This window comes from Mesocricetus auratus, unplaced genomic scaffold, assembly GCF_017639785.1.
Source record: "Mesocricetus auratus isolate SY011 unplaced genomic scaffold, BCM_Maur_2.0 Super-Scaffold_100051, whole genome shotgun sequence".
Lineage (NCBI taxonomy): Eukaryota > Metazoa > Chordata > Mammalia > Rodentia > Cricetidae > Mesocricetus > Mesocricetus auratus.
Window position 1 is genome coordinate 3,307,395 of NW_024429228.1, and position 72,089 is coordinate 3,379,483.

Below are 72,089 nucleotides of genomic sequence, written 5' to 3' on the forward strand. Positions count from 1 at the left end.
TTAATTGATGAGCCAGCATTACAGACAATAAATGCAGTAACTATATTTAGGTCTTCAGTTCAAAACAAACGTAACTCGGTTGTAAAAATACAAGTACCCTGAATGGCAGACAAGGTACAAAAGAAAGCTTGCCAGATCTTTTCGAAACATTGAACATACATTCATCAAAATGCACATTAGTTTCTCCTCAACATTTATCCAAGAGAAAACAGAATATAGCATAAGGACCTGAAAGCAAATGTTGACAACCGCCTTCTTTTTCTCTTCTGAAGATTTATTTTGTTTTACTTCATGTGTGTGAGCGTGCACACACACACAAACAAACATGTGGGAGTACCAGCAGAGGCCAGAAGAAAGTGTCAAAGCCAGGCAGAAGGTATGAGCAACCCAAGGTGAGCCCTGGGGATCAAACTCGTGTCCTTGGCAAGAGTAGCAAGTGCTCTTAACTGCTGAACCATAACTCCAGTCCTGCTGCCCTGCCATAATGTCAACAGGCAAAACATTAAATGAATACATTCCAATCACTTAATAATGAATAGATAAGCAAATTATGATGAATAGTCAACGAAAATTCAAACAATGGGATATTACTGACTTCTCAGTAGATCTCTCAACATTCAATTTATAGTTTATATGATGCCTATTTTTTTTTCTAGGCATGCTCCCTCTCTCGGTTTCTACCACAATTAAGAATTTTGCAGGAATTTTATTACTTCCTAAGAATCTAAGTTATTTCCTCTCCTTTTCAAAGGATGGGTTCAGTATTTCATCTGTTCTCATTTATGGTTAATCCTCTTTTCCTGCTCAGCTATTAGAAGAACCATTTGTGTGTGTGTGTGTGTGTGTGTGTGTGTGAATGTGTGTGTTTGTGTGTGGTTTATGTTTTTCTCCCCTAAACTGTTTACAGAACCCTCTCCAGCTCTTTAAACACTTAAAAAGCCATCTTTCCTCTTTCTATTATTTGTGTCTATCTGGTTTGGCCTTTTAGCTAAAAAATAATCAAATTCCTTTATTCAAATCCTCCTTCCACACTAAACTTCTTTTCTAGTATTTTCTTATTTAAATTAAAAACAATATTATATTACATATCGATCCCAGTTCCCTCTCCCTCCTGTCCTCCCATCCCCCCCATCCACTTCCTAGGGAGGGCGAGGCCTCCCATGGGGGGTCATCTAAGGTTGTCACATCATTGGGGCAGCTTCTTTAAGATTATAATTTTTTCTTTCTTCATAGAATCTACAATGGCAGTTCCTACTTTTACATTGAGTGGATGGATGGTGCTGAAGGTCTAGTTAATTTAATAGAATAAACTTTTATTGTCCACCAATGCATGTGAAATTACTCCCACAGAGTCAAGTATAAAGGAAATATTCGATTTATGTCTGTGTGGCTTTTAGCGTTTCCATGCTCTGTGTTGTCTGATTGTAAAGTTACACAGATAGGCAAGAAGTTATCCATCTCTCTACTTAAAAGTCACCTTAAAAGTGACTTTTGTACTCAACCATGGAACTTTCTGGTTCCTAAAATGATCCTTAATGCTCTCTAGATCCCTGTTCTCATGTACATGGTGATGCCTATTTTCTGAGTGGGAAGGTATTTAAACATTTTAGCCTTGTTCTGAGGTGTGCATTTTAAGTGGCTATAGTGCTGCCACTTTGAATTATGATGTCCCTAACATAAGTGGACTTTATTTATTGGCTAAATAACAACAATGCCACGCAGTGCCCTCGCCAGTCATGTGATGCAAGCTTTTCCACATGTCACAAAAGAAAGTGGCTTTGTAAGTACATAGGTCTGTTACTGTGGTCATTTTTCAACGTTTTCAGTGTGTGTGTGTGTGTGTGTGTGTGTGTGTGTGTGTGTGTGTGTGTGTGCGCGTGTGTATGTGTGCGTGTGTGCGCGTGTGTGCGTGTGTATGTGTGTGCGCGCGCGTGTGTGCGTGCGTGTGTGTGTGTGTGTGTGTGTGTGTGTGTGTGTGTGTGTGTGTGTGTGTGTCCTGCACATGTGGAAGTCAGATGACAACTGGCTGGAGCTGGTTCTCTCCTTCCACTGTCTGTGTCCCAAGTAAGCACCCTTACCCTCTGAGTCACTTGCTGGCTTGTATTGTTTATTTTTCTACCTAAATCAAAGACAGCCAAACAAACTTCCCCACTGAATGTTTTTTGGTCATGCCTTTTCTGAATAGGGCAACAATAGTAAACTAAACAGCAATGGCTTAGAAATGCAATCCCATATGCTGAGTCCAGTTTTGCACCTAAGTCTGAAGGTCAGTATGTAAACGCAGCTGTGTTTGGATGCTGTGTTGCTTTGTTAACTACTACATCTGCAGAGCGGTGCGTTCCCGTTTTCTTTTTTTTTAATTCCTTCATCCTTGTCAGTGGTCTCCACTTCTGGCGCCAAACCTTTCTCCATTATATCTGTTAAGCAGGTGTCAATTTTTTTTCCACTTGTCGGTAATTCTATCAGCTAACCATCCCAAGCATTGCATCCTTGTGTAACTAACACTGGTTATTCCGTCATCTGAACTAGTTTAAACAACAGTGTGGTGAGATTCAAAATACAGCAACTGACAAAGCATCAAGCTACGACAGACTTCATAAACCTGCTGTATTTACTGCTTACAAATTCCACAGAGCAAAAAACAAAAACAAAAACAATTCCACAGAGATGGCTCCCACATTTTTGAACAGTGGTTTTAGGGAATCACACTACATTTAGACATATGTAATTTACATAATCCTGCCCATCAATTCAGCAATGTCTACAACAAACCAAAGCACAGTCACCACTGCCTGGCACAAGGGATATGGAGTGAAGGCAGAAGGCTTCCTGGTCCCAGCTTTGAGTCCTACCCAGGACAGCTTGACACACAGGCAGACTGCCAGCAGGAGGCATGGGAGAACCATCCATTATTCCCGCCAAAGCAGTTTCCTTTGCCCATCCGCATTATGAGTTTTGGCTTGTCGTGTGGCTTTGGGACATTATCAAGTTCTAAATGTATGTGGAGCTTAACTCCCCTCGTGAGCATTATATAAAGAACCAGGACATTAATGACTCTTTGGCTGCACCTCCTTGTCCCTTGCATTTCCAGTGAAGGACCCTCCTATCCTTTAGCAGAAAGAAAAGAAAGTCTCATTCACCTGGAAATTGCTTTTGCAATGTTTATGTGTTTTCCACTTGGACATGGTTAAGGTGAACTAAATCTTAGTGGACTCTCTGTGGCTCTGTCGACCAGATTCTCACAACACAATTGTCTGCCTTTTAGAAGACAAGACTGTTATCTTCATGACAAAGGTAAACAAGATAAAGAGGACATTTTCAAGATTAGAGAATAGTAATAGAGTTTCAAAATAGTAAATTGGTAGAACATTTTCAAAGCTTTACATAAATTCATTGTTCATACAAAAAACAAGGCAGTTTAAATTAAGTGTGGGTGAAAAGTAGTACTGGGCGGGGCTTCTGAACTTCACGTCTTGGGAATGTTTACTTATTACCTTAATTGTTCCTTGGATTGAACCAAAGCAAATACCAATACTGCACCACAATTTTGTTCTCTAATTCAAAACCGGGCCTTGGCGGAGGACCCAGGAATAGCCCAGCTTATCCAGACTGCAATCTGGAAGGTGCTTATCCACGGAGGCCACGAGCAAGCAGCTTTGCTGAGGCTTTCCGCATATGCCGCATTAGGAGAGGCTATTTATTCCGACAATCATGTCCTCGGAGATCAGGCATAAGTTCTTTTTTTGTTGTTGAAATCCCCTCTCTAATATATATATATATATATATATATATATATATAGAGAGAGAGAGAGAGAGAGAGAGAGAGAGAGAGAGAGAGAGAGAGAGAGAGAGAGAGAGAGAGAGAGAGAGAGCTCTTACTGCCACCTTGTGGTTAAAATGTTTTTCTATGAAATGTTTTTCTAGTCTCTACAATATGCCCATGTGTAGAGGACATTTCCTGTCCTGAAACGATAAATTCCCACTCCATGGTCACTTTTAAAACTACTAATCACATCTCCACAATCCTGTTTTGCGTTGATGTAAACTAAACACAGGAGAAAATGCGATACCTTGCTGATTCACTGATGGAGTGAGAGCAGGTGAGTGTTGGAGCTGCCAAATGATAACATCAATTACATCATTGTTTATCGGAAGCCACCAGAAGTGGTCTCGCCAGGGTTTCCAAAGACATTTTTTCTGACTTTGCGGCTTACTATTTGATACCTGAGATGTGTTCTTATGATCTAAAGCATAAACTCGTAAGTCATTTTCTTTAATAAACATGGCGGGTTATGAAATTCCCCCACCCTCGCTTTTCACCAGGGCCATTATACCTCACTTATAACGTGTGACAGCAAGCCTCCCAGACAGAAAACGCACTGTGAGAGGCGCTCCCGTCCACAGACCCTCTCGTTTCCGCTTACATAAAAGTCTGACCCAGGGAGCAAGGGAAAGGATAAGAGTTCGGTCTCCTCAGAGGGAAAACTGGAAACTTACTTCCTGTGGCCCCAGCAGATACATGCTAAACACTCCACCGAGTGTCCCTCCTCCCCGTACTTTTCCTAATTGCAACGTCTTCTTTCTAGGAAAGAAGGCAGGCGGTGCCTCCTGCAGGCTCACCCCTCTCCAAGGCAGTGACTGCAATGGCAGAGGGAGCGTTTAGGTACTGCAGCGTGAATATCATTTACGCTGAGCTTCGGCTTAGCTCTCACGTGCCTTTCCGCTTGCCCATCTGCTTCGGCCTTTCCTGTGGCAATGAAACCATCAGATGCACATAGCTCATAAACTTTTTCAATTCTGTCCTTTGTCGTGAAATACGTTTTGTCCAGTATGGTTTCTCTAGAATGTAGTTTAAGATCTTCAATCCTAAATGCCATAAATGCAACGGCGTATGCCAACTTAAACACATAAATTGAATTTTAGAAATCAAATAAACAGTTTAGCCTTATACCTAAAAAGGGATTGAAGTTTTCCTCTTGATTTTTCTTTCAGCAAACAACAAAATAGTAAAGTTAGTCAGCTAAAGTGGGTGTAGAGGCAGCTACAAGAATAATTTGGCTTCAAAATTTTTTTACTAAAGAACAAATTTATACTGGCCTTCCCCTGTAATGGGATTGAGGACTACCACAATTGTCCTCATGGAGACTTCATCCAGTAACTGATGGAAGCAGATGCAGAGATCCACAACTAACCACCAGGCGGAGCTCCCGGAATCCAATTGAAGGGGGGGGGGGGTGACAACATGAGCAGAGGGATCAAGACCATGATGGAGAAATCCACAGAAACAGCTGACCCGAGCTCGTATGAGCTCACTGACTCTGGACTGGGGAACCTTCACAGGACCGAACTAGACCCCTGAATACAGGTGACAGTGGATGGCTTGGGCAGTCTGTGGGGTCACTGGCAGTGGAACCAGGATTTATCCCTAATACATGAACTGGCTTTAGGAGCCCATTTCCTATGGAGAGATACCTTGCTTAGCCTAGACACAGCGGGGAGGGTCTTGGTTCTCCTCAGTGTGGTGATGGGACAAACTTTGTTGGCCTTACCCTCTCTAAGATGTGGGTGTGGGTTGAGGGGAAAGGGGGGGGGGAGTTGGAGGAGGGCAGGGAGGCGGAACTGGGATTGGTAGGTAAAAAATTTTTTAAAGAACAGAATTATATAGGTCCGTCTGAATTCATTTAATTGCCTATCTATAAGGATCAAATTCTTAAATGTGATGATTTCTGTTCTAATTGGCCTATGCAGACTCAATTAAGGAAGCTCTGCTGTAACCCATGCTCTTCCTGCTCAACCCTTGGATCTCCAACGGGAAAATGACAGGAGTTTATGTTTCTGCTGAACCTCTCTTCTGTAACTGAAGACATTTCTCAGCACCACATCATTACTCCTAACTTTATCATTTCAGTTGAAAATGGGGAACTAGCTCTAGGTTCATTCATGGACCTGTGCTAAAGCACAGGAAAGTTAATTAACTTGGGGAAGCCATATGACTGGTCAGCTGGAACCATATCTGTGAAATGGTCATAGTCTGCATTTTCTGCTTGGCGTCCCTGTTCTCCTCAGCTACCTTGAGAGAGTAGACCTTCCCACACTCCAGAAGCCTAGGGGATTTTGTTGTCCTCCTTCCGTTTTCATTTATCCTGTTCTTTTTTTTTTTTTTCATTTCTGTGTTGCTTGATGTTTGAACTGGATGCTAGTATTTTCAACTTTGAATTGGGTAGGGATTTTTAACACCCCCCCAAAAGTTTTGCAATAGTTCTTTCTCACTCCACCAAGGAATCAACAGGGTATAATATTTTCTTCTGTGTTTAGGTTATATTAATGCAAAGCAGCATGGAATCCAGTCATGAACTTGGAATACATCTGATAACTCTGCTATTGTCATTCATAGCTATTTCTTAAACAGCTACTACCTTCCTGGAAGCATCGTAGGTACTGAATTTCAGAATACGGTAATGGAATGAATTATTTTAGGCTCTTCTGTTAAGGGGAGGAATCAGAGAAGACTATCCAGGAAGTACTGGGGAAGAGACTTGAATAAAGAGGAAATGCGACATGAACATGTTTCAGATGAATCAAAGCAGTTTCCTCTTGATTAAAACCACAGAAAAAGAGTTAAGAAAATTATCACCGTGGTAACCAAAAAAGAATAGAAATTAGCTCTAGCAGAGCGTAATACTACTTAGAGACAAAATGACCCCTGGACTATGTATGAGGAATTGATAGTTAACAAAATCCTACCAGTGCATATCCATATTTTGGACTTCCTTAAGTGTGGTGATAAGTATTACTGGCAATCCTTGGAAGCTGTGACTGTGAGGATATTGTTACAAGAGGAATTGGCACCCAGGATACACATGACTTCTGGACCAGTTTCTTTACTGCTTAGCTACTATAAGTCCTTCAGAAAAGACCTGATGCCATCCTGTGGCCCACCTGGACCACCTTGCAATAACTGATGCAGATAAATCATATCTTTGTGTGGAAAGATGATACAAAATCTATTCAGGATGAACTGGCTATTAGAAAAGAAAGTAGTGATAGGATTCGTGATAGAGGGGAGTTAGGGAGCAGGTTGACTAAAAAGAAGAGTATTAGAGGCATAGAATAAACTTAAGTTGTTCTGAAGACAATATGAGCCAAATTAAAGTGATGGTAATGAAAAACACAAAAGGGTCAACTGAAAAGATGGCATAAAGAAAATAAAATACGTCAGAAAGTATTTTTGAATGAGTCTAATATTTATAACCTGAGAAATGAGCTTAAAGAAAGAGTTACTGAAAGAGAATACGGGAAAGTGATTATTCACAAAGACTCATTCAACTATAGGTTCTATCTTTACTTAAGAGAACCGCAGAGGATCCAACTACAGACGTTGAATAGACAGATGTCTAGATAGGACTACATGGTGGAAGATGGTGTGGCGTTCTAAATACTGGTAAAATGCAGAATGTAAGTGGGTAAGATTTGCAAGACATTGGATGTACAGAAAGAAGAATCAGGCTTAAGAATTTGAAACTGAGGATGGGGGCTACAGAGATGGCTCAGCAGTTAAAGATGCTGGCTGTTTTTTCTCTGGTCTGTTTACACCACTCACTTCAAATGACTCGACACCACCTGTAAGTCTATCTTCAGGAGATTCCTCGCCCTCTTCTGGCTTTGCAGAGCACCTGCAAACAGATGCTCATACATGGGTACAGACACACATACACATACACGAACAACAAATTAAACAAATCCTTTTTTAAAAGAAGGTGGAAAGATACCTGGAACTAAGGTATGCAAAGAAGCACGGCTAGAAAAACAAACAGAAAGAGGAAAGGAGCCACTATGCACAGGGAAAAGCAAAAACAAGTTTGAGGTAACAGTGGTCAAAATCATCCAAGAGGTCAAGGAGTATCTGTAGAAGGAGCTCCTTGGGGACCTCAGAGAAAGCAAAGCTATGATTGAAGAGGACCAATACATCAAGCAGTTAAGAAAAAAAGATGGTAGTCACATGTGTAAACGCCACCATTTCATATGGAAAAAAAAAAGAGAAGGTAGCCAGGAGAGATGAGCGCTGAACGCTAGAAACTAAATTCCATGAGAGAGGAAATTGGTGATCATCAATCAACTGGACAATCAAGAAACAAATATTTATTGAGGCCTATGGTGAACCAAGCAGCCTGCTAGGTAGTTAAGTATGACATTAGTTCCTCTCCCATAAATCTTTGTCAAACGAGAGAACAGGATGTGTGTGTGTGTGTGTGTGTGTGTGTGTGTGTGTGTGTGGTTACATATAATTTGTTATAGATTACATTTGACAAAAGCAATCCTAGATTGGGAAGCCTTTTTATTTCACCGAAAAGCCTTTTTATTTCACCAGCATTTATTTTTATAAATAAGTACTTAAATAAGTACTTACTGACTGAAAAAAAACAAGTATTTATAAATAAGGTTTTGCATAGCTGGGGACAGCAAAGATGTCTTTATAAGGGTAAGGAGGAACTAGAAAAACACATATTAGTAAAATCAGGCCACCAAGTCTCAGATTGCAGTGTTTACAAAAGAACAGGGCGTGGTGTGGCAAAGCTACCATGGTCAAATCAGATGAAGCTCTAAATTAGCAGCTAAAGTGGAAAGACAAAAGTCCTAATGAGTAAACTGCAGAGCTTGAGTTCATGCTGGGAGCACTGAGGATTCATTGAAGGATTTAAGTCATAGGAATAATGTGGCTTTTAAGAGACCTTTAATAAATACTGTGTCCGTTTCCTATCGCTGCCAGGGTAAGTTACTTTGACTTAGTTTAAAGCAATTCAAGTTTGTGATCTCACTGTCCTGGAGTCATGTCTGAAGGTGTCTCATTGGCTGAGCAGACAACTGGAGACATCTCGTTGGCTGAGCAGGGTGACTAAAGGCATCTCATTGGCTGAGCAACTCATTTCTCTCGGAATCCTCAGGAAAGTAGCTGCTTTTCTTACCTTTCCCCGTTTCTTGCACTCCTGCCCATCACTGACTCATCCGTCTTCAAAACTGTCACTGGCCTTTCTCACAGAGCTCACCTGCCCCCGTCCTCCTTCTAATGGTCCTATAGCTGCCTGTGGAATACCACAGACAGTCTGGACTGATCTCCCATTCCAACTCTCTACTCCATCTGAAAGTCTGGCTTCTGGAAGTAACAGATTCACACATTAAGCAATTAGAATATGGTCATCTGGGGCATGCCATTACTCAGCCTATTAGAAACACATATTCTATGATTTTCCTCTCTTGTATCTGCTTTAAGAGAAGGTAGGTAGATCCTCACATTGTTTCTGCAGTCATTGTGTCATAATATCATACAAGTAGCACCTAGAATCTCCACTGTACATTTGTGAGGTGATAAGAATTTAAAAGGCAAAAAAGGTTTAGCTGTTATAATAAAGATAAATTTGGTGCTTAAAAGGGACTCTAGAAATGCAGAGAACCCTAATCTACACTTTATACATTACAGTGTTCTGAATGTCACATAATTGACCCGTGTCACAAAATTGAAGTAAAATAGAAAATTTAGTTAATATTTTATGTTAGATTTATGCTTTTTTCAATGCTCTTAACCACTGAGCAATCTTTCCAGCCCCATAGATATAAATTTAGTATTATAGATTAATTGATCATTGTCTTGACTGTTTAGGTTGAACATGCTTATGAATTCTTTCATAGAAATACTTTATTTCTTGTTGGAGGAAATGTACCACTGGGGGTCGACTTTGAGTTTTCAAATGCTCAAGCCAGGCCCAGTGTCTGTCTGTCTGTCTGTCTGTCTGTCTCTCTCTCTCTCTCTCATTCTCCCTCCCTCCCTCCCTCACTCCCTCCCTCCCTCCCTTCCCCATGCTGATCTAGATGTAGAACTCTTAGCTAACTCTCCAGCACCATGACTACCTGCTAGCAGCCACACCTCCCTCCCACCATGATGCTTATGGACTAAACCTCTGAACTTTAAGCTAGCCCCAATTAAATGATTTCCTTTATAAGAGTGTCTCTTCACAGCAATAGAAACCCTAACTAAGACATCAGCCTTCTTTAGTCTAATCTAAAGAACTGGCAAAAGAGAGAGAGAGGGAGAAAATGAAGAAAGAAAGAAAGAAAGAAAGAAAGAAAGAAAGAAAGAAAGAAAGAAAGAAAGAAAGAAAGAAAGAAAGAAAGAGGGAAGGGAAGGGAGGAAGGAAGGAATTTAGAATCCATCACACTGCAATGAACTTTCTACCCCAATGTTCACACAATGTGATATAAGCCTGAGATTTCTGATTACAACTGAATATTAATAAAAGCATATTTTTAAAATATAGCTATTGAATCCTCCACTTAAGAGAACACCTGGTTTTTATTCTTTGATGACATCTATTTGCCATGTATGTTAAAAATATCAACCAAGGGGATAGGGAGATAGCTGAGCAGTTAAGAGCACTGACTATTCTTCCAGAGGACCTGGATTTGATCCCAAGCATCCACATAGCAGCCCACTACCATCTCTAAGTAGAATTCCAAGGGATCCACCTTCTTCTGATTTAGTTGGATACTGTATATACATGGTGCACAGAAACACGTGCTGGAAAAATACCCATAAGATAAAATAAATTTCAAAAATTAATATGTAAACAAAAGGCTGAAAACAAAAATTAAGACTGAGTGTCAACCTATTGCCAGGAAGCAGGGAAGATTTTTCATAACTATACATTATCTAGGTCACTGATCAAACTTACTGAGAAACATAATTTGATTCAGGAATATTTTGCCAACTAGAAAAAAAAACAACTTGCCCATCTAAGACAGTATAGAGAAGGTACACTGTCAATCACTCACTCAAAAATGCTTGGGTTGCACAGCTAAACACTGAACTTAACTCCTGGAATCCAGTGACAGAAAGGGAGAACTGATGAGCAAAGGAGTTAAGACTGAGCTGGTTAAACCCACAGAAATAGTTGATCTGAACAAGGGGGAGCTCTTGGACCCCAGATTGATGGCTGTGTGGAAAGCATGGGACTGACCCAGACCCCCTGAATGTGGGTGTCAGTGAGGAGGCCTAGGCAATCTATGGGGCCTTGGGTAGTATTTATCTCTGGCCTACAAATAGACTTTAGTGCCCATCCCACAATGAGGGATGTTTTCTCAGCCTGGACTCTTGTGGGAGGGCCTAGGCCCTGCCCTGGATGAAATGACAGACTCTGGAGATCCTGCATGGAGGGCCTCACCCTCCCTGATGATCAGAGTGTAGATTGTGTGGGGTCTGGGGGGCCTGGGTGGGGAGGGCAAGGAAGGAGAGGAGGGAGAGGGAGCTGGGATTGGCATGTGAAACAAGCTTGTTTCTAACTTAAATTAAGAAGAAGAAGAAGAAGAAGAAGAAGAAGAAGAAGAAGAAGAAGAAGAAGAAGAAGAAGAAGAAGAAGAAGAAGAAGAAGAAGAAGAAGAAGAAGAAGAAGAAGAAGAAGAAGAAGAAGAAGAAGAAGAAGAAGAAGAAGAAGAAGAAGAGCTTGGGTTGTACCGCGTGTTTTAAAAAGAGTGGACACAGTGCTTTGAAGCAGAGAGCATTGTGTTTCTTATCTTTACTCTTACCATGTGTTTCTGCAAACAAAGACTAGATCTCAATTACTGCCACAAAAAACAACTAAAACACATAAAAATGAGATTCTGGTGTTTCTGTCTATCTCTGAAGTAACATGACCCTAATGTAAAGGAACCTCAGATAGAAACAACCCACCTAGCTACATTAGTTCCAAATGTTCTTTTTGTTTTTTTAAGCACAAGTTACAGAAGAATAAGCCACACATCATTTAATCCAACAAAGAAATACAATGACTGGATACTAGGGGATAGACTTTTAACTGCACAGTGGCCCAGTTTCTAGGAATGTACACAGAATTTCACCTGTCTCCAGTTGGAGAAGAATGCATAAGAGGCTTAGTTACACACCTGTGTGCTACTGGGAGTTAGTGGAACATTTGAGAGGTAGGTCCTAGTGGGAAGAAGTTGGGTCATTATAGGTCATGCGCTCAACGGTGATACTGAAACCCCAGCTCCATCAGCTCTCTTTGCTGTTCCACTCCGCTCTCAAAGGGAGCAACTTTGCTCCCAACAGCTGTTTTCCTTCACCACCAACTCAGAAGCCATGAAGCCAGCCAACCATGATACCTCTGAAAGCACAGCACAAAATCAGCCTTTTGTCAACGAAGCTTGTTTACACGTCAGACAAGCCCTCGCCATCCCAGAGACTATGGAGAAAACCGAATCTTTCAAGCTACACAGATTTTAAGCCTAGGTTCTCTACTCTAAGCCTCAACTTCACCCCCAGTCGAATACAAACAACAGCAGCTAACTTGTGGGAATAGCCAGCCTAGTGCCCAAGCACAGGCAAGTGACAGCTATCATTACAAGAAAGAATAAGGGGGAAAGCTAGAGGGGTACTAAGCAAAAAAGAAAAGCATAAGATGTATCCAGTTGAAAAGGATGACACATCTTCTAAAAACGATTGTCTATGAGAAATGGGGGAAATTAAATAAAAGCTTGTTTTCTAAAGGAAGTAAAAGTTGCAAACTATGAAAAACAAAATCCAAGGGTGAAATAAAATGAAGTTAAAGTTGCTGGGTGACATTTAGATTTCAGGGTTCTTTTCAAGAAATACTTTAAAAATAAAATATTATTTTAAATATAATAAAAGTTGAACATTTTCCTTGTTCAATAAGGAATAAAGGATCTTCTGAAAGAGTAAACTATAAAATGTATATCTAACACAAACATAAACACGGAAAGTGACGCCTGAGAGTAGAGTCTTAAGATTTATGTTTAACACAAAACTCCATTATGCAAGCACTGGAGGAGGAGCAGATCAGATGAGTCTAGTGAGAGCCTGTGATGACGATGGGAAAGCAGGAGGTCTAAGAAGGAAATCCTCACCTCGAAGGCTGTGAGACTTGGGCTAAGTGTGGGTGGTATGCATATCGGAATCTGCAAGAAAGCATAACAGACTACAGATGCATAGCTTTTCCTACAGCTTTGGAATGAATTATGACCAGAATTCATTGGCTACAAATTTACCCAGACCCTTGGCATATTAATAACTCACACTTCAACAATGGCAACATGGTTTTAGTTTCCCTCAAAGAAATGCAATTGCAATAAATGAAGCAGATTGGAGATTGCTACAGGAAATTACCTAGTCAGCATTTTATAATTTCAATTATTATTTTAACTAGGAAAGAGCATAGTTATCATTTAATTTACTTTATGAGAAAAATTATTCAGTGACATTTTGTGCTTAGAGACTTTAAATTGTGCCTGAAAAAAAAAAACAACTGGAAATTATTGAATTAACTGTCTGTCCCAAGAGAGGTTTGCTCCAAGATTATATTTATTACATTATTCTAGTGTTGTACAGACATTTTAAGATACATTTTCTTACTGCTCAAATAAAGGGAAGTAGCTAGTATATAAGAAGTAATTAGATTTCCTAAAATGGACTATCAGAAGTAAGTCTGTAAGAAGCTAATTCCCTTTTTTAAAGTATCATAGTAAACTTAAAATGAACATATTGCATCAGCAACATTTAAAGAAATAAACCATTTTATAGCACATGCAATGAAATTCCTTAACTTCATATAAACCATTTCTTTCCTACTTATAATGCATCATATCTTTTCATCATCAAACGTAAACATTTATCACCAGAAACAAGTTTCATTGTGTGAACGATTTATTCAAAGCAGAAAGTGGCCCAATTATCTTTAGGTGCATTTTACAATAAAGTGAACCCTTTTCATGGTCTTATGGAGACAAATAGAAAGCATTCACATTAGAACACTTTACCTGTTATATTCTAATGGAAGATAATGCAACCAAAAGCCTCTTTGAACGAAAATCACACTAATTATAAAATACCGCTGCCAAGTAAATCACTCATGTGTTTTAAAGAACTACATTTTATTGCTTTGTTTAAAAAATATTTCAAGTGGTTAAATAATCTCCCAAACAGCTTACATCTGTCTATTCCTACCTACACACTGGTTTCTGTCTTCAACAGCTGAAACTACCGTGGCAGATGGGATGGCTGTGATAAGAAGTAATCATGAAACTCCACCTGGTTTGGAATCCATGGTCCAGACTTTCCAGCACACTTCCATGCATGGGTTCTCCATCAAATGGAAACAATCATTGTGCCCCAGGAATCACCATCACAACGTCTTCAGTAAAGCAACAGAGAAGAACACTCTAAAGCTAATTACAGGATGGGACAGAGAAGAACACTCTAAAGCTAATTACAGGATGGGGTCTGAGATTTAGCTCAGTAGTAGAGGACTTGCCTAGCATGCACAAGGTCCTGGATTCAGTACTTAGTGCTGGGAAATAATAAAAATGATAATTACAGGGAAGCACACCTCATATCTGTTAATTGCACACAACATTTTCAAAATCCTGAGGAGACAATAGAATTATCAAAATATTGTTTCGACAAAGAACCTACCCTAAGCCCATCCAAGATCTATAAAATCAGTGAATGCAAAATGAACATCATATACATGTATTTAAATAAAACAGTATTGTGTTTGTTCTGATATGCAGTCAGGTCTGGGAACCCCTGTACAAAATCACACCACAAACCCAATGTTCAAAAAAACCCATTATGATATTAATTAACATTTATTACAGATTTTAGTTTTATTACTTCACAGCTTCTGTACATTTTAATTTGTGTGAAAACATTCCTATTCCCTTGACATTGGTACAAATGCTAAATTCAATATGCTCTGCACTACTTTAACTCAATGTATTATCATTAGGTTTGCATGAGTCAAAATTCCAACATTTAAATATTAATTTTGAAGATTTTGACTTTGAAATGGCTTTTAAGTAATGTGTGTGATCATCCAGTTTGAACCTAGTGGCATATTGTTGGAATTTTCCTCTTCTGTTGGAAACTCAGGAATAGTAACAAAGAAAACAAGATAGAGTTGGAAAATCTCTCTTTAGCTATATTTAAACACTGCTATAAAGAACTCACATAAACACACCGAAATATAATAGTGAAATAGTATCATTATTAAGATCTATAAGTATAAAAATTACAAGAATGTGATGTCAAACAGCAGGCTATTCGCCTGGAAAACATGAATCCATAATCGACAATCGACCTCAATGCATTATTTTGTAAACCTATAAGATTCAAATACAGTTAAGAAATATACTGAGAATATAGAGAGAGGTGGGGAAGAGATCAAGTAATTTATATGGCAGGGGACATCGGTATAGACACTAACATCTCTGTAGTAACATTCAGTGTTTAAGGAGGTGGGAAAACAACCATAAAAACTATGGCCTAAGAATATAAATGCAACCAGTATCCAAATGTAAAAGGGACATTCAACCAACTTTTAACTTGGGCAGAATTCCATTCCACATTCTTTATTGGGGGAGGGGGTGGGGAAGGGCATGCCTATGAGATAGACCCCCGACAGGAAGACAAAAATGGAAGTGGGCCTTCTCTAGACAGATAGATTAACGAGGTTAATATACTCCTGGCTTCTTCATCACCCTCTTAATCTGAGGCAAAGGCTTGGCAAGTTTCTCCCACCAGTAGGTGCCCCCTCTCCCTGTCCCTTTTCGAGATGACCAGTCCAGACTGGTCATGTAATCTTAAAACCAGACCTGGATAGGCTTACCCAAAGTTATAGAACTACCACCTTCTTTTTCTTTGTCTAAACTGACCAGTCCTAAATTAGGGAAAGGGGCCCCATCCCTGCACATCAAAAGACACTTAGGCACTCACATCCCTCCTGAGGAAAAGGGACTTGAGCCTCTCTGCTCTGCAGGAAGCTGTTCTCTCTGCAAGACTTCCTGTGTGCTCCTGCTCCTTGGATTTTAATAAAAGCTGACCCCTGTTGCAGCTGCCTGCTGTGTTGGAGGTGTTCCCCGCTCTGCCTGCTGTGCTTCAGGTTTCTCCTTTTTTAAATTCCTAACTTTCAGGGGAGGCAAACTCAATCAGGACCCCTAGACAATAACACAGGGAACTAAGCTAATTAGTACTCTCCAGGCTTGCTGACTCTTCCACCACTCCTAGAAAGGGCCTTAGTTTAGGAACCCCTAGTACTGTGGGAGAACATTCTTATTGTCTGAAGTTCATGATTTTATAATTCTGTGCATTATCTGTATAGTTCTTCCTATCAAGGGCAGCCTTTCTGAGCCCTGCTGAGCCTTGCTGTCTCTCTGTCTCTGTCTCTGTCTCTGTCTCTGTCTCTGTCTCTGTCTCTCTCTCTCTCTCTCTCTCTCTCTCTCTCTCTCTCTCTCACACACACACACACACACACACATCTAAATACTTGGAAGCTGGACAACCCCACACATCCGTGGACAATTGCACTCTCTCCTGTCTGAGAATTTACCAGTTTGTTGTGGCTTCTAAAGTCCAAAGGGGTGAGGAAAGAAACTGTGTGTCTTGGTTCAATGTCATCGCCAGGAAGCTTTTTCTAAGGAAAGAACCTGTGCTGTTTTTATGACCTAGCACAACACCAAACTGGGTTTGCCTGTGCCGTGCCTGCTGCGCAGCTTGTGTCCGAGAATGTGTGGAGGGTGTCGGGATTGATGACACAGAGACCAGTTCAACGATGTAAAGAAAACTTTAAGCAGGCCCCAAAAAGGCTCAAGAAAACTTTCCAAGAAAGGCCTCCCTCCATAAAAGCTTCTCCCTGCCTTACCCCTGGCTGGTTCTGCTCTGACACCAGAAAATTGACTTCGGTATATCAGAAGAGGCTGTTAGTCTTTGGAAAAGGTCGAGGTCAGGGTGGTTCCCGTGGGCATGCCCTTTTCAGGAACTTATTGCCCCGGGGATTGTAATGTTTTTAGTAAACATTGTCTCACAGCTGCCTACTCCCAGGCTGATGGGGAAGTGGGTCTCTGCCCAAGGTCTGGTGTCGCCACATGCCTTTGTTTTTCCCTAACCAGGGTGGAGGATAACTCCATTCTTCCTTGTATTCAGACAACTTTGTAGCCACCTTTGTCTACTTTCTTTATCTAGCAAACAAAATTTAAACTATCACCAAAGCCTGTTGCATTCACACTTCTGCCGGTTTCTCCCTGCCTTCACCGCTAACATCCTAAGCCACCACTGTCCCCATGTAAATGGCTACCATAGCTTTCCAGCAGGCCTCCCTGCCTCTACTTTTACCCTTTTCCCTCTCTTATTCTCAGTATACTACCAGGGTCACATTACTTCACACCCCCATTTTACCTTTTTTTTTTTTTTTTTTGGTTTTTTGAGACAGGGTTTCTCTGTGTAACGGTCCTGGCTGTTCTGGAAGACCTGCTCTGTAGATGAGGCTGGCCTTGAACTTAGAGATCTGCCTCTGCCTCCCGAGTGTAGAATGAAAGGCGTGTATCACCACACCTGGCTTTACTCCATTTTAAATGTGAAAACATTAAGTATGGCTAAACAAAGTTGGCTGATGTGTGCAGATAATCATGATCCTCTAAAATGTCTACATACAACGACTTTCAGTTGCATACTTTCTGTAATAAAAATTAATTAACTTAATTACAATTTGTCAAGAGGGGCTGGAGATTGGTCCTGCCATCAACTAGATGATGGAACAGACTTGGTTAACTTCCCGTGGGAGGCCTTACCCTCTCCTATGGGAGGAGGGGAGAGTGGAGTGAGTGTGAGGAAAAGAGGAAAGGGAACTGGGATTGGAATATAAAAAATAAATTAATGGCATAAAGAAGAGGGGCTGGAGAGGTGGCTCAGTGGTTGAGGGCACTTGTTCTTGAAGAGAACCCATGTTTAATTCCCAACACTAATGTGGTAACTCATAACCGTCTATAACTCCAGCCCCAAGGGATCCAACCCCTCTTCTGGACTCCATGGGCACCAGGCATGAACATGGCACACAGACATAATATAGACAATGCACATAAAATATAAAATGAACAATTATTAAAACAAATATGATGGGGGGGAAGTCCTGTGTATATGTCAATAAAGCACTGTTGGCCAATATGGAAGCAAGATAGGTGGGACTAGGAGTCCAGGAGGACTCTGGGTAGGAGAAACACAGGAAGTCAAGATGTAACCGCCATAGGGATAAGAAGCCCGGAAACTTCTCCGGTAAGAGAAATACTTAGATTAATTATGGGATACTTAAGTCAGAGCTAGCCAGTAAGAAATAAGCAAGGCCAACAGCTTCATAATTAATATAGCCTCCTGTGTGTTATTTGGGGACTACAACGTGGCAGAGCCCAGGCGACTGGTGGGGAAAAACCAAGCGGCAGACAAGGAAAAGGCTTCTCTCTACACAAATATTTTTTAAATTACCAAGATTGTAGGTGTTTGAGACTCTAATGCACAGTACTGACAAAACTGTATTAGTCAGAGTTCTCTAAAGAATCAGCCCACAGACTGTATGGGAGTTTACTATGTTGGCTTACATGGCCAGAGGTTAGATAGCCCCTCAGTAGCAATCCAGAGCCTGGAAAGTTGGGGAAACCTGTGGCTCCCCATACAAGACACAATAACCCTGAGAATGGGAAAGAGAACTCTGCAGACCCAATTGAAGTCTAGGAGCTTGGGAATGTTGCCAGTGTGAGCCCACAATCAAAACCTAGGAATATAAAGCCTTGTCTCCTTGGGCGGCGGCTGAAGCCAAAGCCTGCCCACTCTGGAAGAACAGAGGGGTGGCCATGGTGACTTCACTCCTCTTTACATTCTGTGGATTGGGACCTTCACATATAGGAGGATGTTACCACCTCAGTAAACTGGACCTCAGGGTACTGATGCCCAGAGACACACCCACAAGTGTATTTCACGATTTCCTAGGTATCTCTCCAATCCACTCAAGTTGATAACCAAATTAACTATATTACCTTTTCATTCCTTAATTGGAAAAAAGGGGGCAGGGAAGATTGTCCTACAGCAGACTGTCATTTTGTTCATATGAGACAACACAGCAACAAAAATTTGAAACAATTGAACTGTGTTTGCCTTGGTGCTTGAAGGAGTCTTCTTTTTTTGAATCTGGCTAGCAAGCAGAAAGTCCACTTCTTACCAAAGTAAATTCCTTCACTCTGTGTTGACCTGAACAACTGAATAATTGCTAATAATACCAAGTCCAGTATTCTAAATCATGAAAGAGTTGTTTCCCTGCGCTTTCTTTCATATTTATTTTTAAATATATTCCATTTTGCTTTGATTAAATAGAAAATTGAGTTTGTTTCTTATTCAGCTATCTTACCTGACAATTCTCCATTTTGTACCAAGATAACAGTTCACAATCAAAGAAAAAAATAAATAAAACTTTCAGGATCTTTCTTACAACTAAAACTATTTTCTATTTTGCTCAGGAAAAGAACTACATGTGTTTGTTTTTTCATGTAATAAAAAGTGGAACTGTGTTGACCATCCTGGTATTTCTATAGACCTCCACACCACAGACCTCCACAGAGGCTTCCTCTTATCCTGGGGCACTAACTGACCTTATTTCTACTTAGGAAATTTGAGCTTGTGAATCTCTTCTCTGCCTCCTTGAGATGCAGACATAAATATTTTAAAAGTCTCTTGGAGCTTGAGGATAATTGAACACACACACACACACATAGTTGGGGGGTACTTAGAGGAAAATGAACAGCATGCTGCAATTCCAAAAGACAGAAATATCCTTTATAACAAATATCCTTTATAGTAAATGAAAACAAAGTTTTCTTGGCATTGGCATCTTACTGAGGCAGTATTGCGTTGTTTAACCCAGGTTTCTCTTGATATCATTCCCCTCCTCCCTTAGCCTCCTGGATACATATCACCATACCCTGCTAGAGTGGTCAATATTTTTAAAAGATTTCCTCTCCTTTTGCAACCTAAGACTGTCTTTCAAAATTACCTAGGAGTCATCCACCTAAAATGGGGTCATCAGAAAAGACAGATCCCCTACTCCCCTTCTCTGTGGGAGGATAGAAGCTCAACTTCATCAGGATCACTTTCACCAAAAAAAAAACCACCCCCCTTTTCTTGTATATGCAAGCAAGTTTAAGATATAAGAACATTTACTTTCCATTTGGATAAGGACATTTAGCAAACACAGGTGTCCTGTTCTCATCCACTCACATACTCCTGCAGCTCCCTCCTATCTAAAAATTCTTCCTTTTACCTCAAACCAGTTAGATTTGAATTTCAGTTCTGGCCTCTGTGTACTATTGCAATAACCTGTAATAAAGACATACTTCCTATTTAACTTCATCCAGCACATTTGCTTTGTCACTAAATAATTAGGTTTCTTTGCTGTGTTTCCGCATTTCCTTGTTAGATCCAATATAAAAAGAGCTATATAAACAGCATGATCAAATCAAGAGATAGGCAGCCTTCCCTTATAGGTGAACTATGATACTGTTACTGGAAATTTGGTAGCATTCCATCAGAGTTGCTGGATGATACCAGGAAATCAGGGTGCCTTCTGGGGGTTCTTCTTCTCATTAATAACATTATTTTAAAATGCACTAAACCATAAGCTTGAATAAATTTTTATTAGAGTTTTAATGAAAAACCCCAGAGCAAACAAGTTGTACATCACAGTAGCATCAGAAGAGAAGAAAACCATGTGCTTGTGTTAAGTTGGCAAGGATGTCAGCCACATGGTAGACAAAGAAAAGCAACAAGAAATGGGGGGCAGGTAATGTCCTTCTGGGTGCTGACTCAGCTCAGAAAGCGAGGTAGACTACACAGAACCTCATGGCAATGTTCTGGGAGCAAACATTCTGGGAAAGAAATTTCCATTATCTCACTAAGGGGATAATTGTTCCTCCTATCTCTTTAGTGTAACTTAAGGTGAACCCCTTCCTGTTGTAGGTCCCTTGTCCAGGTGATTGACCCAGCCCAACTGGATTAACCCTTAAACATAAGACAATGTCTTGTCTCCACCTAGAGACAGATTTCTTTTGCATGGAAGGCACCTTGGGTGCTATTCTAGCACTAATGTAAATTTTTCTGTACATTTATGGAAAAACTTGTGGTTTGTCAGTATTCTCTCTGAACGCAGTATATTTTGTCTTGTGAGTATGGCTGGCTTCGGAAAAGATCAAAATTGAAACATTTAAAGAATAGTTTCTTCTGAGTCTCCAGTCTTTTTCATATGATCCTAAAGTCAGAAGTCCTAAGTGAAAGTACATTAAATTTGCAACTGTCTATATTAACAAGTCTACCTTTTATGAAAAGAAATGTGCTAATTGCTCAAAATCAAATAAATGTTGAATTCAAGACTCAAGCCCAGGACTGGCTGCTTTTCTAAATGGTTTCCATTAGTAGTACTGCTAGCCAATCTCTTAATTGCTGTGAATGTTAGTCTTCTACTCTGTTGAATAGCAATCTTTAAAGGCACTGCATGTCTTTAGTTGTAGCACATTCCCTGGGTACAAGCTATAATTCACTCAAATAATTTCCTTTTCTATATATGTATTCAATTCATTAATAGGCACACTTCTAACTTGAAGGGTCAAGGCAAAAATAATTCAACAGAACACCAATTAAAGTAATTGAATAAACTTTGCTAAAATAATTAATAAATAATCTATTTAAAATATTTATCTGCATACTCCTTGAGGATCCTCTCAAACAAGAACCAAATGTGAATGGAGCCACAATAAAAGAAAATTAGCCCCTTTAACATGACAAGTGATGGATTTAAACCCAAGCAAGATATAAATGCAAATTGAGAGAGTGATTTTGAGTTTGACATTGAGGTGATAAAAGATGAGGTAAGCAAAATGAAATAGAAGAATGTAAAACTCTGAGAAGACAGACCAGGATAGGCAATAGCAGAGGAGTTTGGGTAAGGATATCTAAACTGAGATCCCCACAAAGCAATTTGGAAATCATGGGAGAAATTCTAATGGTAACTGTTTTTCCTTGTAGTTGTAACCAAACCTATGATGAGAAAAACCTTAAGGGAGAACAGTTTATTTTAGGTCGCAGCTTAAGAAGAAGTGCACTCCATCCTTGCGGGGAAGGCATGAGAGCAGGAGCAGGAGGCAGCATGTCTTCTGCATCTGCAGGCAAGCAGAGTCAGATGGATGCTGGCAATCATCTGGCTGTCTTCTTTTCTCTTTTTATTCAACCACAGACTCCAGTCCATGGAATTCCACTTCCCATGTTCAGGGTGGGTCTTCTGTCCACATTTAAACCTCCCTGGAAACATCTCTATAGAAAAACAAACTGTGGCTCATAAATATGTGTGACACTGAAAACTAACCATCACAAACCTTCCCTTTGTCAATCTGGTACCCAAACACATTTCTTTAAGTCATAATATTTCATCCCTTGCCCCCCAAAAATTATTTTACTTCAATAATACAAAATTCATTATGTCTGTATCTAAAGATTCTCAAGGGCTTAACAGCTAAATCGTTTTTAAAGTCCAAGTGAGGCTGGAGAGATGGTTCAAACAGTTAAGAGCACTCGCTGCTCCTCCATCAGACCCATACTTGATTCCCACTACCCCTAATTCCAGTCCCAGGGATCTGACCTCTGAGAGTATCTGGCACACATGTGGCATGCAGACATTCATGCAGGCAAAACACTCATACATAAAATAAGCTTCGGAAAATACTCAAGTGTAGAGCCTCTGCTGAAAGTCATCCAAGCCCTGAAGTATGAGCCTGTTGTGATACTTAGTTTTAGAATTGTCTGGGATGAGTCTCAGTGAAGCATTATCTAGGTCTGGTTGGTCTGTGGGCACATCTGTGGGGTATTGTCTTGACATCTTAAAGGATGTGGAAAAGCCCAGCCTAGTGTAGTGGTAGGTGGTACCACTTTCTGTTTTGAGGGCTTGAGCAGTACAACAGTAGAGGAGATCCAGCTGATCACCACACATGCATTCATCAATTTTCTCTGCTCCTGACTGTGGCTATGATGTGACCGGTTACATCAGGCTTCTGGGGCTGTAACTTCTCCATGGACTGCAACCTGAAATTGTAGGCTAAAATAAACCCTCTTACCCCTAAGTTTCTTTTTGTCAAGATAATATCCCTATAAAACAAAAATTGTAAGTTATGTTTTTTCCAGTATACAATGGCACAGAATAAACAGACCTGTTCCAAAGAGGAAGAATGGGAGGATAGCAGGGGGAAAAAAATGATCAGACCAAAGAAAGGTCAAAATTCAGCAAGACAAACACCAATCCACGAAACACTATGTCCAGCATCTAAGGCTCACAGTGGCATCACCTGTGCTCCCTCAGGCTTAGGTGCTCAACCCATCAGCTCCTTTGTTCACAGCACAGGCTTCCTCTCTCTTGGACTGGCTTCAATTGGTACTGTCATCTTCCCCCTCTTAATATCCCACTTTTCTGTCATTTCTAACATTATACGATCTCCATTGCAACTGAATTCACCTTTACAGCTTCATGAACAGTCCATTTAGGAACTCCATCCAGGGAATCCAAACCTGGTGCATGTTACCCAGCCACAGTTACTTTCTTGAACCCGAGTGCCTAAGTGTGAGCTTCCGTGTCCTCCACAGTCACACGTGTTACATGACTACACAACTAGTACCTCATTCTGTTCTACCCTGTCAATCTGACACTCATCAAAATCTCTCAAGTGCTTCTCAAATGACTTTTTTGGAAAATGCAAGTTGTGACCTCATCCATTCCAAGAGAATCAGAAATAATTCTGGGGCTGGAGTGCTCAGTGTGTTCTAAAAAGGTTCTTTGCACGAAATCCTGATATGTACTTAAGTTTGAGCACTACTGTCCTACACGAATCTCTGAGGTTTTTACATCACAAAACTTTTTCCGTTCTATTGAATCCTTTTTTTTAAATTTTACCATTGTACTGATGAGAAATGTGTGAATCTGAAATAGACCCCTCCCTGAGTAATGGCAAGTTTTATTGCTCCTGTTGCCCTACAGCACAGTGTCCCCTCATGGGCAGGGAAGAAGTTAGGAAATCAAGCACAGACAAGGGGTGGAAAATGTTTAATTCTTGGAAAGTCTTTGCAAAGAGCCTTAGGCCCTTTGCTACCTCCTAAACCCATTTTCTTAAGTATCTATGAAACTTGATCTATTGTTAAGGCCATTCTTGCCCAGAAGACAAATGACGTTTTCTGCTTGAGTTTTAAGAATGGAACCCTTGCCCTTTCCTACTGGGTTATACTATGAAAATTGAAGTTAAGCATCCTAATGGAGAACAGGGGGGTTCATTTCATATTTAATAAAGTTATGAAGCTTATCAAGTGAAACTCTCCAGCATATTAGACAGTAAATGTGCAAAAGGATTGTTCTTCAGAGTAAAGCACCACCTTTATCTGAAAGTAAGCATTTTTTATGAAGGGCTTTTACAATTCAAATACCATCTCCCTTATCCCCTCCTGGCTGCAAAAATGAAACTTGTCCTTTGTTGCGAATAATTTCCAAGTGAAAGGGCCACAGTAGGGGTGAGGGAAGCAGTGCTCCTAAAGATCCTAGAGAGAGGGCTGATCCATCTTTTGACATTTTGGTTTCTTGTGTATTTATTGAAAATTATGCCGATTTAGTGGAATGGGTTTTAACAAATGTCAACCTCAAGCATTTTCACATCTTTAAAAAACCAATTCCACACATGAGCCTGTTCCTTATTCATGCGTCCAATCTGTAGAGAGCCTGAGGAGTGAGCCCTGAGCAGTCACGAGTGCCCATTGAGCTTGCCTTAAGGAAGACTGCGTACTTCCTCGCGCTCCCATTAAAGATGGCTCTCCATTATTACACTTTCTTATATTTCCTGGGTTCTTTTCCCTTCACACATGAGAGCTATTGATTCTTAGTTTTAATGTTGTTGTTTTACATTTCATTAAATTCCTAGAATCATTTCTGGAAAATCTATATTTCATAAAGCTCAAGGTCACTAGTCTTCATCCACAATTACCATACACTTTCCTTTCCTATGCCTTTTTTTTACAGTAAGTGTCAGTCTGAAGATTTACTATCTGAAAAGAGCTTTCAAGGTGTTTCTGTTTCTGTCACTCATATACTAAGCCCACCCCCATAACACACTTCCTCCAACAAGGCCACATCTCCTAATCCCTGTGAAGTAGCGCTACTCCCTATTGATGGAGCATTCAAATATATGAGCCTATGGGGGCTATTCTCATTCAAACCACCACAGCCTTACTAATGAACTGTCTCTTTGCTATGTCCAGCCCAGGTACAATTCTTTGCACTGGAACACAAGAATTTAGGTACCCCAACAGCTGTCTTTTGGGGTATAAAAGCCAGCTTCCAGTACTTGGATCTGTCCATATTACTAGATCTTCAAAGATACTATTTGTTTATAAATTTAAATGCTATAGTTCTGTTTTCAATATGCCTTCTTCTCTTTTATCTTTTTTTATTAAAAATAGATTCTTCTCTTATACAATACATCCTGACCACAGTTTCTCTTTCCTCCGCTCCTCCATGCTCCCCCTAACTTCTCTTCTCACCAAGATGTGCTCCCCCTCCATTTCTCTTCAGAAAAAAAGCAGACCTCCAAAAGATGACAGCCAAACAGGACAAAAGAGACACGCCAGCTCCCACTGTTCAAGTACCATAAAATCACCAAGCTAACAACCATAACATATATGAAGAGGACCTGGTACAGACCTATGTAGGCCCATAATTGCTACTTAAGTTTCTGTGAGCCCATATGGACCGCTTAGTTGATTTAGTGGGCCATGTTCTCCCAGGGTCCTACATCCCCTCTGTCTACTATAGTCTTTCCTCTCACTCTTCAATGGGGTTTCCAGAGCTCCTAGGGGAGACAAGTCTCTTGTCTGTTAAGATTATGGCCATCCTTACAAAGAAATTTATTTCAAAGCACTGAATCAGAACCTGATATATATTTCTTGAGCTGTGTAAATTATACAAAAAAATTCTAATGTATTGGTCAGGATCCTCTAAAATAATGACACTTATAGAAAGAATATTTATATATATATAGGAGATTTATCAGAATGACTAATCCAGCAATGGCTGGCTGTGAATGGAAAGTCCAAGAATCCAGGAGCTGCTCAGTCCACAAGGCTGGATGTCTGAGCTGGCCTTCAATACACATTGGAATCCTAAGAAGTAGGCTTCCAGTGATGGAACGGCCTTGATAGCAAGATGAGGGCAAGCAGGCAAAAAGCAAAATCTTCCTTCTTCCCTGTCCTTCTATGGGCTTCCAACAGAAGGTGTGACTCAGATTAAAGGCATGTGTCTACCTGCCTCAAAGATCCCGATTAGAAGTGGCTCTTCCTGGGAGAGCTGGTCCTGTCCTGCACTGGCTTTAACAGACCACCGCTCAGCAGAGTTGACCTTGTTGTCGGGTGAGCTTGAAAGTGGGAGAGCTGGCCCAGCCCCCTCATCTGCCAGTGGTGGTGAGGGTGAAGGAAAGAGACCTCTCCTCTCACTCCTCAGTACCTGTGGCGGGCATGAGATTGAGAGAACTAGTTTTGCCCCTCAGCACGTTGTAGGAGCTGGGAGAGTGGCCCCTGCACCCCACCTGGGCAACACAGTAGAGCTGACCCTGCTGGTGTAGGTACAAGTGAGGCAGCCTGAGGGTGTGAGAGCAGGAAAGCCACCCTGCCCTTGCCCATTGCTGAATGGGGTGAGCTCGCCCAGGAGGTGCTGAAGACCCGGCCCTGGTGATGAGGATGAAGGAGAACTGGCAAGCTGACCAACCCAGCTACCACCCAGGCACAGAACCACGGCTGTGGGCTGGTCCAACCCAACATCCTCCCCATAGTGATCTGCAGGAGAACACGAGGGGGTTAGTCCTGCAGACCCAAAGCTGCAGGATCTCCATGACACAGGGCAGTGGCATGACATCCAAGAGGAGTCCCAGTGAGGACACAGGGGAAGCCAGAGGCCTTGAACCAGACCAATGACTCACTGCAAGTAAAGATATATGGAATAAAGGGTGTACTGTGTGACTCACTGTGCGACTTACTGATGAGATTTTTTTCTTCTCTTGTAAATTTTATTTTATTTTGTTGTGGTGGGGGTGAGTTGCAGGGCAGGGGCAGATGTAAATGGACAGGGAGACATATGGGACCGGGATGCATGATGTGCAATCCACAATCAATAAAGAAAAAAAATTAAAAACAAGTATCTCTTCCTACTTCAGGTTCAGCAAACTCTCATAGGTGTGATCGCCACTTTGGGATTTTAGCGAATTCCAGCTGTGGTCAGGTTGTCAACCAGGCATAGCCATCACAGGCAGCCACTCCTTGATTGTTGGTTTTTTTTTTTAATTTCAAGTTTCATAAAAGCAAATTATAAAATGTAATTACTTTGGAATCAGATAGCCCTAGATTCCAATGCCAGCTCTATCTAATAGGTTTGATGGCACTGAGAAACATTCTTTTTTATTAACTATTTTATTTTGTGGGTCTGAGTGTTTTGCCTACATGTATGTACATGTACTACTTACTTGACTGGTATCCAAGGAGGACAGAAAAAGGCACCAAATATCTAGAACTGGAATTGCAGACATTTGTGAGCTGCCGTGTGGGTGCTGGGCACTGAACAAGGGTCCTCCAGAAAAGTAGCAGACGCTCTTAACCACTGAGTCACCTCTCCAGCCCCAAGAAAGATTCCTAATCTCTGATGAATGGATATAGCAACCAAAAATGTAGGGGAACAGGCTCAGGTGAGTCGTCCGCTGATTTGCAATGACTCAGCTGATCTACTGGTGGGCAATTGCCCCACTTTAACTCAGAAGCTGAATTCTAAGTTAAAACAGAAATTAAAAAGAGTATCCTGCAATTAAAAAGAGTGCTTTTGTATAAAAAATGTTAGACTCAGGGACTGTAGAGATTGCTCAGTGGTTAAGACTGCATATTGCTCTTGCAAGGAACCAAATTTGATCCCGCGTCAGATACCTTACAACTGCCTGTAACTTCAATTCGTGGGTCTCTATGAGCACCTACACACACACACACACACACACACACACACACACACACAGTTTACACTTGGAAATGAAACTAGGAACTGAAGAGATAGCTGAGTGGTTAGGAGCACTGGCTGCTCATCTTCCAAAGGAGCTGCATTTGGTTAGCAGCCTCCGCTCACTCAATAACCACCACATGGCACAACCATCTGTAACTTCAGTTCCTGAAGATCTGGTGCCCTCTTCTGGCCTCTGAGTGCTGCATACACATGATACACAGACATATGTGCAGGAAAAACACTTGTACATATAATATTAAATTAAAGGGATGATAAAATATTTCAAAAGGGACTATTTGATGTAGCCGTCTACTATTAGAAAGTACGCAAGATCGGGGTAATAAAATTTCAGTGATAGCAAATACTACCTCCACAAACAGTTTCCTTTTAGGTATTTTCCCTTTATTTTTACTTTATGTGTGTGGGTGTTTTGCCCGCATGTATGTCTGTGCATGGTGTGCGTTCAGAGTCCAAAAGATGGAGTCAGACCCTCGGGAACTGAACTTAACGATGGTTGTGAGCCACCACATGGGTGCTGGGAATTAAACCTGGGTCCTCTGAAAAGTAATCAGTGTTCTTAACCACTTAGCCCATAATCAGTTTCTTACAGAGGACATGATTCACTTTTAAACATATACACTTCTGAGTCACATGTGAATTTTAAAATTTTAATTTGACTTCAAATTTCTTAGAATGAAACGATTAGCAAGCATAAAACTAAAGGAAAGAGGATAAAGAGAGAGAGAGAGAAGAAAAGAATCAAGAAAGGAACAGGAGCTAAATTTTATCATGAAATGGGACTAGTATTAAAATCAGTTATTAAAGGGAAACTACACAGTGTTTTCAAAACACTTTGCATTCTGTGGCTGAAAGTTCACATTGGAAGATTACTTTGAAATGTAAGCATTGTAAAGGCCCTGAAAAGCCATCAGCTAAAGGAATGTGTTGACTGGAAATGTAACATAGCTGGAGAACTCTTGCCTCGATGTGGGAGGAACCGGTCTTCAGCACCAGGAAAAATAAAGTTAAAAAAAAAAGGAAGGAAATGCCCATATTATTTTAGTCTTCCTTTTCCAGAATTTCTTCATCTGAGCAATCATTTATTTTTTAGCATTACCTCTAAACACTGCTGAGTTAGCCTCCTAGCTAGGATGACTGGGAGGGTCCAACCTCAGCTTATCTGTTGTCCCTGAAAATGAAGTGCATTTTGCCTCCTAAAGACTCTCACACAGCACCGGCATCCAGTTACCACCCTTGGGTCTCCAAGAGACTTTGTACCATTGGTGGACAGACATTTACAAACTTTCTTGGATGTCCACAAATCCTAGTCATCCTTAGGACCTAGCTAAAACTCCTTCCCTGGTCTCCTTGGGTAGAACTAATCAATTTATTATCCAGGACACCAAAATACTGTGTGCTTTTGTCTCTCAGAGACTTTGAATCCTCTATTGCCCCTTAGAATTATGTTAGGATATATGTACTAAATCATACAGCTCTTACATCTACTGTTGAGTATCATAATTACATATAATTGGCCTCCAAAACTACGTTTCAGCTCTTCTGAAATCTTATAATCTTCCACTGAATTCTACAAAATGTCTTACACAGAGTAAAGCAATTGTATTTCCCATTTGAAGTAAATGATGACCCAGAATCCAGAAATTATTTGAAGCAACTCTAGGAAAGAGGAAAGTGAGTTCCCTCCCTGAACTCCCTCCTCCACCTAGACCCATCCTTTTACTATACTTCTTGAGATAAGAGGTAAAACAGTGTGTTTTGCACCCTCTGAAATTAAAACATCTTAAAGGATGATATATTTGTGTTTTAATGAATTCTGAGAACTGGGTCGTATGTATCTTATTAACATATAATCCTGATACCTCAGTATAACCACATAGCCTGTGGTGCAGCGAACAAATGCATTTGAGTAAGTATAAGAAGTCAGTATGCATAATTCAAATGCAAAATGCATTGGCAGTGGTTTTATTGGCCTATATCACCAGGAGGATTTCCTCGGCACTTACTTCACTTGCACTGGCACAGCTTTGGGGGAATTAATCTACAGATAATGCTTTATTTTAAATTGAGCCATGGAGAGAATCCTATATTTCTTATTTATTAGCTTATTGTCTTCCATCTGATTTCATAGGAAAAATATTTCCCAATAAACTGCAGTTCAAACTTCAGCAAGAGAGGGTCTACACAGAGTGCTTATTAAATGTTATAGCCCTCTGCACACATAAATACCAAGACTGAGAAAGCGCGCCTTACTTCCTAAGGAGCAAGGCTTTCCGCTCGCTGTTGGACATGCTCCTAGTCCTCAGAGAGTTCCCAATCCCTTCAGATTCCCCAGTTCCCCTCTTGCCACTCGTGAAACTGGGCCTTCTTCCTGTTTTGATCTAAATATTTTCCAGCTCTAGAAAACTAAATATATATTTGACTATTGCTGCCGATTTTGTATTTTACACTTAGGGAATAACATGAAAATCAAAACTCCCAATGTGTAAGATCTTTATTCCTTCTTCTTTATGCTTTGATATTGGATTCATTAACAAAGAATTTATGAAGAGTCAAGAATGCCAGTGCACACATGTGTTGTTCTTTGTATCTTTTCTTCACAGGCACAGGGAAATTCATTTGAACAGCACACATATTGGTAATTTCATTTAACATTTACCAAGCACAGCTGGGAGGTGGTAGCACACACCTTTAATTACAGCCCTTGGGAGGCAGAGGCTGGTGGATCTCTGTGAGTTTGGGTCCAGCCTGGTCTATAAGAGGTAGTTCTAGGACAGCTGGAGCTATACAGAGAAACCCTGTCTCAAAAAAAAATCAAAACCATTTACTAAGCACTGTGGTAGTCTCTTTATATATGAGAGCTCACCTAATCCTGACAGCAATTTGTGCTAGCAGATACCATTAGATCCATTATAGATATATAGGAGAGAGATATAGGCAAATAGATAAAAGACAGAGATAGAAAGAAAGAAAGAAAGAAAGAAAGAAAGAAAGAAAGAAAGAAAGAAAGAAAGAAAGAAAGAAAATTAGGATGTATATGGTTAATTTGCTGGCCCCAGATGAAACAGCTAATAAGTAACAGTGTCTGAACCCTGGCCATCTGGCTCCATATCCTACACTTTTAAAGTAGAACATTATATACGCCTAAGGATTGACAAATGAACTTGAATTAAGAACTCCCCCACAGCAAAGGAAACAAAGAAAGTAGAACATTATACTCCCACTTTTGAAAACAAGAAAATAAATGATCAAAATCCAACTTTAAATGACAATATAATTATTATTTTTATATTTCTGAAAGCCTTTTATTTAAATAAGGATTTAGCCACATAACACTAAACCTGGAAGGGAAAAAATCATAAAGCAATGGCTTTGGATAGCTGCTTCTAGAAAATTGTAGACCCCATAGTAGCCACCTGAGAGTCAGCATCAGTTCAGTATTTGTTCTCTTGTCACGAGTTTAGCTGATAAAGGCTGACCTCACATTACGTGTTTGGACGGCCCTTAAGTAGGACATGCCTGGTCAAAAGATGGCAGTGGTAGTCAACCAGAAGCCCTGTCACCTCACAGGAGGGAAGGTGGCCTTTTCTGAGTTCTGCTAGCCTGCTCAGGTCGAACAGCAAGGGTTCCTTTTCTTCTTTTCCTGGCCAGAGGCTCCCTCTACTGGCACAGCCACAGCTGTCACTGCAGCTCTCCTGATCCACACGGCTTGTTTAAATGGTGACATTCTGCTGGCAGGGGGCTGTGTAGAAGCAGACCTGAGCCTCTGCTAGCATACACTGAAAGGCAGCTCAGACATCCAGCCTCATGGACTGAGCAAACACGTGAGCTTTCACAGCCAGCCATTGCTGCATTAGCTGGACCACAGCCTGTAAATCATTCTAATAAATCCCCTTCCTATATAGACAGAGTCATTCTTTAATTCTTCTACTCTTGAGAACCCTGACCAATGCACTAGTGTTCGTCATAATTATCAGTGACCTCTGGAACAGTAGTAAGGATCCTATTGCTAATTTGTTAAAATCTGATATGGATCTAATCCTCAGTGCAGGAAACACATACCTTCTTACCTCATCATTTAACAATGGACAAAGACCCTTTCCTTAACCAGACTTGACTCTTTCCTCAACTAGGGTTTGGCCTTGGACTTCAGTACCCATCTCTGTTGGGTCATCACAACTTGGCTCCGGCAAGAATCAGCTAACTAGATTTTGAAAGAATCCTCACCTTTACTTTCTAGTCATCTTTCTTCATCTGTATCTGATCACCCTGACCTGTGTGCAGCAAGTATGCTACAAAGTCATGTGACCAGACTGTCCCTTACAACCCTTTTGCTTCCTCCTAGGAATTTCCAAGCACTGTTCTCCAGTTTGCTTCTTGACTAAAACTCTACACTTGTCTATAGCATATGTGGAGTCCAGGCCAGATCTATCCTCTACCTTCACCAATTATGATCATTCCAAAATGAACTTTGTTTTTTTTAATCAGGCTAAGTGTTGTCTCTACTTGGTTTCTGTTTAGTACTCTCTATTGGAAATTGTCTTGAAATGCAAGGCAAACAGCTAACTTTTCTATTAGACCACATTTATCTTATAAATATATTTAAAATGTATTTGACCATTATCTCCAAAGATAGAAATATATCAAAGTAAGGATTTCACCCTTCAAAATAGCCACTGAAGTTTGGGGTTATGAAAGTGAAAAGATAAATAAGGAAACCTGAAGAATTCTGCCTAAGGGGTACAACTATGTGGATGATAAGCAGAACATAATTTATGAAAAGCAAATCAACGGAAAATATCAAGGTAAATATTGACAAAAAATAGAATTGTATTTTATCACTTGTAAAATTAACAAAAAAACCATAAGGCTCTTGCTTTAAAGTTTAGTTTAGACAAGTATTAATACAACCCCTAGGAAGAAAGAGGTGATAAAACCATATACTTTGCCAAAAAAAAGTCCATCCACAAAAGTCTACTTCTGATGTAAACACGAAGGGTAATGAAGAAGAAAGACCTTGGAGAAGGGAACCCAAGAGTCACAAGGAACAATTCTTAGCAGTTCCTCTCCATAATAGGAAATCTGGCCCAACAGAAGACTGTCTTACACTCCTGGGGTAAGAAAGCCCTATAATGCTTACTTAACAGAAGATCTGAATCCATGGGGTCTGAGACTGCTACCTATCTCTGACCTATGTCTCTCTCAAACAGAAATTTTCTCTGTGCTTTCCTATTCCTGCCCCACTGTCACTGAAGAGCAGACTATTTTTTCTCCTGCTTCAGTGGTCCACAACTACACACTTCCATCCCCACTAAAGAAGACTACATCTCAAACAGAAATATCAAAAATGAAACTAGACACAGCAACGTTGTGGGCTGCCCTTCTTAGAGTTGAGTAAGAATGATGTGTTCTATTTACAGGAAGAATGTGAGATGGATGCTATGTGGCCATCAAGGCTAGCCGTGGCAAAGACTACTCTACACTCATCAGAGCCCTCTTTTACTAAGTACTTTCTGGGTACAAGCTGGACTACATTTTCCTAACCTTTCTTACATTTTGATGGAACAGAGTATGGCTGCATTTGGCCATTAAGATGTAAAGGACATGTAAGTTGGACTTTTGAAAGCTTACCAATGTGATTTATTCTTCCTTTCTTTTCTAATTCCTGACCAGATTCAGTGATCAGAAAGTCCCAAAGTTTTAGAGATGGTGGAATCACAAAATAAAACAAACAGCACAACACCTGAGTCCTTGCACAACCATGAAAAGAGGAAACAAAATATGATGATGGGAAGATGATTGACAAGAAGATGAGAACATTTACAATACAGGAACTTCAAGAGGCATCACCATCCCCGACTTCAAGATCTATTATCAAGCTATAGTCCTGAAAACAGCTTGGTATTGGCACAAAACCAGACAGGTAGACAAATGGAATCAAATAGAAGACCCTGATATCAACTCACACACCTTTGAACACCTGATCTTTGACAAAGAAGCTAAAAGTATACAATGGAAAAAAGAAAGCATCTTCAACAAATGGTACTGCAGTAACTGGATGGTGGCATGTAAAAGACAACAGATAAATCCATATCTATCACCACAAAACTTAAGGCCAAATGGATCAAAGACCTCAATATCAATCCAGCCACACTGAATCTCTTAGAAGAGAAAGTGGGAAGTACCCTTGAATGAATTGGTACAAGAGACTGCTTCCTGAACAGGAATGGAGTGGGGATGGGGGTTGGGAGGATTGGGGGTGGAGGAGGAGGGAAGGGAGAGGGAACTGAGAGTGACATGTGTAAAAAGTTAAATAAAAAATATGAATAAAAAAAAGATGAGACATTTTCTAAAACCAAAGGGGATATATACAAGCAAACTTGTACCAGACAAATGGGGATGGGAAAGAAGGCTATCAAGACTATCATAATAGAGAAACCCAAACTGACTCTGAACTAAACTCCACTGAAAGAAAGAAAGTTTGAGGCTTTGTGGTAGTTTTTTCTTGTAACTGTTGTTTTCAAGATGAGATGGGGTCTCACTATAGCTCTGGAACTCACTATGTAGACCAGGTTGGTTGTGAACAAACAGTGATCCATCTGCATCTGTCTCCCAAGTGTTGGAATTTAAAATGTGCATCAAAGCAACCAACCTCAAAGAAGTTTTAAAGAGCTTATATACCACCTAGGTTTGCTAAATGGTCTTCACCCAAGGGAAAAAAGAAGATGGTTTTACAAACTATGGCGCCAGTCCCACCATACCCTCTCACAAAGAATGGAAGAGAAAGGTGTTGTCTTCTTTGATTATTCCACTTCGGAGTCCCAGCTGATTATCAAGTCCCTTGAAAAACAGTCATGTGCTGTAAAACTGCCATACCTGTAACGCCAACATTCCAGGCTCTAGAGAACATGGTGGATCCTCTTTCAAAAGACAAACATTAAACATGACACTGTATTTTGAAAAGACAGTGAAATAATTTCCATTTTAGGTTTTATAGACTAGATGCTTTAAGAAATGGGAGGAAGTTTAGAAGTCTGCAACCTGGAAGAAACCTGTCTCAAGCTTCAGAATTCCGAGCTCATGTGTGGTGTGTGTGTCTGTGTGCTTGTGTGTGTGTGTGTGTGTGTGTGTGTGTGTGTGAGAGAGAGAGAGAGAGAGAGAGAGAAAGAGAAAGAGAGAGAGAGAGCTTATGTATATATGTATGTATGTATGCATGTATACATATTTTTTTGTAAATACCCAACAACTACTAAGTAAACTGAAAAAAAGGCCCACCAGTAAGCACACAGTGTACAGCTTCAGAATTCTATGAGTTCTCAAATAGCAACTATTTTCTACAGAGGTAGAACAACTCATACACTAAACAGAGGAATGTAGATGACTTTGAACCTCTCAGAGCAGCATTTAAACTAGAAACAATTGACCAATGACATCAAACTCCTCATGGAAAGGGATTTGAAGTAGAGTTCTACATACAGTCAAGCTGTCAACCAAGGGTAAAGATCAAAGATATCACTTATGTAAATTAGTCACCTGTTCCTCAAGCTCTCTACTTCAGGAACCTAACTTTAATGATTTAAATGAGAAAGAAGAAACCTTGAGATTCAATAAAGAAGATGCTTAATGATGAGAATTTATTTAATAAAAACAATATAATAAAAACTGGCTCAACAGTTAAGAGCCCTTATTGTTCTTTCAGAGAGGGCCCAGGTTCAATTCCTGGCACCCACACGGTAGCTCACAACCATCTATAACTCCAGTTCCAGGGAATCTAATTCCCTCTTCTCTCCCCTCTGAGGATACCAGACATGCATGTGGTACACAAACAAACATGCATGCATACATATACACAAACACACTAAGGCAAAACACTCTTACACATAAAAACAAATAAATATAAATTTTTAAAAATTAAGAAGAATCTCCAAGCAATGTTGAAGGGAGATCATAGGGAAGGAGCTGTGCATCTTACCTAGGGAACAACCAGTCCAAGGGTGGACCATGTCAGAAAACATTTCTAGTCTTCAAGATGGTCAATATCTTTGGTAGTTGGGTAGAAGTCTTAGAAATTAGTAGGTAAGTTGAGAGTGAAAGGATAACTACATTAAAATCTGAACAGGTAAACAAACAGAAACTGCACAAATATTAGTCACTGGGAAAATAAAAGTGTGTAAGAAGGGAAATGGTCTCACTGTGTGCACTGCTTTGAAAGAAAATGCCCTCCCCAAAGGATGTGGCACTATTGGGATTTGTGGCTTGAGCTTTGAGATCTCATATATGCTCATGCCACATCCGGTATCTTAGACCACTTCCTGTTGCCTGAAAATCAAGATGTAGGACTCTCAGCTCCATCTCAAGCACCATTCCTGCCTGCATGTGACTGAATTTCCCTTCATGATGATAATGGACTAAACCTCTGGCCTGTAAGCAAGCCATGACAATTGGATATTTTCTTTTATAAGCATTGCCATGGATATAGTGTCTCTTCACAGTGACAGAAACCCTAACTAAGACACTGTGCTAAATATCTCATCTCTGTAGAGGGTTTTGGATTTACAATAATAAAATAAAGTATAATAATACAATAAAGTTTTAGGCTTTGACAACCTAAAACCATACTGATGGAATAGAAACTAGGTAGAACACTTACTGGTGGTGATATAAACAAAATAAGTAAATAAAGCTCTGGTCATATCTAATGCAATAAGAGATCAGTGTAAAATTAAATTTAATGTAGGTACATACAATTTATAATTATTACTTATTGAAGAGAGACATGAGGTTACCGGGTGGTGGTGGAGCACTCCTTTAATCCCAGCAGAGGCAGTCGGATCTCAGTGAGTTTGAGACCAGCCTGGCCTACAAGAGCTAGTTTCAGGACAGCCTTCAAAGACACAGAGTAACCCTGTCTCAAAAAACAAAAACAAAAAAACCAAAAAGCAAAAAAGAGGGATATGAGGCAACAGTGATAACAAGAATTTTGGGGTTTTACCTTAACAAGGGGGGAGCTCTTGAATCCTAGACTGATGGCTGAGAGGCCAATATGGCACTGATCCAGACCCCCTGAGTGTGGGTGTCAGTGGGGAGGCCTAGGCAGTCTATGGGGCCTTGGGTACTAGATCAGTATTTATCCCTGGCATACAAATGGACTTTGGGTGCCCATCCCACAATGAAGGATGCTCTCTCAGCCTGGACACAAGAGGGAGGGCCTAAGCCCTGCCCTGGATGAAATGGCAGACTATGGACAACCCCCATGAGGGCCTCACCCTCCCTGGGGAAAGGAGTGGAGATTGGGGGAGGAAGGTTGGTGGGAGGATGTGGGAGGGAGGAGGGGAGGGAAAGGGAGAGGGACCTGGGATTGACATATAAAGCAACCTTGTTTCTAATTTAAATTAAAAAAAAAAAAAGAATTTTTGGGTTTTGACTGGAGAAAAAAGTATTAAAACTATCTGACCACTAAAAAGTGTGCATGAATAGTTTGATTAAAAACACACTTTTAGTTAATTAAAAGGAGAGAATAAGAAGGGATTTTTTATATTATATATTAAAGTATCCCATTAGTTCATTGTATTCAAGTCAATGTGTCATTACATGTGAACAGTGAAACACAAAATACCTTAAATCCAGAAGGAGCTTAGAGTAGTTATAGAAAAAGTAACATTTAAATGCCATAGGGAAAGGAGAGACAGGCATAATTTATCACTTATCCCAAGGAAAACAAATCCCAACCTTGTCTAATTTTATATGTAAAATAAATTGCTCAACAAATAACAAATGTAAGAGTAAGCAATTCTAAACTTAGAAGAAACTTAGAGGGCTACAAAGAGATTTATAACTGTGTATTAACATTTTTAATGTTAGCCTATTTAACTTTATAAAAAAGACTAATTATTAAATGGGAAGACATCCTAAAATGAGTAAAAGAAATAGCAAGTTTAAGAAAAGTCCTTGAAGCACATGCAAGTACGACAAGAGAAATTACTAGTCTGTGACATTAAGAGTTTTCGAAATTGACAGCAAAGCCACAAACAGCAAACACAAGCAATCGATGGGAGCTGGTAATTTACAGAACAGAGGTCATAAATGGTAAGTGATCTACAAAGGTTTGCTGGAACTTTCAGGTAGACAGAGAAAAACAAGTTGCATTATGCAGTTATCTGTCCGTTGGAGGAGCAAATTTCCAGATTGGTGGGACACTGGTTGGTGAGGCTTCAGAAGGCGTCCTGGCAGACATGAAGGTGCTCAGAGTATTTTATAAAAGCAGTTTGTTCAAAGTTAGAGGCGATACTGCCTCGGACCAGCAATCTCTTGAGAGAGTGTGATATCAGTGCAGAGAGGTTTTTTCTGAAGAAGTATTTGAAGTGACTTTAAAAATGGCAACCAGGGAGGATTTTAACAGCACCACTGATGGAAACAGCTACTTCGCTGGGATTGGCTGTAAAATCAGTGGGACAACACACTCACATGCAACCCCATTTAAACACTGCCCTTGACTTGTCAAGAAAGTGTGTGTGTGTGTGTGTGTGTGTGTGTGTGTGTGTGTGTGCAAGAGAGAGAGAGGAAGAGAGTGTGAGAGAGAGAGGAAGAGAGGGTGTGTGTGTGAGTGTGTATTTGAGAGAGGGTGTGTGGGTGTTAAGTGCGTGTGTACATGTAGACATGTGAAGGTAAGAGGACAGCCTCAAATACCGTTATTCATGAATTGCCCACTATTTTTCTGAGACAGCCTCTTCACTGGCCTAGGACTCACAAAGTAGACCACACTAGCTGGCAGTGAGCCCCAGATCCATCTTATGGGACATCAAGCCTGGGCCGCCACACTTGGTGAGGGTTTTTCCACTGGCTCTGGGGCCTGAACGCAAGTCCTTAAGCTAGCAAGACAAGCGCCTTACCCATCAATCTACCTCCTAGGACTCAAGAGAAGCAATGACTTCTTTCTACTTTCTTCTTTGCAACCTCTGTCTTGAATTCGCCCATCCCAAACACTCCCAAGTCTCTAAATCTCATATCAGAAAAGTCCCTGACACAGCAGGACAGCCTCCTGCCCAAAGCTTTTCACCAGAGAAAAATGATTGTTTGTGCTCTCTACATTCAGCACTGTCCTCACAGATGCCTTGTTTCCCATTAAACCACACCTCCTTTACTAAGACACTGACCTGAGATTCCAGGATATTGGGTGGTAATTACATAGCAAAAGGCAGAGATATCTTGGGTAATCCCAGTCACATATAACAAAACCTACCTACCTTTCCCTGGAAAGGCATACAGAATTCTCACCAGACTGTGTCTCAGTTGGTGGAAGAAAATGTTTCTTCCTGCTTCGCAATCTCCATGTTTCACTGATTAAAACTTACTTTGTAAAACAAAAGTACTTTTTTTTCGAGACAGGGTTTCTCTGTATTGTTTTAGGCTGTCCTGGAACTCTCTCTGTAGGCCAGGCTGGCCTGGAATTCAGAGATCCGCCTGCCTCAGCCTCCCGAGTGCTGGGATTAAAGGCATACACCACCAATGCCCAGCCAAAAGTACTTTTAAACCCAGCATTATTACAGTTCCAATTTTCCCCTTTTCTCATATCAATCTATGTATAAATGAAGTAGAAAGCAGATTATAATTTTAGGATATTTGTTTGAATGATGAAATACAGTATAGGAAGAGAAAAATGTAAAACAAATAACAATAAACTAAGAAAATGATGGATCCACTCCATAACTGGAAAAGAGTATTCTAGTTTCCTTTTCTGTTGCTGTGGTAAAACACCCTAACCGAAAAGAAAAAAAAACCTTGAGGGAGAAGAGGGGTATTTGACTTACGCTTCCCAGGTTACAATCCATCAGTCCATCATTGAAGGAAGGAAGTCAGAACAGGAACCCACTCCCAGCTGAGGAAGCATAGAAGGAAGCATGGAGAATGCTGCTTTCTAATTGATCCTGACTCATGCCCTGGTTAGTTCATAGAGTCCGAACTCTCCTGCGTGAGGATGGTGCCACCCATTGTGATCTGGGCCCTCCCACATCGGTCAGGACCATCCCTCACAGACATGGCCATGGGCCTTTCTCATCTAGACAAATCCGCAATTGGGACTCCCTTGGGTGACTCTAGGATTGTGTCAAACTGACCGCTGAAGCTAGCTGGCCAGGACAGACAGTACCTTTTTGGTAGCTTCTAAAACTTGAGAAATTGTCCAATGGACTGCTGTTTCCTTGCATGTGTCCAATAGCCGTGTATATAAAAGACAGATGCTGATATACTTCCTTGAGCCAGCCTTCCTCTAAGACAGATGTTTGAAAGAAATGGAAACATATTAGCTCATAAAATCAAGTTGCTGCTACTCTTACTTGGGAGCTTACTGAGAAATAAGTCTCTATAAGGTTATAGCGTAAGTAAAGATAATCGAAAGCATCTTGAGAAGATCGCACAGAAAAAGAAGCCATATTTCTCTGCTAATGGGAAAATCACATTACATGGAGCCTTTCAAGGGAGAGATATATTGAGTGTACCGTGAACTTGAGGCTACTACGCCGAGGAAAAGTAAGTGTCCATGTAAGTTGATTTAAAGTTATAGTACCTTGCCCTCCCTCTATTCCATATGGCATTTATTTCAGCAACTCAGAACTCTAAAGTGAGCTCATATCATACAGACAAAAGCTGTCTTGATCTCAGAGCTGCAAATTCCTGATTGAAAATGAATCAGTGTGACGAGTAGTTAACAACAACCAGACTCCTGGTTACAATTCTGCACCTGGAGCTGTCACTTGCTGACCTCCAGCAAATGCTGGAGACTATTTCTCTCCTGTAACGTCGCTAAACTGGACGACCTCTAAGACTCCTAGAAATGCTCTGGCCTTGAAGCTGCTCGCAGTAAGGACTAAGAAGCAAAAGGCCTTTTCTAGATGGATGCAACTGAGAGACTCCCCTCTGCCTCACATTCTCTTGGTGCTTAAGGGATTTTCTCGTCGACCTTCCCTTTGTCTTTCTCCCTAGTCTTTTTTTTTTTTTTTTTTTTTTTTGGTTTTTCGAGACAGGGTTTCTCTGTATTGTTTTGGAGGCTGTCGGTCCAGCCTGGCCTCGAACTCACAGAGATCCACCTGCCTCTGCCTCCCGAGTGCTGGGATTAAAGGCGTGCGCCACCACCGCCCGGCCTCCCTAGTCTTTCAATGCACTCTCCTCTCCACCGTGCTCCAACAATCATAATGAAGATACCCAGTGAACTCTTTCTATAGCCAGCACCATGCAGAGCATTTTCGATAGAGTTTACCTAACCTGACAGCCATTGTATGATATACACAAAGGTACCTTCTCATGTACACGAGCATAGAAGATGGAAAGAAGGTTTTTCCTTCAACCCAGTTGTGGTTGTTTGAAAGAAAAGGGCTCCCAAAGAGAGTGGCACTGTTAGGAGGTGTGGCCTTGTAGGAGGAAGTGTGTCACTGTAGGGGCGGGCTTGGATCAGCAATAGGAACTCTAAGACGCCATCTATGACTTCACTACTCAAGTGTATACAGCAGGATAATCAATATGCTCCTTGAATGAAGTAAGTCTGTAGCGACGATGACAACAGAAAGATCACATGAGTGAACTTCTAGTATCTCAGCGGACTCTTGCTGTTCATGATTCTTGAACCTGTGTAGTCCCTCGGGCAATGATTGAGCCTTGCATCCTATGATATGTTTACCTGGATGGAAGACAAGATTTCTGCACTCACAAACACTAATAATTAACAGACCACATACCACCATGTTTTGATCACAGGGGCTTTCTTCCCTGATAGCTATAAATTCGTTTGCTTGTATTTAAAAATGAGTTTCTTTTGTTGTTATGTATGTGTGTATGCACCTGTGTGAGTTTATGCAAACCAAGAGTGTGCAAGCGCTTTCGGAGGCTAGAAGTGAGTGTCGGGTCCTCTGTGTCTGTGAGTCACCTGTGCTGGTGCTGGAAACTGAATCCAGGTGCTCTGCAAGAGAAATAAATGTTCTTAGTCACCGAGTCATCTCTCCAGACCCTGTGCTTAAAAGCAGCACGGGGACTAGAGAGATGGCTCAGCGGTTCCGAGCACTGGATGCTCTTCCAGAGGACTGGGATCCTCTGAGGTGCTCTGAGGGTACGAGGCACACACATGGCACACAGACACACATTCAGACAAAACACCCAGCACCTAAGATAAAATGATTTTTCATTTAAATAAGTAAATAAAAGCAATATAGCTGCTGTGGAAGTAGCAAGAACTGTAGCAGGCATGTTGTTGTGGTTAGGATGAGTGGAAAATGTTCTTTTTCTCAAGCAGCTACTTATTCTCTGCAATTCTCAATTTTCTCATTGACAAAATAAGTATTTTCAAAGTTTGTGTGCTTTTTTTTCAATGAGGACTAAATAAAACAATCCATTTGAAATGGTGAGCCACTAAATAAATATAATCTACAGTTATGATTGCAGGAAAACTGAAGATAATTACTATATAAATATACACTTACACGTAAGTAAATACACAGACTCTAGAAAATGAAAAGACAGATGGGTAGATAGATTAGAAGTGAGATCCTAAGCACGCAGAGCTTAATGCATATTCTAAACATGGAATATCATTAAGTACCATAAACCTCACAATACCAGCCCAACCACAAATGTCAAACTTCTATTCGTGCAATAAATTTGAGAAAGTTGATTAAAACAGTCACACCAGAGACTTTTGCTAGTTTTTCATTACAAAGGCCTCTGGGGCCTCCTGGTGGTCACATCGTGCAACAGCCAACCTCGGGATCTAGCTCCAATAAGCAGGTTCAAAGAGCAGGCAGAGGGCCAAGGAAGGGCCTCCTTACTTAACGATTGGGAAAAGACACGGCCCTCTCTGTGATGGAAACAGGACACGAAGTTTGCTGTCTCCCACAAGCATGGTTCTGTGCCTTCTTACGGAGTTATGCCAACTCCCCACCTCCCTGCGCAGCGATTCCGCAGCTGCCGACCGAACCACAAGATAAAAGCATGTCCATGACTAGCACAGGGTCTGAGAGCTGCAAGAGGGGTGGGCGTGGGACAAGAAGGCAGAAATGATGGATTTGGAGAGACTAGCAGGGATTTTTAAAAAAAAAAAAAGCAAATTGAGGATAGACCTATAGCAAAGGCTGAATAGAAGAACTCAATCCAATGGAAAGTTTTGGTCTCCAGCTACTGTAAATCACTATATTTCTGAAAGTCTTGACATGTGAAGGGGGCTAGCCCTGAAGACGTTTACCCATGTGAAATCTTCCAGAAGCACTGAAAGATCAAACCAGGCCTTGGCCCGCAAACACACTAGATCTGGGGGAAGACGCTAGAGTGGTTAGAATAGTAACCCCTCAACACAAACACTTCTTCTCCCAGTTTGGGAAGGGAGGAAATGGTCACTTTCGAGGAAGTCCAAAGCATCCCCTCTCCATTACGTTATTTCTAAACTGATAAGTTCCAAGTTTACCAAGCCACATCTGTGAACATGGGCCCCTCAATCCTTTGCCTATTATCTCATTCTAAACAGTTTATTATTTCCAGTGGATCCAGTCAATCACAAGCCTTGTCTCTCTGTTTTATCCACGTAAATGGTGCACTCACTAGAGGTAAGAAGGGACTCTTTCATTTTGGTAATTCCCAAGTATCCTCTTCATCCCAAACGGTCTTGATCTATCGAGTTCTGAATTCACCCATTGTTGTTGTGGATGCCCACAGTTTGCGTACATCTCAATTTGCGTTCCTCTTCTGTCTCGTGGTCCCTGAGAGACTTGCTGCAGTGCTCTGTGTCTCTCCTTTATTTACCTCTCTCCACTGCCCATTTCATTAGCTGTCCCCTTGAATCCCTGCCTTGTCACATTTGTCCTTAAGTCCCTTACTCCACTACTGCCCCAACTACCTCCTCCCTCCCCCGCCCTTTCTTATTTACTGGAAAACTGGGTGAATATTCATTCTGCCCTTCCCCAGTTCTTCCTAGGCAAATCAGGCTGGCTCCCCACTAAAGTCGGGTGAGGAAAGAGTGGAGAAGCAAATGTGCCTCCATTTTGTGTTCTTTTTAGCAGAAGTCTATCCAGTGTCTGACCATAGTCCTAGCCATGTGTCTATTACCATATATTTATAAATGCACGCATATATACAATCGTTGGCTAGTATCTCCAAATGCGTGTGGGAGTTGTCCTTAGTGTACTAACATAAACCCACATGTCCAATGGCTTTCAAAACAGTTTGAAGCTGATAGAAAGTTCATACATAAAATAGAACATGGCTGCCCTCCTGCCTTCCCTCTGTCTGCCTGTGCTTTCATTATAGAGATTTGTCTTCCCAGTACAAAGTCTTTGCAGGAATCAAAGTAACTTAGTTGAGTTTACAGGTTTTAGCACAACACTTCCTGTAACGCGGAACTCTTAATAAGTACTTACTAATCAGCTGAAGGAATGTGCATTAGCACTTAGGTATTTTTGTGTTTAAAAAAAAAAAGATGAAGCTGGGATCCAAGGAGCTGTGAGAACTCAGAAAAGCTGCTGAGGTGAGAGGTGTGTGTTGCTGTGAATAAATGATCCTCTCTTGGGAATGAGGTAGCCCTGAGACATGCATGGAGACGAATAGATGCCGCCTAACACAGAATGAAATTGTGAGCAAGTCGTCAGAAAATGAGAGAAGGCAAACACAGATTGGTCTTCTTAATGCCTTCATACTCTAGATCAGTGGTGCAGCATGAGGCCCTGAACTCAAGTCCCTAGGAGAAAGAACTAACAGGAAGGAAGAAAGGGAAGGAGGGAGGAAGGAAGGAAGGAAGGAAGGAAGGAAGGAAGGAAGGAAGGAAGGAAGGAAGGAAGAGAAAGAGGAAGGGAGGGAGGGAGGGAGGAAGGAAGATGGTAGGGAAAGGGAGGAAAGGGAGGAATGACAGAAGGGAAGATGGAAGGGAGGAAAAGAATTAATATACCCTTGCTCATTGTCAGTTATGACAAAGCACTTAACATTGATTACAATAAAACCAGCTTCTTTTGGAGCCAGGAGACCTGTGGTGCAGCTAAGCAGTACCTCCCCCCCCCCACACTAGCTATTATTTTATTTTATTTTTATCCACATTAATGTACATCTCAAGGGGTTCAGTGTGTAATTCATCACATGATGCAGCACACACTGATCACATCCAACCTCTCTTTAGCTCCCCTCCCCCATTATAATCATTCCTAGTAGACGGGTCTTCTCTAATCTTTCCTTCTCAGCATATTACTCCACTTGCTGCTAACCTGGCAGTCCAATGCTCTACAGTGGTCCAGAAACTACCCTTCAAAGGCAGTGGGCTCATCAAATCAGTATGTGGGGAAGTTCATGACCCAGGGCCGCATTAAAAGCAATACACGGGGCGGAGACACAGCCCAGTGGGTAAAGTGCGGTTATGAGTTCCGTTTCTCTAAAGGTGATTTTAGTGATTTTCTGCCTTCATTAGAAATAAAGGCTGCAAGAGGCTATTTGCACCACAAGGTGTCAGCCCAGGATAATTTAATCTTCAAAGGCTTTTTTTTTTCCTGTTTTACACTACCTGATAAAATCAGAGACTCCAAAAACGTATATAGAGCGCATTAAAGCGTGCAGTGTATTGTAATAAGGCGTGGTGACACACACCTTTAAATCCCAGCACTCTGGAGGCAGAGGCAGGCGGATCTCTGTGAAAGCGGAAATTTGTGACCCAGGGCCACATTAAAAATAATACACAGGGCGGAAACACAGCTCTGACGGTAAAGTGCAATTGCTAACTTCAACCTTGTGAGTCCCTGTTTCTGAAGTCTGAGTTCAACCGGCAGAACTCACGAGCTACAGGTTTATTCTGAACTCCTCTTTACTTCTGCTTCTTCTCCCCAAACACACCTAGTTATCCTCTGACCTCCACATGTGTGTATTGTAACGTTCTTTCACACGTCTACATAGATAGATAGATAGATAGATAGATAGATAGATAGATAGACAGACAGACAGACAGACAGACAGACAGACAGACAGACAGACAGACAGATAGGAGTACATAGCGAGTTCCAGGTCAGTCATAATTGACAGCGAGGCCCTGCCTCAAAATAAATAAATCAATAAAACAAAACGTGCAGTGGTTGTGCCCTGTGAATAAAGGATAATCTCGGGAAGTGCGGCTAGGGGTTTGTTTTTCTTTACAGTTCCTCACCAGACTAGTTCTGGGAATGCTGTGCACGAAAATTCCCGAGATGTTGCAACCGAGGACTCGGTCAGCAGTTACGGAGTCTCCTAGCGTTTCAGAGGCGAGGACCCCCGCTGACGTCGTCTCTCTGTGTGAAGCTTTTCAGATATTGACGACAGCTTTGTTTTTGTTCGTAATTCTTGACCGATCCGGGGAAGCTGCCGTTGATAGACGGGATGAGGCGCGCAGGAGTAAACCCGAGGTGAACGTCGCCCACAAACTCAGATGCATTCTCCGCGCTAACAGTTATTTCTCGGAGAGGCTGCTGCGCGGGGAGCGGGCCACCCTGCGGATGGAGACCCGGGATCACCGCTGTCCCCCCTCCCCCGGGGAGCAGCCGACCTCCACAGCCCCGGTTCCCTCCAGACCTGACCCCGGAGTGAGACAGGTCCCAGCAGTCTGTTTCCAGTGGCTTTCTCGCCCCGTGCGGTCCCGGGAGCGAAGGACTCGCCCACCGACGTGAGCCCGGGTCGGATCGGACAAAGGCCAAGTCCGCGCCGCTGGGGGCGCGCCACCCTCCGCCGCCCGTGCGACCCCAGGTGAGCCGGAGCCTGCGGCCGGCAGGCGGCGCCGTGCGAGCCGCGGCCCCGGGGGCGGGGTCTGCGGAGCCGGCTGCGAGCTGCGGGGATCGCGCTCCGCGTGGGCCGGGAGTCCCCGAGCCGCGGTTCGTCGTCGGGTCCCACGGAGGAGCGGGTGAGTCCCTCGTGCGCCTCGCGGGCCGCTCGCTCCCCGCCCCCGCGAGCCCTGCGAAACTGTGCGCGCCCCGGGAGGGAGGGGGGCCGCGAGCCGGCCGCGGTGGGTGCACGGGGCGGCGGCGGGGCGCTGGTGGACCCCGCGGGGAGCGGGACTTCTGAGGCCGTGGAGATAGGGCGTGGGGCTTTTTAGGATGGCGCTCAGGTCTGAGGTCAGATTGTAGGTTTGCCAATTTGGCAATCTCCTCGAGTTGGCATGGCTTGATGAATGGCTGCTACCTTGTGCTGTTTGTTTGGACTTCTGGTTTCCTAGTTAAGTGGGATTTTTTTTTTTCGTTTTAAATCCTTGGAACTCCGGTCCTAGTCTTTGGGGGGAATCTGGGTGAGATTCGAGTTTTCCTCCAAAAGTAGTCCGTCAAAGCTTTTAAATAAGTTACTCTGGTGAAATAAACTGACTGGCATTTGTAGACATAGAATTTAAAGCACGCTTCGAATTTGGTTGCGCCCTTCGGTTGGAGTGGAGAGGTGTCCACATACCAGCAATGAAGGGGATTTACTTAGCATTAATGTGCAGCACGATGCTTTAAGAATCATCTCTGTGAAGAACACACTCTCCCAATAATTGAGTGTGGCAAAGCCAAAATACACTTGAAATTCCCCAAGATGGGACAGACACTGCAGCCCACAATGTATTCCAGTCACTGGGTTTCTTGGATTCTAAACTCCTGGTGGTAAACATGAGTCAGTTGGGCTGTGTCAATATTTAGCAGGAGCAGCAAGCCAGCCATCCTAGTCCAGCGAAACAGAAATCATGTCATAATCTGTACTTCCCTTTTAATGGGGAAGAGTTGGTGAATATTGGGTCAAATCCTGGAGTTCTTGACATCTTCATACTGCCCTTTCTTGCTGGGATTGATGGGCAGTCTGATGTAACCTTTTCTCCTGTAGAACTTCAATTACATGTTTACCTAATGTCTAACGGAAGCCAGCATATTTTTATTTAACTGATATTTTGCTTTCTGGGCACACAGTCAACAATGACCCTTACTGACATGGGTGTTTTTCCTTGGCCTTGATCCTCAGCATGGTACCATGCAAACCTCCTGGGGTCGCTCTGGCTTTCTACCCGGAATCTCTGTGTGGAGAGTTGTTGTCTGTCAGCAAGCACTGGCAACCTGTTGCACGTCACAGGACTGGGCTTAGAAGAGAGTTCTCATCCAGTTTCTTTATTCCCTTTCCTGAGTCACCATCCATCTATACACTCTTCTCCTTTAAGATGCATACCATCTCCACACAGTTCTTGCTGAAGTGTTTGCCTGTCCTAAACTAAAAGGTTTTTGAGAACAGACGTCTCATTTAACTCTGTGTTCCCCATGTCTGGCATCATTGCTCAGAATGTGTTTAATGAATTAACACGCTCTGAACCACCAGAGTTAAAATACGCTCTAAACGTAGTAAATTGTTTCTTGTGTTTCATTACATGCATGCTACTCTATTCCTAGACACCCCTCCCAAACTACTCTCTTTATAAAATTGCCAAGTGGCATGAAATAAAATTTTTGAAAGGCTGTAAGCTCCTCCAGGTCAGGTATGAGGTTCCATTCTTTTTCCTTTTTAGCATCTATGTGGACTTAGCCTTGTAAATGCTTGTTGAATGGCATACGCTTTACCCAGGACTTTCACATGGCAATGGTCAGAACACAACTCAAACTTCAAAAGGGGGGATTAACTAATGTAATGGAGAAATCCAAGATCTGGTCTCAGGTGCATTAAGTACTTTAAACTACGGCCACCAGGACTTGTCCTTTATTTATTGCTTGGTTTTCCGGTGTTGGCTTTCTTGTGTTCAAATAAAGAAGTCTTCCAACTTATACAGGGGGTGGCATGGTAGTTTTATGCTACCCTAACTTAACAAAAAATGTTGAGGGTATCTCTTCATTCTCTGTGACGTGGAGATTGTATCAGAAGGGGACTTAACTTGCCCACTAGACTTGGCTGCCATCCTAAGCTACTCAATGTGACCACAGGAATTAACTCTGGATGGCCAAGCCTGTGTCCTACAATCAGAGGAACAATGTCGAATGGGCCAGCCAAAACAGTGAATACAACTTTAAGTGTCATATAAATCCTAAAGACACTTAAACCAGAAATACTTTGCTGTTATTTTTTTTTATAGTCACATAAGCACAATAAGGTTTTGTTGCGGATAAGACCGAGTTTGAACAGGAAGTTCATTCTGGCTTCATATGCACCTTATCTGCATATGCTCGTCCTGCGGATGGTTTGCACTCACTGCTGGGCGTGGTGGTGCACGCCTCTAATCCCAGCACTCAGGAGGCAGAGGCAGGTGACTGTCTGAGTCTGAGTCTCTCTACATAGCATGTTCCAGGACAGCTAGGACTGTACACTGAGACCCCATCTAAAAAGCATGCAATATAGTATATTTATTGTACCTGGAATGTAAACGCATACCCTCACATGAGGTTGTGTCTGGAACTTTCCACATGTGTCACCCTGTCAAGAGTCCAGTTTTGCACTTTGGAGCAACTTTGTGATTTCACACAAGGGATGCTCAGCCTATATTCTCATGCTGAATGTTTCTAGGCAGGTAATTCTGGAAAATTTTTCCAAAGCACCTTAACAAAAAAATTGGTGTTTGGGAAATATGACTCCTCTATTCTTTGAGAAGTCCTGAGCTTTAAAACTTGGAAAGTATTCTGAGTATTACAACCCATTCCTGGAAATGATTTTCTACTTAATGAAGTGTTACAGGTGATCCAAACTTCCAAGGTATTTGGAGTGTTTTCCACCAACATAACTGTTGTATGTTTAACTTGTTTTTCTCTTTTGTTTGACAAAGTACAGATTGCCGATGGAGTCCTCCAAGAGTGGATTTAGAGTTCACTCAAAACTGAATAATATGACATCCTGCTACTCCTGAATAAAAAGGGCTAAACCAAGCCTGCATTGGGCTCTATGAAAGCTCTTAAGAAGTTAAATCTTCCTGAAGTAAAAATAAAAGCTAATCCCTTATGTTTCGTATAGATATATTCATTCATTGAGCAAATAGTTGACATTAGTGTGCTGGTTTGCCATTCTCTAAATGTCCAGGTTATTCACTATTGGAATCTTAATTGTATCTACCTTCTCTCATTCTAAAATAAATAAGTAGTTTATATTGTTCATCAAACAATAGTATCATAAATGGAATAGACTTTTTTTTATATTTTTCTAGGTGGCTGAAGCCATACTATTTTATAGCATTCATGGAGATCAGTGAAGATATTACAAACCGAGAAGAACTTTGGAAAATGAAGCCTAAGAGAAGTCTAGAAGATGACATTTACTCGGTAAAATAATGACTATAACAGCTAGTAATTAAAATCTGTACACACTTCAGTGTATTCTGAATCTACTAGTGTTGAAAAAGTACATTCCATTCTAGACTGCTGGTCTCTGCGTTCGGATACGTGTGACTGAAGTTGGCCTGAGTGAGGGGCAGTGTAGTATAATTGAGTTGACTTGACTAGTTTATCTGGGCATAGCTGAATAACCTTCATCAGGTCCCTGAAAACCCCAGGTCTTGTATTTCTGTACAAAGTGAATGAACTGGACTAGATCATCCCTAGAGCCCTTCCAGTCCTTTCTAACACGTTTGGTTCTAAGTTTAAAAACAAAAGTTACGATGTCCCATATAAACAGAGTTTTGTAAGCATTTTTATAGGCACTATGGCAGCTTACAGGACAGACCTTCAAGTAAACGATGACTCACTGTTTAACCAAATACATTTTCTTCGTGCAAAGAATCTCTTGTCCCACTTTGGGTCAACCACAGGATTAAATGTTTCTTACTACATCATTTGAAAAAGTGTCAGGAATCTTTGGTTCCAAAATACATACCTTTTTAAAATATATGAAATGCAGTTCTAACAGATTGTTTTTTTAATTATTCAAAGGGAAAAGGAGTAAGAATTACAAACATTTACGCTACAAAAATAACCCTGTAGAACAAAATCATTTTCATTTTTCAAGTTAGCTCCCTTACTTGCTGTATCCTAATCTTCAGTCTTAGCTAGAAAATTGTTCTGTTAATTCATTTAGGTGTTATTAACATGCAAGAGTTACAGAAGCCATTTTCTTACCATGTGGAGTGATAGGAAGGCCCTGGATAGAGCATAGAGCGTCGATGTGTGACTCAAAGGAAAATTCAGCTGGGTTGGAGAGGTCATTCTTAAGCACCGGTAATTATGGAGTGCTGTGTGGATTAAAGTTCCTCTGCATGCGCTAAGATGAGCAGGATAACCGTGCCCATCATGGCAGGCAGCAGAGCGTTCCCCTCTGGCACACACAGAGCTGTAAAAGTGAGGATAAAACTAAGGGATAAGAAGCAAGTGATTCATAAAGGAACCCGACAGGAAACACTCCATGATCTTAATTAGGATTTTAATTTGTTTATGTTTATCCCTTGTGAAAATGACAAATTATACAACACACATTCTTTGAATTACCGAATACCAAAAAAAAAAAAATAGTGGACAGAGAAGTATTAACTTGTCAGGAAGCAGATCAAGGAAGCAGGTCGTCAGGAGTTAACTAGTTAGTTAAATAGCTTTTTTAAAAATTTCTGATTGTATATTCATGGATCACTACTTAAACAAATGACTGTTTTAGAAATATAAAATGAAAGTGCAAGGCTACATAATGAAATTCATATTTCCCCTGCAATAATGACCCTATTATTCCTGCCATTCTCATTCCAACCACCACAACTGCATAATGAAATTCATATTTTCTTTACTGGTAATGGCCCTATTATTCCTGATCCTTTGCATTTGAATTAATGAATTCACTGTCACTGCCCTGCATAATTAATTGCCCAGGAACCAATAGAAACATTATAGAACACCTAATATGAAATGCAAGTTTGCTGGTTTTGGCAAAGAATACTGGACCCAAAAAAAAAGCTTTTTAAAAAAATTTGGCTTCTTAAGATTATTCCATTATTTCAAATCTTCAAAAGAGACATGGCTGTCTAAGCTTTAGTATAAGTGTTTTAAAGAGAAATGGAATCCAGTTCAGTGACAATACTTGCCCAGAACCTGGCAGTTTGGTTATAAAGGGAGTAGTCTGGGTTACATGAGACCCTGCCTCAAACACAAAGAGGGAACAAATAGACAAAAGGAGAATTCTATCGTATCAAGATGCAACTTCGATCAGTCGCACCTAGGCTGTACCGTCCTAGGCTGGCAGGCATCCACACTCCCTATTCATTGAGAAGAACAATGATGGAGCAGGAAGCTATTAGAGTAAAAGAAATCCATTGCTTTGCCCCGCGCTAAGAAGTTCCCTCTCCTTCTCTTGCAGACTAAGGACACGGGCGAGACAAGCATGCTGAAAGGACCCGTGCTCTTGCATTTGCAGCACACAGTCCATGTGGACGCATTTGAGTGCCCCTCTGACCTTCAGCACACCCAGGAATTCTTCCCAAACTGGCGCTTGCCAATTAAAATTGCCGCCATTCTATCCTCCCTGACCTTCCTGTACACTGTTCTGAGGGAAATCATTTACCCTTTAGTAACTTCCCACAAACAGTACTTTTATAGAATTCCCATCCTGGTCATTAACAAAGTCTTGCCAATGGTCTCCATCACCCTCTTGGCGTTGGTTTATTTGCCAGGGGTGATAGCAACAGTGGTACAACTTCGCAATGGAACCAAGTACAAGAAATTCCCACCGTGGCTAGACAGGTGGATGCTGGCCCGGAAGCAGTTCGGGCTGCTCAGCTTCTTTTTCGCTGTGCTGCACGCATTGTACAGTCTGTCGTACCCGATGAGGCGGTCCTACAGATACAAGCTGCTCAACTGGGCGTACAAACAGGTAGGGAGGTGATACCCGCAAGATTAATAAACCAAAAGGTCCAAACGACTTAGCAAACTAACACTTTCTTGTTGCGGTAACAGCAGTATCCCAGTATTCCTCATCTCATATCGAGGAATATTTTTGAATTGAAAATAAGTAACAACTTGAACATAAAAATGTTTTGCATAGACAGTCATGCTTCAATCTTAGCATTCTGACAGTGCGACTGTAAGGACTGATTTTTTTCTTTTAATCCTCTACTTATTTACCAGAGTTTGCATGCACTCCACAGTTCTGTCAGAGTAAACCATCACATCAGTTTACCTATCAGTAAGCATGGCTGCCTTCCTCTTCTTAGATTCAACAAAACAAAGAGGATGCCTGGATTGAGCACGATGTTTGGAGAATGGAGATTTACGTGTCCCTGGGGATTGTGGGACTGGCCATCCTGGCTCTCCTGGCTGTGACATCTATCCCATCTGTGAGTGACTCTTTAACATGGAGAGAATTCCACTATATCCAGGTCAGTGATGCGCAAAAATAACACCTGCCTAGAATGTTAACTATATTGATTTATTCCATAAAAACAATGTTTTCCAGGAGTAAACGGTCCATACCATTCCATTTAGTATTCCAGGAGTAAACATATCATTTATTAATATTTTCTTACTGTTTTTCTATTGCTTCTATAAATTATAGGATGCATTTTGTAGACATAAATAAGAGACATTACTAAAACTAAAACATTGTTTCTCACACTTAAAACTTTTTAGACAATTTGATGCTCCCATCCAATAACTAAAAATATGGCATTTTAGGAATATCAATGGTTTACTAGATCCCCTATAAAAACATTTTTCTAGTCATGCTTTGTAGTTACATAGTTTTTTAAAATATTTTTTTACAAACCCTTGTGTTGAGGGCTGACTTTCAATAGATCGCAGCGAGGGAGCTGCTCCACTACGTACGAAACCCTGACCCAGAAGCAGTTGTCTATGAATAAGTTACCCAGTTTTATACTCTCCAGAAAACAAAATCTTTGTCTAAAGTACAAAGTTTTATCGAAAGGTATTCTGATACCTAGTTTGTTTGTTTTTTTTTTAAATAGAGTCTCACACTTGTGCACAAGCTAGCCTGGAATCTATTCTGTAGCCCAGACTAGCCTGGAACTTAAGGAAGTCTTCCTCCTTTGTCAGCTCCCAAGTACTGGATGGAATTATAGGCATGAGCCACCACACCTGGCTCTGTTGTCTAATTTTTTCAAGATGCTTTTTCTAAGTTACAGTTAAATTAGCTTAATCACTTGAGCTTTCAAAATATTTCTGGAGTTTAGAATTCTGTCATGAACTCACATATCTTCTAGGTAGGGGTCCACACTTAAAAAGAACATTGGACCAAAAAGGGCCTGTCTAACAAAATCCAAGGAGCTCAACTTAATTCAGTCACAAGTAACTGCCAAGACATTTGAAGTCATAGTCTTAACTTTTACGGTAGGTAGTTTTGGAAGTTTCCACACAGTGAGGCATTCTCCACGGTCTCTTCTGCACGTCCATATGTATCTCGGTAAGGCTTCGAAGTTTCTTTTATCACAGTATGCCTTAGACTCCATACCACATTCTCGAAGAAAAGTATTTACTGATTTTTGCGCTTAGCTGGTGGCCATTGAAATCCCCTCTCCCTCCTGAAATTCTTTCTTACATTGCTTTTATGTCACCTGTACAATGAGCAAGGCTTTTCGGTATTAATCTGAATCTGGGCACCCTGATATCTGTGTGCCATGTGACCTGTAAATAGATAATACCTGTTTTGGAAAGTTAATCTTCACACAATCAAGAGCATCTTTCAGTTACAAACCTAGAAACTTCACCTGGAGTGAGAATTGGTCACACCACAATTTTACCTCCACAATTCATATCCTAAGAATATAAGCCTAGTTGTGTAATTGAGGCATAACATCACAGCTGAATAATGAGATATATTCATTTTGTCAGGCTATGACTATTTCCAATAAAAACTGTCTAGAAGAATCTTGTCTTAAAAGTATGCTGGTAGACAACTTTGAACAGCTTTCTCTCTGTTTAATGTCAGAGTGTCTCAATGAGTTCTTCATATCTTGAGGTTTAGTTTGTTCAAACACTGAAATTATTCCCAATGTTTCTTCCATTTTATAGAATATGTGATGTTTTAAAAAACATAGATCTCCATGAGTTCAAGGTCAACTTAATCTACATAGTGAGTCTCAGACTAGTGGGACCTACATAGTGAGACTCTGTCTCAAATATGTGTGTATACATATATGTGTGTACACACACACACACACACACACACACACACACACACACACACACACATCCTGACATCAAATGCTGAAGAGGCTGTAAGAAAAGGGAAACTCTCATCCACTGTTGATGGGATTACAAACTGGTTCTGCCATTCTGGATATAAATGTGGAGGATTCTCAAAAAAAAAAAAAAAGCTAAAAATAACACTAGCTTTTGCTCCGGCTGTACACTCCTTGACATATGCAAAAAGGATTCAACTTTCTCCTCCACAGATGCATGCCCAGCCATGTTCTAGTATCTGTTTTAAAGTACTTCTAGGCACACCTTTAATCCCAGCTCTTTGGAGGCAGAGGCAGAGGCAGGCAGATTCCCATGAGTTGCTGGCCAGCCTGGTCTAGATAGTAAGTTGGAGAATAGCCAGTGACACGCTGTGAGACCCTATCTCAATTTACTTTTCTTTTGATTTAAAAAAAAAAGTCTTATGCCAGTTCTCTTCTGCCAACACCCAGATGCAGGAGACAACATCTTTACCAGTACCTGCTTCCTGAGATGGCTAAACAAACATTTTAACTGGCCTCAGACTTCCCTTGCTAAACTTTCTCTAGCATCCTCTAGGATGTACAATTGTGTTATCAATAGACCTTCTGTAATGTTGGTGGGACAGTTATTTTGTCTCCTTTTTTTTTCAGCATATGGCATCAGGAAAATTTTTTTTAAAAAAAAGTGGTAGATTTTGGGGGGGCTTGTGTCAAATAACAGGATGTCTTAATTCTATGTGAAGGGAGAAATCTGTAGCAGCTTCTTCCACCTCCCTTACTAAAACCATTTGCTTGGCATTAAAAAAAATGTTGCATTGGCAAATTGCACACACACACACACACACACACACACACTTTTTTATAGAATTTATCAGTATTCATCAAACACCTAGCATGTTCATATCATCGTGTTGTTTCTGCCAAGACCCTGCTATAAGACAGTGTGTAATTTTAGATATTGCCTGATAGGCAAAGTTAAAATGAAATCAATAAGTCAAAAATGTCATAATGTAAATGTCATAATGAGTTACGACATGTTGGTCAGCGGTAGAGTACTTAGCTAGCACACACAAGGCTAGCTTGATTCCCATCACCACCCATAAAACAAAAGCATCTTAAGAAAGATATATTAAACAGAATGGCAGAGGAGGCCCAGAAGCTAAAAGAAAGGTGATGACTTTTCAACTTACCTTAGAAACAAGAACAGTTGGCCAAAAGTAGTGTGGTGAAGACTGCATATAAAAAGAGTAGAAACGTAAGAATGGACCTTGTTGAAAAACATGTTGAGAAAATAACTGTAGATGAATGAAAGGATTTCCAAGCGACAGAACAAGTCCCAGTGGGGTAGAGGGTGGAACTGACTATTACTGAGTCAACCTTTGTCGTTGTGGTTTTCTCTTTTGCAGAGCAAACTGGGAGTCGTCTCTCTTCTTCTGGGCACAGCGCACGCTTTGGTCTTTGCCTGGAATAAATGGGTAGATAGCAGTCAGTTTGTCTGGTACATGCCTCCGACTTTCATGATAGCCATTTTCCTTCCAGCTGTTGTCCTGATGTGTAAAGTCGTGCTCTCCTTGCCCTGCTTGAGGAGGAAGATACTGAGGATTAGATGTGGCTGGGAAGATTCCAGCAAAGTAAACAGGATGGAGATGGCCTCCAGGCTGTAGAATTACTCAATATTGATGTTTTGTTATGAATATCTCAAGTTTGTGTTTGCTAATAAAACGGATACTTCAGGATCGTGTTGTAGTTTGCATTACATTTGTTTGTTTGTTTGTTTGTTTGGTGTGTTGTGAGCACAAGTGCCACCGCACACATGTAGAGGTCAGCAGGACAAACTGTGGGAGTCGGTTCTCTTCTTACACACGTAAGGCCGGGACTCGAACCCAGGTTGTCAGGCTTGTCGGCAAGCACTCTCAGCGGTTGAGTCACCTCACTCTCTTGGGCCCTACTTCAGCATTGTTTTATCTGTGCATTGAACTCGTATATCATCTGACAGATTTAATTCAAAATAGCTAGAACCAGCCTTTAGCATGCTCTCTCTCTGTGGTATGGCTCGGCATAACCAAACTACCAGATTTATCAGAGTACACACATTGTAAATTTAAAAACACCTTGAGATACCAGTCTTTGCCATCTCTTTTCAGATTTATGTTGTTATGTGTATGGGTGTGTGCCTATATGTATGTGTGCCCCAAGTACACGCCTCGTGCCCTCGGAGGCCAGAAGACGATGTCAGATTCCCTAGAGCTGGGGTTAAGAGGCAGTCGTTAGCCACAGTGTGAATGCTCAGAACAGAACCCAAGTCTTCTGCAAGAACAAGTGTTTAACTACTAAGCTATAGCTAACAATTTGTTATTTCAATGATTACATGTTTATGGAATACAGAAGAACAGTCTAGTTCACGTAGACAATGAACAATGGTCAAATCAGGGCAGTTAGCAGGTAATAGTTGTACATTTCTATGATATACATCAGGATTATTGTTAAAGAACTTTGTTCTGATGTAATCAGGTTTTATTCATGAAATACTTGACTTAACAACAGAGATGTATTTATAGAAATAGAGCGACAAAGTTAATATCACTTACACATCCAAGCTATGCAAAATTCCGTCATACAAGAGGAAAAGCAAATCCCATCATTTCTACTTGAGTTGCAGGCAGGTCAGTAGAACTTACTTTGGCAAAAAATACTCCAGGAGTGAGTTCCTGAAGAGCAGAGTAATCAGCTCTAAGTCTTCCTAACACAACTCGACACTCCAAGACTTTTAGAATTAGAAAGTGTCACCAGATTTATCTCTTATACCTATTTATTAGGATTATAGACAATAGAGCTCTGCTGATGGTGAAAATAAGAAAAAAAACAAGTACATTCATTGGCTAGATTCTAGATTTCTTTTAAATATTTTATTCTTTTTTAATGTTTCTTGGGTGTTTTTTTTTGCTTTTTTAATTTAAATTAGAAACAAGGTTCTTTTACAAAGATTGTTTTCTTTTGTGATAGAAAGTGAGTAAGGAGCCTCCTACATATAAATCTAAATTCAGTGAACGAGCTCTGAAATACATACACCTGTTTGCGGGTATAAACATTCCAGCATCACCGTTGTGACCTTGGGCAGTGATTCATCCTGGTCGGAAAGGGAACTGAGGGGTCTAGAATTACAACCAGGTTCAGCAGACTGTAAATATGGGACCACAGTCAACCAGCCCAGGTTGGTAGTACTACAACCCCATGGACACAGCAACATGTCATGGTCCTTAGTACTGAGAAGCAGCAGCTGAGCCCAACTATGCAACCAACATAGAGGATTCAACTCAGAGACCCTTGCCGTCCACTGGGGCTGCAGTGAATGAGGCCTTCAAGGGCAACAGCTCAGTTCTGGTTGGCTTGCTTTTAAAACTCCGCCTCTGTAATAGGCCACAATGGGACTACTCTAAAACATCAAATACCTACTTCCTGGATTATATTTTTTTAAAGACTGGGTCTCACTATGTAGACCAGGCTGGCTTTGAATTCAAAGTTCGCCTGCCTCTGCCTCTCAAGTCCTGGGGTTAAAGGCTACTGCCACCGCACCAGCTCAGGAATTCTTGTGACAGGAAGACAGAAAGCTACAACAGCCTCAGGTTTAGATGTGAGGCACAGCACATCTACATGCCATTTGTAGCTCTCCCAAGTCTTTTTTTTTACAGTGGTTAAGCAGCATTGATATAAGCAAACGAAACAGTAAAAGTCTTTTAAAACAATTTGGTGATCCATCTCTGAGACTGTGTGTGAGCTTAGGAGGTCAGGCCCCACCCCTCATCTGCTGTAGGGTGGTGTGAGTGAAGGAGAGATTTCCCCCTGCCCCCCTCCCACCCTTTACCTGTGCAGGGACAGAGAACTGGCCCTGATGTCATGAGAGCTATGCCTGCCCCTCACTGGCTGCAGAACTAGACACTGCAGGCCCAGCACCTTGCCTGGCAACACTGTAGAGTTTACCCTGTTGGTGGGGATGAGAGGGTGGGGGGAAGTGGAGGGAGGGAGGGAGGGAGGGAGGGAGGGAGGGAGGGAGGGAGGGAGGGAGGGAGGGAGGGAAGGAGAGAGGGAGGGATGGATGGATGGATGGAGGGAGGGAGGGAAGGAGAGAGGGAGGGAGGGAAGGAGAGAGGGAGGGAGAGAGGAAGGGAGGGAGGAAGAGAGGGAGGGAAGGAGAGAGGGTGAGATGGATGGATGGAGGGAGGGAGGGAGGGAAGGAGGCCCCAAGGTCATGGGAAACGCTGGTCCCACTACCATCTGCCATGCAGTGGTGTGGGTGAGGGAGAGATGCTTCCCCTTTTGCCACTATTGCAGGTGGGAGATCCGGCCCTGGTGTGAAAGCAGGGACCAATCCCACCCCTTGCTCTTACTGCCCAGCCTGGGCATGGGAAGAGCTGGCGGGCTGACCAACCCTGCATCTACCAAGGCCCAGAGCCAGGGTTATGAGTTGACCCATGCACATCCACCCATCTGTGATCTGCTGGAGCATGTGAAGGGACTGGTCCTGCAGACCCAAAGCTGCAGGATCTCCATGACACAGGGCAACAACAGGATACCCAGGAGGAGTCCCAGTGAGAGCCCAGCCCCAGTCCTGTAGCAGAAACCAGAGGCCTTAAACCAGACCAGTGACTTTTTCAATGAGCACTTGCAAGTAAAGACATATGGATGAAAGCGTATACTGCGTGACTCACTGGGACACACACACACACACTCAAAGTTGTTTTTCCAACAAAAGAAGACATTATGTCTTGGTGTAGTCTTGAGTTTCCTTTTCCCCAATAAGCATTCACATAACACTTTACATATTGCAAGGCAGGGACACTAAAGGATGTACAAGATAGAATAGACCAAATTCCTACTAAGTCTCAGACTGCCAACCAACCAGTTTTAGGGGATCACTGGATTCTGAGTGTACTGTTATCACTAGGGAAGGAATGATTATTTAGAAAGGCTGTGTTATGATGCTGTGAAGTTGATTCAGAAAGTGAGGGACGGCTTGAGCTGGATGCTGAAGTGTAAGTAGGGGGACATCAGGTAGAATGGGAGGCCAGGTGAGGTTTGATAGACTAGAGCGTCTGCTTCAGACCCACTGGAACAACGCATCAGTAGAAACAACGCTTTAGATACAGACAAAGGCCACATAGGGTACCCGGATCATTTTATGACATGAAGCTTCCCGAATTGCTGTCTGAACCTAAATTCTGCTGGGACTTGGCAAACCACTGGAAGGCTATAAGCAGGGGCTTAACACTTTTAGAAATGCATTTTAGAAAGATCTGGACAGTACCAGATGACACTAGGTGCACTGGTTATTTTTCCCATTGTTATAACCACACACCCTACAAGAAGAGACTTGGGAGAGGAAGTTTCACCATTTTTGGTGGCTCTTGGTAAGCTTAGCTTGTGGGGCTAGGGCCACCAAAGTCACCCTAACGTGGTAGATTTGGGGTTCTTTTTTTCCCCTTGTGTTCTTGTCTTGGAAACTCAAATAATGAGATTTGTGACTCACAGATGTTAAGTCTTTGAAATAACTTCATTCCATGGAGCTTAAGAGAAGGAAGACAGCCAGCCTACCCTGGGGGGGGGGGTACCGTTGATGGTGCTGTCTTGGAGTTAATAAGACTTTACTGGAAGGAAATGGAGCAGTTGGGATGAGCTGGTCAGGCCAGTTTCTATTCCAGGTATCCAGGCCATGGCCATGTAGTTTTGATTGCATTCTCTGTATGGTTTCCAGGAGAGAGGAAAATAGAGGGGCAGACCAGACCCCTAGCCCCTCTCTGACATCCCTGAAGCCAGGGAGAACCAGACAGTTTGACCAGAACTTCTAGCATCTCTGACCTCAGGGCATTCCCAACATTTTTAGTCAGGAAAGAAACTGGTCACTTTTAGGAGTCTCTTTGCACCTGGCTAACAGCTAACCATGAGCCCAGACTCACCTCACTTATATAAGCAAAGCTTCTATCCTATTCAAAAGGTGTCAACCCAGGCCTAATCCTCTTTAAATATTTGCTCAGTGAGGATCTTACATTTCCGGGAGGATGGCTAAAACCTGTTAAAAATTATGTCTTTTCTGGTTCAAGGATACATATAACATAATTTTATAGTAATACAAAAGAAATGTGTGATCCTTGCATTACTTTCTGGTCATAGAAAACCAGTCTAAAAGAAGCTATGACCCAATGACATGGGATCTGGGATCCGTGAAACTAACATACAAATTAATTTAAAAAATCTGAATTTTTTGTTTTTTATTTGTTTTTGTTTTAACAGTATTATAGACCAGGCTGGCCACTGACTCCATAACCTTGAACATGTGCTCCTTGTGACTCTTATCTCCCAAGTACTGCGATCACAGGCCTATGTACCACACCAGGTTTAGTCTGTGCTGGGGCTCCAACCCTGGGCTTCACATTCGCCAGGAGAGCCCTGCAAATGTGCTCATCTCAGCTCCTCTGCCTCTCATTAGAATCACCAGTTCTCAGAATTTTCCTCCAAAACCTTGCAGAGTGCAAAAGCTCCTTTTTTGCTAAAACCTGTCTTCAAAGCAAAGGTGTTAGGAAACCTCCCATGTAGAGTTAGTGTTGTCGGCAGTTAATTTGAGGCTCCCTTCTTGCTGCCAGTTTTCCAGGTGTTTGTAGGAGCCCTTTGAAGCCAGTGGTTTCTCTTTAGTTTCTCGAAAATAATCCCGTGCTTCAGTAAATTAGTAAATCACTGACTTGTGACCATTCCACATGACCTGGAGGTGAAGTCCAGGACCTTCTCCTCCTGGTGAGCAGAGGTTCTTGTTCCTTGTGGCTAATGACAGTTTCCAGAATAGTTCAGGGCTGCCCATTTGAAACACGCCAGGATCAAGCTGCCAGTTCCTGCAGCTGCAAAATTATTAAACCAGAAGAGGATAAAATCACCTGAGTTCTCTAATCCCCTGCCTAGAAACATGACTGCTAATGAAATGAGGCTTCGCTCAGCAACAGTCTGGATTTCAGGGCAGCACTGGAAGGAAAGAGCAGGAGAAGGGGCCATGCAACCCCTTGAGTCTCCTTGGAGCTGCTACTCCCTTCTGCGACCCTCTAGACTCTCTGAGAGTCAGAGAACTAGGAAGCAAAGCTCAGCTGCTGCAGGCAGGGATCGATGCCAGAATCATGGATTTACAAAGCACAGGACCCTGTCCATGATTCCAAACTCACATTCATTTTGTAAATTTCAATTGTGCCACCACGAAAGATAAATACTAATAGTTTACACAGTACAACTAAACATTAGGAGCTTGAGGGATAGGTTTCTTTGTATTTGTTTAATATCAAGAATCTTTTCAAACAAATCTGTAACAAAAGCCACGGTTGGGAAAAGTCGGAGTTGAACTGGGCCTCTATGGCTAGGGGCCCCACCTTTTTTTTAACTTCCTCCATTCCTGCTCACAAGCCTCTGTGGCAATGTGGGCTCCACATTCCCCTACGTCACAACTACGGCAGTAGCTGAGAACCAAAGGTGCTAAACAGTAATACGTTTTCTGCTCCCGATTAGTAAGTTTCTCCACCAATACAGTAAGCCAGATCAAGCCTCATTGAAAAAGTATACCGTTTTTTTTCTTTTTTGAGGAAACGCAACTCCGGGGGAGTTCTCCAGTCCCAGAGACGGAGGTCCCGAACTAAAGCAGAGGGACTTTACAGATTGTAGGTGAGGGATGATGATGTGTCTACCACAAGCTGGTTTTGTGTACAAGTATGGTCAAAAGCTAATCACTTTAGGTAGGGATTTGGGCAGCTGGCAACTTTGGGGAAGAAAGCTGCAGTAACCACCAAGAATGCAGAGCTGGGATTTTTGGCAATTTACCTTTCTTTGTTCAGAGACTCTGAGTGGGCAGGGTTTGGAAAGGGGTGGAGGGAGGAATGGGGCTTTCTGGATTGTGTAGAGGTGAACTGGAGGTTCCAACCAAACAAGTAGTTCTCATCTTAATTCATAGAGCAGTCTACTGTGGCGTCTATTTGCTGCGTGGGACTTTTCAGCAAATTCACCACCAAACCACTGCATCACCTCTCCCCCAGAATGTGTGACTGGGGGCCTGTCAGCGGAGGTGGTCTTTGGCCTAGGAAGTAAGCTTTGATGGGTGGAATACATGTCCCTGCTAAACCAGACTTCACCAGGAATCCAGAGAAGCTGGGATTAAATCCTTCACTTACTCTACACCCACACTGCAGGACAGAAACATTGACCCACCTGAATGCTCTTTCCTGTGTCTCCAAGCTTCCATCAGCCTTCTTTTCCCAACTACCTGGAAAAACGAACACCAACAACAAACAAAACAGTTCTTACCATTCCTTTTCCGGTATGTAAAGCGTGCATAGTGTGGAAAACAATCCCATCTGAAAAGTCTCTGTTTCTACACACTGCAGGAGAATGCATCTCTAGATACTTAGAAGTGGAGGGTGACGTTTACTTGGACTTTGGAGAAAGCCCTTTTGGTTTTTGTTGTTTGTTTATTGGTTCGTTTGTTTGTTTTTAGCCTGCGCAGCATAAACGTTTATTGGGGGAGGGACGGGGGACATCAGTCCTTCTTGGTAGCCAGCACGTTGCCCAGCTCTTCCTGCTTCCTCTGGGTGCGAATGTGCGTGCCCACACTCTTCTTTGTACTTGAGGGAGTGCTTGTCCTTGGACAGCTTGAGCATCTCCATGGTGCACCACTCATAGGACCTGTAGCTTCCGCATTAGTATTCAGGCCTGCCCTTGGGGTTTTGGCAGGATATATCCTCAGCTGCAGCCACTAAGAGCACCTCCTGTTCCCTTTTAAAATGGCCCTACCCACCTCCCACCTCTCTCTCTCTCCATCTCTATCTCTCTCTGTTCCTTTCCCTCTGTCTGCTTCTCTGCCTGTCTTTCTGGCCCCCTCCCGCCTCTGGTCCCCAGAGGCCTGTAGCCCCCTTCCCCTCTCTTTTCCTACTCCCTTCCCCCTACTGAAACACACACATAAGGTCTGTCTTCTCTGGTGACATTTTTTTTTTAATTACAACACTCATACCTCCAGGATCATAGCTTGGAGAGGCACTGGTAGTGCTGGCTGTGAACTTTGTCAACTTGCAGCCCTTGTTGACACCCATGGCCATGTGCACGGCCATGGCTGCCGCTCTGTGATTGTGGCCTCAACAGGAAGCACCCCCTTTCATTTTTAATATAAGAAAAAAAATCTCTTCTGTTCCTTATCACCTGGTGATCAGGTCACAGTCCCCGTGATACTTGGTCATGAGTAACATCTGGCAAACTTTAATACTCTTCTTGCATGTCGCCCTGCATGTCTCTTGCCTCCTTCACAATATCAACCTCTAAACTTCCTCCTAATCTGTAATTTCACCCATGATGTAGGTTAATTTTAAATCCAATTACCACAAACATGAAAACCATGTTAATGACTCCAAATCTATAACAGGCAAATTATTTCTTCTTCTTCTTCTTCTTCTTCTTCTTCTTCTTCTTCTTCTTCTTCTTCTTCTTCTTCTTCTTCTTCTTCTTCTTCTTCTTCTTCTTCTTCTTCTTTTTCTTCTTCTTCTTCTTCTTCTTTCTGCTTCTGCTTCTTCTTCTTCTTCTTCCTCCTCCTCCTCCTTCTCTCTCTCTCTCTCTCTCTCTCTCTCTCTCCATTGGCTGTTTATTTATTGGGGGAAGGGAAAGGGTCCTCATGCCACAGTGCATGTCTGCAGACCAGAGGACAGTCTGAGCAGATTACATAATCAGGCTTCTGTAACCAGAGTCATTATCTGAGGATCTATCTCCCAGGCTGTCTTCTTGACATTTTTTTTAGTATCTGACTGAAAAACAGATGAGTTACAAAATGCTAAGACAAACAGCTTAATTTCTTTCCTGTTTCACTTAGTTGCTCAAGACAGATACTAGGAGTTACTTTTAACAGACTGCTCTTTATCTAAAAAAGTTTATTGGTAAATTCTATTACCTGTGCCATCAAAATAAATCTGCTTCCAACCTACACCTCAATTATCATATAATTAGCTCTCCTACCTCTAAGATGATGTGTCCATACAGTGACATCATCATGGTCTAAACCACTGAACTTCATCTGATCCATCAATCAATCCTTACCCCTACCCCTTCTTGCCTCCATACTCTCACAGTATTGTCCATCCAGTGCCCAAAACAATTCTTCACAAATGGAAATCCTATCACATCACTCTGAAACTGACCTAGCAGAAAGGAAAATATTCTAAAGAGACATTTGCATCACTCAATCTATCAGATTATTGAAACAATAGACCCCACAGCTATGGGAATTTCCCCAGGAATCTCATGCTGAGAGAAGGAGAAGGCACTTGACAGAGGAGGGACTTGTCTCCTAGGAAGAAGATTTCACACAGTTCTAACAACTTGTCAGACCGTCTTGCAGGGTGAGACTGCAAGCCCAGATAAAGAATGGGTATGACCATACCTTGATCTAGAGTATCATTTTAAGCATTCATTTTCACTGCCCTGCATTTGAAGTTGAATCTCATTTCAGGATCCCAAAGATGGGTCTGGTGGGGGGCATTGGATCTCCTTGAATGCCTAAATATAATTTATCTTGGGCTATCTTTGCAACCCTTACTAACTCTTCTTTACCCATCTCTAACATGGTTGTGACTATCAGGTGAACACATTTGAAATGTTTCAATTTAGCACACCATTAGCTTCCACCAACCCAAAAGCTAAGGATGTCAGCAGACAGCATTCAACGCCTGTAATAGTGTTTCCTTTTCCACCTAATGGTTCCACGGATAAATTTGAAGAGTCTTGATTTATGACCTACTTTATTCTGCTTCTATAAAAACATCATGAATTTGCTACCTGGTTAGAACACAATATTTAGGAAGACCTAAATGTGTGAATTTGCTACCTGGTTAGAACACAATATTTAGGAAGACCTAAATGTGTGCTACTGGGCCACAGGCAATCATATTTGGCTCTAGAATCAACCATGTCTTTTGTTTTGTTGAGGTGAAAACTATTTGTTTCATTGATCGCACTTTGGTATGTGAATGGTGCCTACCTGGGAGATGCTCCTTTGCATTTTCCCAGGAAAAGTTAATGCACCACCACCCCAGACCTACTGGTTGGAAAACTGGAGGGGAAGAGAAAACCATGTCTCTCAAGTCCATCCATAGATTCTAGTCTCTAAAATATGCCACACCTGATCCACTACCTGAGTGTGTAAGTAAAATATTGTTAGAAACAAGCGACATTCATTGGTTGTTATCTGTGATCTATAACCTATCTGCCCTACAAAAAAAGCAGATTAAAATAGCTGCAGTTCAAACGCAGCATTGCAAGCCTACAGTCTTATAATACTTACTGTCCAGTCCTGTGCAGGACAGGCTTGATAACCCCTAGTGCAGCGGAAACCCTTAGGTAATAGGAAACACATTGCCTGCTCATTTGCTCACCCCTTGCTTTCTTCTCTTCCTCCTTTTGCTTTTCTTTTCTTTTTTTATTTGAATTAGAAACAAGCTTGCTTCACATGTCAATCCCAGCTCCCTCTCCCTCCCTCTTTCCCCGCCCCCACCAGCCCCAAAAACACCCCCCCCAGCCTCCTACCCAATCCCCACTCTGCTCCATGGGGGATCTCCAGAGTCTGTCATATCATCCTGGGCAGGGCCTAGGCCCTCCCACATGTGTCCAGGCTGAGAGAGCATCCCTCATTGTGGGATGGGCTCCCAAGGTCCATTCCTATGCCAGGGATAAATACTGATCTACTCCCTGAAGCCCCATAGATTGCTCAGGCCTCCTCACTGACACCCAAATTTAAGGGGTCTGGATCAGTCCCATGCTGGCTTCTCAGCCATCAGTCTGGGGTCCATGAGCTCCCCCTTGTTTCAGCTCAGCTGTTTCTCTGGTTTCATCAGCCCAGTCTTGACCCTTTTGCTCATCACTCCTCCCTCTCTGCCACTGGGTTCCAGGAGTTCAGTTCAGTGTTTAGCTGTAGGTGTCTGCCTCTGCTTCCATCAGTCACTGGATGAAGGCTCTAGGATGGCATATAAGGTAGTCTTCAATCTCATTATCAGGGAAGGAGATTTAAGGTAACTTCTCCACTATTGCTTAGATTGCCAGTTGGTGTCATCCTTGTAGATCTCTGGAAATCTCACTAGTGCCAGATCTCTTCTCAAACCAATAATGACTCCTTCTATTATGGTATCTCTCATCCTGCTCCCCCATGTACTCCTCTCCCTCCTCTTCTCCCCATGTCTTTCTCCCAGCTCCCTCTCCCCCTCCCCCATGCTCCCAATCTGCTCAGGAGATCCTGCTCCATTCCCCTTCTCCAGGGTACCAGAGAGTCTGGTAGTGGCTTGTAGGCTGGCACTCCCCTGCTCCATGTCTAAAATCCATATATGAGTGAGTACATATATGGATGTGTTTCTCTTTTTGTGACTGGGTTCCCTCACTCAGGATGGTTTCCTCTAGTGCCATCCATTTACCTGCAAATTTCAAGATTCCATTGTTTTTTTTTTTTTCCACTGAGTAGTACTCCATTGTGTAAATGTACCACATTTTCTCTATCCACTCTTCAGTTGAAGGGCATCTAGGTTGCTTCCAGGTTCTGGCTATTACAAATAATGCTGCTATGAACATAGTGAAACAGATGTCCTTGTTGTATGAATGTGCATCTTTTTGGTATATGCCTAAGAGTGGAATTACTGGGTCTTGTGTTAGACTGATTCCCATTTTTCTGAGGAATCTCCATACTGATTTCCAAAGTGGCTGTACGAGTTGGCACTCCAACCAGCAGTGGATGAGTGTTCCCCTCTCTCCACATCCTCTCCAGCATAAATTGTCATGGGTGTTTCTAATTTTAGCCATTCTGACAAGAGTAAGATGGTATCTGAGTTGTTTTGATTTGCATTTCCTTGATGGCTAAGGATGTTGAGCACTTTCTCAAGCATCTGTCAGCCATTTTAGACTCCATTATTGAGAATTCTCTATTTAGTTCTGTACCCCACTTTTTAATTGGATCCTTTGGTGTTTTGGAGACTTGCTTCTTGAGTTCTTTGTAAATTTTGGAGATCAGCCAAAATTGGGGTTGGTGAATATCTTTCCCATTCTGTGGGTTGCCTTTTTGTCTTGCTGACTGTGTCCTTTGCCTTACAGAAGCTTCTCAGTTTTGGGAAGTCCCATTTATTAATTGTCGATCTCAGTGTCTGTGCTACTGGTGTTATGTTCAGGAAGCGCTCTCTTGTACCAATTAGTTCAAGGGTACCTCCCACTTTCTCTTCTAAGAAGGTCAGTGTGGCTGGATTTATATTGATATCTTTGATTCATTTGATCTTAAGTTTTGTGAATGGCAATAGACATGGATCTATCTGCAGTTTTCTACATGTCAGCCTCCAGTTATGCCAGCACCATTTGTTGAAGATGCTTTCTTTTTTCCATTGTATAATTTTAGTTTCTTTGTCAAAAGTCAAGTGTTTGTAGGTGTATGGGTTAATATCAGGGTTTTTAATTTGATTCCATTGTTCTCCCTGTCTATTTTTGTGCCAATACCAAGCTGTTTTCAGGACTATAATAGCTCGATAATAGAGCTTGAAGTCAGGGATGATGATGCTTTTGCAGCTCAAGTTAGCCTAGCACTTTTTTTGTTATTGTTTAACTTTTGCTTTCCTTTTATTTTTTTTTTAAGACAGGGTCACATTATGCAATGTTGGCTGTCCTGGAACTCACTATGTAGACTAGGCTGGCCTCGAACTCACAGAGATTGGCCTGCCTCTTCCTCCATAGCCCTGGGATTAAAGGCATGTGCCACCACCCCTAGCACCTAAGCTAGTTTAGAACTTTTTCTGTAACCCAGGCTGGGCTTGAGCAGTGGGACTGTATCTATCTGTGCATCATGCCTCGCCTCCATTTGTCCCCATCCTTCGGAAGCCTCTGAAATGCTTTAAAAAATACGATATCAAAAGAAGTCATAGTAGGCCGAATGTAGTGGCACACATCTTTAATCCCAGCACTTGGGAGGAAGAGGCAGGCGCATCCATGCAGTGAGTCCCTGTCTCAAAAACAGAAATGAAACAAAAAAGGATTCCTAATGACTGGAAAGCAGGAAAGGGCAGCATCAGTAGGCCAGGAAAATTGAGAAATTGAGGGGATGAGGAAGCTGATTGCCAGCGGAGTGTGAAGGTGAAGCTGCCCAGTAAGGACCAAGCTGAGACTGTTGCGAAAGGAAGCAGCAATGTCGAGAAAACCCAGACAAGTTTACACTCCTAGTTAACCAGACTGAATCAGCCCCCGCGAAACTACGTGACAAGTCCGCAAAGGCCCAATCAGAAGATCCAGCTGGCTCTGATGCTCCCAAGAGACCCGAACAGCTGGAGACAGACTTCGATTATAAACATAGAAGGAAGGCTTCGGAAAGGACTCCTGGCTTTGGTGCTGGGGACTGAGGTGTTGTGTCCATGGTAGTATCAGAGACTTGCAGAGAAAACAGCAGTCTGAACAGGACAAAGTGTCATGTAGGTGTCTAAAGTGGAGCAGGGGACCGGTGCAGTGGCTTCTGGGCCTAAAGAAGTAGGTCAATGTACAAGACGAGGAAGGAAAGGGCCTTTGTTCTGTAGCCAGGAGGCTTTTCTTTGTTATGAGTTAAACTGTCCTTCCCAGTGTTGAAGCCTTACGCTCTACTTCCTAGATTCTGAATTTACTTTGTATCAGGTTGTCATTATTAACAGAATGTGGTTTGGTTTGAGGGATATCTATCTATCTATCTATCTATCTATCTATCTATCTATCTATCTATATCTTTTTATTTCTATGTGGCTTCTCTAACACTTTGTATCTAAGTCACCAGCCCGGTGGAGGGAGCCGGAATGAGACAAGCAGGGAGAGGAGCCTGGGGAGATAGAAGAAAATGTTCACACCCTTCTTCACAGCTGCACTATTATTTCTTACTGTGTGGATGCTGTTAAACCTCGCAGTGCGAGGAGAGCTGCCTCTAGAATGCCAGCATCCCAAAGTACTCTGGGCCCAGGATCTGGGGGGTGGGATGGGATGGGTATATTTCCATTCAGATTCGGGAGAAACAATGCGTTGTCAAGCATCATTAACCCAAATGCTCGAGAACGTACTTGCAACTAAAATACAACTGCTTAGTTCTGGGACTTTCAGATCGGACATAGACAAGCACCAAATAGACTGTGTTAAGAAGACGAGGTTATTCGTGGCGCATGGTGGCCCCTCGTTCTGATATGACTGGTAGACTCAAGAAGAGGGACAGAAGCAGCCCATGTGCAGGCTCAGAGGCCGACACGGAGGAAATGCAACTCTGGGGCTCTGCTACCAGTCATGGGACCAGAAACCGGAAGACGCAAAGGAAGACTGGAGGATTCAACCCTCGCATGGCCTCTCCAGCACCTTTACTTGGTACTCTGTCTGAGCCTTCCAAACTTCAAGAATGTCCAAGAACAACCAAGTTTATGGTTTGTTAAGGCAGTCCTGGGAGACTAATACACCAGCCCTCTCATCCACACGTCCACTGTTCTTCTACCTCCAAGAGTGGACTCCAGAGTGTCCTGAGACACTCCGAGCTTGGAGCGGCTCTCACAAATCCCAGTGTACTCCCTGGGCCTGGAAAACCCTGGGTCTAGAAGGGTGCTTTCCTCAGACTGTGAGGGAGACAAGAAGCAGCTTGTAGTGGGTAGGGTTTCCTGCACAGAGCACTAGGGAATTATACGCTTGTTCCCAAGAAAAGTGGGCTGTGGAGTGTAAAATCTGGGCCCTGGAAGGCGTTCCCCAGGCAACAGGCTGAACCTGCTCACTCCTTAGAAAATTCCTTCAACCCTGACTGTTTTCAGGCAGCACCAAAGGCCAAACTCCAGAAAAATAGTGAAGGACAGGGATAGGATCTCTTCTAGGGAAAACTCCAAACCATCATTGACAATGTTCAACTTCATGGCCCCGAAATTCTCCCACTTTAGAGAACTCTGTGGGAAAAACAAATCTCTATTGAATTGCTCATTCAGATTTCTTGTGGTTTTGGCATGTGCTGCAGTTGTCTGTGGAAAATATTGATATAGTTTGATTAAATCATCAGTTAAAGGACAACGATTAGAAACACACATTTTTTTCTCTCTTTTGGGATGTGTTTGTTTATTTTTTGTGCATATGTATGAGTATAGGGTATGGGTACACTTGTGCTGTTTGCTTTGGTCAGAGAGCACCACAAATCTCCCTGTCTCTACTTCTCTAACCCTGAGCTCACAGGCGTGCATCACAGGCCCTAGCTTTTTATGTGTGTGCTGAGGACTGGACTCAGGGCTTATGCAGTAATAATTTTATTGACCTAGCTATTTTCCTAGCCCGCAAGTTAAATTTATTTTAACTGATATGTAGAATACAAAGATGTGCATATTAACTAGGCATCATGGGACATTGATATATACATATATACTATAAAATGATCAGAATAAATTTACCTATTCATTTACATTTATTCCTCCTAGTTTTGTGAAATACAGCATACATAGCTGCTCCCTAGTTACCCTACTATGCAATACCTACCCAGAAATTCTAACTCCAGCTTAGAACCCTTTGATTATCTTTTCTCCACCTTCCCTCGTTGTTTAGAAGACATAGAAATTGAGATTACTTTTTTTACTTTTTAAAATGTATTTCACATCCCAGGTTCAGTTTCCCCTCGCTCCTTTCCTCCCAGGCCTTCCTGCAAAGCCCCTTCTGTTCCCACCCCCAATCTACTCCTCCTGTTTCTGTTTAATAATGGGCAGGTCTCCCATGAGTGTCAACAAAGCATGGCATATCAAGTTGCAGCATGACTGAGCACCACCCCTTGCATTAAGCCCAGGTAAGGCAACCCAGTACAGGGAGTAGTGTCCCAAAAGCCAGTAAAAGAGTATGAGACAGCCCCGTTCCCACTGTTAGGAGACCCACAAGAAGACCAAGCTACCCAGCTACCCAACTATAACATATATGCAGAATGCCTAGGTCAGTCCCATGCAGGCTCCCTGGCTGTGGGTTCAATCTCTGTGAGCCTCTACATCCCAGGTTAGCTGATTCTATGAGTTTTCTTATGGTGTCCTCAACCCCTCTGGCTCCTACAA

At 41.9% G+C, this 72,089-nt stretch overlaps 1 protein-coding gene and 1 long non-coding RNA gene across 3 annotated transcripts; one reads left to right on the forward strand and one right to left on the reverse strand.

Annotated features, from left to right (window-relative positions):
• Window positions 1-46,559: 46,559 nt before the first annotated feature.
• On the forward strand, window positions 46,560-56,741 carry Steap1 (STEAP family member 1). Of its 2 annotated transcripts, none has more exons than XM_040735831.1 (5): window positions 46,560-46,673; window positions 50,062-50,176; window positions 52,191-52,703; window positions 53,044-53,208; window positions 56,412-56,741. In XM_040735831.1, the coding sequence occupies exons 2-5, from the start codon at window positions 50,093-50,095 to the stop codon at window positions 56,667-56,669; spliced, it is 1,020 nt and encodes a 339-aa protein (XP_040591765.1). In that variant the 5' UTR covers window positions 46,560-46,673; window positions 50,062-50,092; the 3' UTR covers window positions 56,670-56,741. The 2 variants fall into 2 exon arrangements, with proteins under 2 accessions (XP_040591765.1, XP_005084028.1); XM_005083971.4 differs by lacking the exon at window positions 46,560-46,673 and adding an exon at window positions 46,705-46,827.
• On the reverse strand, window positions 53,240-56,415 carry LOC110343497. The gene is made up of 2 exons (XR_002385800.2): window positions 56,196-56,415; window positions 53,240-54,469 (listed from the first exon to the last, which is right to left on the reverse strand). It is a non-coding gene; the product is annotated as an uncharacterized LOC110343497 (long non-coding RNA).
• Window positions 56,742-72,089: the final 15,348 nt, after the last annotated feature.

Coding starts and splice junctions, on each gene's coding strand:
- Steap1 (XM_040735831.1), top strand. CDS start 50,093: ATGGAGATCAGTGAAGATATTACAAACCGAGAAGAACTTTGGAAAATG. Junction 50,177..52,190: donor TAGAAGATGACATTTACTCG/GTAAAATAATGA, acceptor CTTCTCTTGCAG/ACTAAGGACACGGGCGAGAC. Junction 52,704..53,043: donor TCAACTGGGCGTACAAACAG/GTAGGGAGGTGA, acceptor TCCTCTTCTTAG/ATTCAACAAAACAAAGAGGA.